This window comes from Pelophylax lessonae (genome assembly GCF_965119305.1).
Source record: "Pelophylax lessonae genome assembly, chromosome: 1".
Classification (NCBI taxonomy): Eukaryota; Metazoa; Chordata; class Amphibia; order Anura; family Ranidae; genus Pelophylax; species Pelophylax lessonae.
The window spans coordinates 155,228,662-155,300,750 of NC_138768.1; the positions used below are offsets into that span (position 1 = coordinate 155,228,662).

At 45.9% G+C, this 72,089-nt stretch overlaps 1 protein-coding gene across 1 annotated transcript; it reads right to left on the bottom strand.

Moving 5' to 3' along the window:
• Positions 1-21,119: 21,119 nt before the first annotated feature.
• Positions 21,120-49,873, bottom strand: CETN3 (centrin 3). The gene is made up of 4 exons (XM_082269858.1): positions 49,742-49,873; positions 45,903-46,017; positions 31,734-31,925; positions 21,120-21,377 (listed from the first exon to the last, which is right to left on the bottom strand). The coding sequence occupies exons 1-4, from the start codon at positions 49,853-49,855 to the stop codon at positions 21,334-21,336; spliced, it is 465 nt and encodes a 154-aa protein (XP_082125984.1). The 5' UTR covers positions 49,856-49,873; the 3' UTR covers positions 21,120-21,333.
• Between the last annotated feature and the right edge of the window lie 22,216 nt (positions 49,874-72,089).

Genomic DNA, 72,089 nt, shown 5'->3' on the forward strand with positions numbered 1-72,089 from the left:
GTAGTGCTGTAAAGCATACTAGTTTTTACTAATGCTGTGCATCATAATGCATAAAATGACTAAAATTATGGCAAACCGTTTAAAAGCAAGTCTGTGCAAGAGAAACCAGATAGTAAGCTCCCAATGCTAACCAACAATTGCTGATGGTGTGCCAAAGTCATAAGCATACACTGTACTATACATATAGTTACATAATTAATCTGGTTGAAAAAATACATAAATCTATCTAGTTCAATAAAAGGGAAAAAAACATCATACAATCTTATATACATAATCCTACACCCACAGTTGATCTAGAGCAGGGGTCCTCAAACTGCGGCCCGCCAGGGTCCTGAACCCGGCCCGCCAGCCGGGATGTATCATTCATGTTGTTTGCCGGGAACGGCGGCGGCCGCCGCGGCTATCGCGGCATCGCGAGACTCCAGGACCCCATCGGCATAGGGCTGACTGCCTATCACTCACTGAAACTCTTATAGGCTTCATAAAAGGGTGGACCTGGGGCGCAGAGCACTGATGGGGGCACGCTGTGGTCACTATGCATTGAAAAGGGGCACGCTGTGGTCACTCTGCATTGAAAAGGGGCACGCTGTGGTCACTCTGCATTGATGGGGGCACGCTGTGGTCACTATGCATTGATGGGGGCACGCTGTGGTCACTATGCATTGAAAGAGGGCATGCTGTGGTCACTCTGCATTGAAAGGGGGCACGCTGTGGTCATATATATATATATATATATATATATATATAAATAAAACAATAAATATTGTATTGTTTTTCCTGTTTTTTTGTGTGCACTACAAATAAAATATGCACATTGGAATTCGTTCATATTTTTTTTCAAACTATATAGTCCGGCCCCCAACAGTGTCTGAGGGACCGTGAACTGGCCCCCTGTTTAAAAAGTTTGAGGACCCCTGATCTAGAGGAAGGCAAAAAAAAAACAGCAAAGCATTATCCAACTTTCTCCAGCGGGGGAAAAAAATCCTTCCTGATCCCCCAAGAGGCGATTGGATATTCCCTGGATCAACTTTACCTATAAATATTAGTACCCAGTTATATTATGTACATTTAAGAAATAATCCAGGCCTTTTTTAAAGCAATCTACGGAGATGGACAGAACCAACTCTTGAGGGAGTCTGTTCCACATTTTCACAGCTCTTACTGTGAAAAACCTATAGAGTTACTAGGGGGACAAAAGAAAGAACCCCCCTGATGTCTGCATTGCATAATCTCCTCTGTCTGTCTGTATCACCAGTCAAACATACTGTATATTATTGGTGGCAGTGAGAAACTTCTTAGTCTTATTTTTTTTTTGTTTCAAACTTTTTGTAAGTGTTGTGTGTGTGAGAGGCACCAAGGAGTCTGAGGTGTCTATCGATCTGAAAGACTGCAATGTTTGCTTTGTTAGACTTGGTGAAGACACACACTGGGGGGTTTTCAGCTTGGGCGAGTCTGGGTTTCTGGTATGTTGCTGTAGAACAGTGTTACTTTCAAGGCATTTGTTTTCAGTTTATGCATTACTAATTTTTCTTTCTCTACACTATACTGTATATACACTAGGGATAGACCGATTATCGGCAAGGCCGATATGCACTTTCCCCGATATTTTTGTGACGTCATTCTGCCTTCTTAGGCCGCCTCCCTCGCTTTGGACAGCCTCATCTGTAGTAGGGACTAGTCTCGCGGGAATGTATCACAGCCATACACCCACCCACAGCAGCCCTGTGCCAGCCAGCCAGCCACCCACAGGCACTGTACCAGCGAGCCAGCCACAGGCCCTGTACCAGCCAGCCACCCACAGGTCCTGTACCAGCCAGCCAAACAGGCACTGTACCAGCCAGCCACAGGCACTATATCAGCCAGCCATCCATCCAACCACCCACCCACCACAGGGTGCCAGTCAGCCACCCACAGGCACTGTACCAGCCAGCCACCCACAGGCCCTGTACCAGCCAGCCACCCACCCACAGGCCCTGTACCAGCCACCCACCTACCACAGGGTGCCAGCCAGCCAGCTACCCCCCACAGGGTGCCAGACAGACAGCCACCCACCACAGGGTTCCAGCCAGCCACCACAGGGTGCCAGCCAGCCACCACAGGGTACCAGCCAGCCACCCACCACAGGGTGCCAGACACCCACCACAGGGTGCCAGCAAGCCAGCCATAAAGCATTAAACAAAAATGAACATGTTCAGTACCAGATTTGTGTCAAAAATTGTCTTTATTTTTCAAAACTTTAAATGTACAAAATATCGGCCGATACCGATATGCAATGGCCAAAATATTGGTATCGGCCCTGAAAAAACCATAATCGGTCTATCCCTAATATACACTATATTGTCAAAAGTATTTGGATACCTGCCTTTACACAAACATGAACTTTAATGGCATCCTAGTCTGTAGTGTTCAACATTGAGTTGGCCCACCCTTTGCAGCTAAAACAGCTTTAACTCTTCTGGGAAGGCTGTCCACAAGGTTTAGGATAGTGTCTATGGGAATGTTTAACCCCTCTTCCAGAAGTGCATATGTGAGGTCAGGTACTGATGTGGGCGAGAAGGCCTGGCTCGCAGTCTCCACTCTAATTCATCCCAAAGGTGTTCTATCGGGTTGAGGTCAGGCCAGTTTAGATCCTCCACCCAAAACTCGCTCATTCATGTCTTTATGGACCTTACTTTGTGCACTGGTCCAAATCATTTGGTGGAGGGGGGGGGGGGATTATGGTGTGTGGTGGTTTTTCAGGGGTTGGGCTTGGCTCCTTAGATTCAGTGAAGGAAACTCTTAAGGCGTCGGCATACCAAGATATTTTGAACAATTTCATGCTCCTAACTATGTGGGAACAGTTTGGGGGGTGACCCCTTCCTGTTCCAACATGACTACACACCAGTGCACAAAGCAAGGTCCATAAAGACATGGATGAGTGAACTTGACTGCACAGACTCCTGACCTGGCCTTCTCCTCCAACATCAGTACCTGACCTCACAAATGCGTTTCTGGAAGAATGGTCAAACATTCCCATAAACACACTCCTAAACCTTGTGACAGCCTTCCCAGAAAAGTTGAAGCTGTTATAGCTGCAAAGGGTTGGCCAACTTAATATTGAACCCTACGGACTAAGACTGAGATGCTATTAAAGTTCATGTGCGTGTAAAGGCAATCGTCGCAATACCTTTTACAATATAGTATATCTACCCAGATTAGTAACTTCGATAGTAGTTAGGGAAAATACTTCATAGAGGTACAAAGATGCCTTGATGCTGCATTGTGCTTTCATGTGTATATATTAAAGTGGAACTTTCGTTAAAAAAATTAAGTCCTGCTAGGTCACTTTCGGCTGGCCACTTTTGCAGGTATAGCTATATAAAACATAAAAAATAAGTGTCTTTACAGTTTAAAACCCAGTAATACTCTCTCACCCTGCTCTGCACATGCTCAGTTGCTCCCCATTTTTAGGCACTGCTAAATATTTAGAGGCCGATCTGCTGACAGCCTTAACCACTTCTGGAAGGTATTACCACATTAATGACCAGGCCATTTTTTTGCACAGTCGGCCGATGCTGTACCCAAATACAATTTATGTCCTCCCCCCCCCCCCCCACAAATAAAGCTTTCTTTTGGTGGTATTTGACACTATATTGAGGAAACCAATATTGACTCACTTATGCAAAGGACTTTTGGGATAGGTCAATACCATTGGAATCACTTTTATGTTTCGCTTGTGTGGCGTTAGGACAGCATTTACACATTATACTATTTTAATAAATGGTTTAGTGGTAATGCACTAGGTCGGTGCGCCCCTCTTTTTGTTATCTTTTACAATCAAAGAGCCCAACCAGGAACAACTGGGGCTCAACTACTGGAAAAAACACACCCTCAAGAGGCCGCAGCCTCTGCAACAGCGGCCTGCAAGACTTTGTGGCAAAAAGCAGCATCCGCAGATGCCAGGACAAACACCTTGTAGAACTTGGTGAATGTATGTACAGACGACCAGGTGACCGCTTTGCAAATCTGGACCACTGACGCCTGATGACGGAAGGCCCAGGAGGCACTAAGCGCCCTCGTAGAATGGGCCTTAACCGGGACCTTAGGAAGGAATAACTGACAGGGACGGAGAACCACCTTGTTCCTGTGAACCACCAGGTAAGGTGACCGACAGGACAAGGCAGCTAGTTCTGAAACCCTGCGTGCCGAAGTAATGGCCACCAAGAAGGCCACCTTCTGTGACTGAGTAACTAGAGGGATCTCACAAATATTTTCAAATGGCGGTTTTTGAAGAACCGACAGTACCAGATTCAGATCCCATAGAGGCATCGGGGACCTTACTGGAGGAGCCAAATGGTGAACCCCCTCTGCACAAAAGTTTGAACCAAAGAATTTGTGGCTAACGGGCATTGGAAAAGAATTGCCAAAGCTGAAATCTGGCCCTTGATGGTGCCCAGAGCCAAACGCTTATCTACGTCACCTTGTTGAAACTCCAGCAGATGTGATACTGAGAAGGCAGGGGGGGAAACTCTCCGAGACTCACACCAAGTAATGTACACTTTCCAAACTCCATGATAAATCTTCAGAGAAGTAGCTTTTCTAGCTCTTAACAGAGTAGGAATCATCGATTCCGACCAACCCTCTATCCTTCAGTACTTGGCTTTCAGAAGCCAGGCCGTTAAAGCCAGCAACTGTAAAGCAGGATGTAAGATCGGTCCCTGAGACAAAAGATCTCTGAGAGGGAGCTGCCAAGGAGCATCTGGGACCAGTCTCACTAACCCCGCGTACCAGGACCGACGTGGCCAGTCTGGAGCCACCAGAATGACTGGAATCCCTTCTGCCTCGATTCTGCGCAGAAGTCCTGGCAGAAGCTGTAACAGAGGAAAGGCATATTTTAGATGATACCGACCCCTAAGGGGCCACCAGAGCATCTGCAGCGTCTGCCAAAGGGTCTCGAGATCTTGCCAAAAAAACTCTGAACCTTCCGGTTGAGGTGAGAAGCAAGTAGGTCGACATCGGGAGTTCCCCACCAGAGACACAGTTGTTGCAGGTTTTTGGACCTGCCGACTGAGGTAGTCCACCTGCCAATTTTTCACCCCTAGAATGTGCACAGCAGAGGGGGCTGGAACATATCGTTCTGCCCATCTTAGAATGCCAGTCACTTCTTTGGCAACAAGGGCACTCTTCGTGCCCCCTTTATGGTTGACCTATGCCACAGCTGTGGCGTTGTCCCATTGAATCCCTACCAGACACCCTTGTAGACGATCAGTCCACTGGGACAGGCAAAGTCTGATCGCCTGAATTTCCAGGATGTTGATTGGCAGATCAGACTCCTTCCGAGTCCAAATACTCTGGGCCAAGTACGTGCCCAAGGTAGCTCCCCACCCGAACAGGCTGGCGTCCGTGGAGATCACTGTCCAGTATAGAGGAAGAAAGGATTTTCCCTGTCGAAGCGCCAGGGAGCGGAGCCACCACTGTAAGGCGCTCCTTGTACTCCGGTTCAACCAGATCAGATTGTCCAGGGACCAAGGATTCTTGTCCCATTTGGCCACAATCTCTCTTTGGCTAAATAAATCCCCTTGATGAAGGGAAGCCTCTACTGTGCAAATGGACTCCATTCTGAATTTCTGAACCTGCACAATGGGGTTAAGGGGCCTTGAGGTCCAAGATTGGACGGACCTTGTCCTCCTTTCTGGGAACAGTGAAAAGCTTTGAGTAAAACCCCTGAAAGCATTCAAACTCTGGAACAGGTACAATAGTCCCTTGCGAAAGCAAATCTTGTACCGCCCCCATAAGACCCTGCAACTGATCCGGGGACAGGTGCAGGTTGGAAGGAAAAAACCTTGCCGGAGGCAAGGACCGAAACTTGATCTTGTAACTGGACCGGATCAATTTGTGGACCTATTTGTCTTGAATGGAAGAGGTCCAAGGATCCGGAAAAAAACAAAAACGTCCCCCCACCCCTTGCCCCGGTGAGGGCGCCCCTTCAGGCAGTAGAGGACTTGTCTGCGAGACCAGCGGGAACTGGTCTTTGATTTACCAAGCTAGAGTCTCTTAGAACCCCCAGAGAATTCCTTGGAGGATTTTAAACCCTTATCCTGCGCAGGACGAAAGGGCCGCTTGTGGGCTAAGAAGACAGGACCATGTTTGCGGCGAGGCTCTAGGCTTTTTGTGATCTGCGGAAACAGAGTGCGCTTACCTCATCCTCATCCGGGGCCGCTTCCAGGGTAGCCTCAGATATACTGCAACCCCTGTATCAGCTGGCCTGCCAATTCTGCCAGCTCAGGGGGATGTTGACCCACTTCCTAAGCTTGGCACAGAATTCTTGACCATTCCATTAAGGTCTGAGAGACCAAAGTAATGGCAAACACCGGTCTCAAAATCGAACCCGTCACGGTGAAAAGATAGCGGACCAGAACCTCAGCCTTTGTGTCTGCAGGGGCTTTAAAAGATGGAGTGTCCCCCCACTGGTTGCAGAGTGGTCTTATCTAGCCTGTAAACCTGAGAATCCACCCCTGGTGGGACTGTCAGCTTCTTTAAGAGGGACTTCTCAAAGGGATACCTCCTAGCGAAACGCTTAGGTATCCCAAACATGCGTTTCGGGGAACCCCACTGACTAGTGACAATCTTGTCAAAAAAGTCGAGAAAGGGGAACACCTTAGTTGCCTTGGAAGGTCTGCGGGTACCAAATTGCACCAGTGCGGCCGACGCAGCACCAGCATGGACACAATTTGTGCCTCCACAAGCGCCTTTTCTTGCGCAGATGTAGTGGAAGAGGATTCATCCTCACTGTCTGAGCACTGGAAGTGCGTGGACGCAGACCCCATTGGGGTACTCCCGTCCGCGGCGACCATGTCAGTTTCAGAATCTGAGGACACATAGGAAGCAGATGAAGGCAGAGGGCGTTTTTTACCATGTCTTTTCTGAAGGGCCAAATCCACTTTTGGACACCAGCGACTGCAGGACCTCCATCATGGCCACCAGGGCGGACAGGGATTCAGAAGGTCCTGCAGCTTTTGAGAGTGGGTCAGGTGGTGACACTTGCTCTGGGAGCTCCATAGAGAGACCTGGGGACCACTAGAGTTTGCAAAAGGATTTTTGGAAAAAACGCTGTTATGTTGCACCACCGCTGTACTGGCAACAATACAGTTCCCAACGCATTGCTATAGCAGGAGGAGGAATCACATAGGGCCGAAACAACTAATCGATTAATCGACGACTAATCAATTATGAAAATAGTTGTCAACTATTTTCATAATCGATTAATCGGTCACCTGATTAGTTGGCTGTATACAGAATGCATTATTTGTTTAGATTTGTTTAGATTTGTTTAGATATCAGGAAATACAGTGAAGCACACACACAGCTTAGTACACCATCTATGGATGTCCGAAGACACAGTGCAGCACACATACACCTCAATACACCATCCATACATGTCAGTAAGTGCCTGAGAACTTGTAAATGTGTGAGGAGCAATGCCTCATGGGACATGTAGTCCTGGGCAGGAAGTGAGTGGTTCTAAAGGCAGAAGTTTTTTTTTTTTACCTTGCTATAGGGGCACTATGAAGGCAGGAGGAGAAAGTAGCGTTGGTGGGAGACCCCAGAAGAGGAGGATCAGGGCTGCTCTGTGCAAAATCATCACACAGAGCAGGCAAGTATAACATGTTTGTTGTTTAAAACAAAAAAAAAACACTTTAAAGACTCTGTGCAGGGACGATCAGCATCTGAACCCAGAGAAGGTGGAGGCTGATAGACTGGAGGATATATATAAGGCATTACAATTACATTTAAAGCAAACTTTTACCAGTAATATATTTAAAATGATTGTGGAAAAAGTCTTAGCTTTTGGTACTACTTTCATATAAAAGATTGATATATCCTTTCCATCCTTCATAAACTGTAGCTTCATGTCTGATTCCTAGGTAAAATGCTTAAATATCCTACTTCTGGGTGTATTTATTATTATATATATGATATATGTAATATATATTATTACTTTCACTGTTTCACAGTTAAAATTAACCCCTTATAGTATTGATTGTCGGCTCTTTTTGTGCTCTAAAGTGCTCATTTTAGTTTTTTTAACCCCATTATGCAAAAAAAAGCACACCGCTGCTACTAAACGTCTTAGGCCTGGTTCACCGTGCATTTGGTGCTTTTTAAAGACACGCACTACAGTTCATTTAACATGGTTTCCTATGCGACACGTTCACATCTTTGCGTTTTTTTTTTTCAGCCGCTGCAAATTTGGAATAGGTCAAGGACTTTTTCCAACGCAAAACGTAGCTTTTTTGGTTCAATAGACTTCAATGGAGATGCTGCAGAAAAGCATGTAGTGTGTTTTTGCCACGATTTGCAATTTTTTTAAACTGCCCAACAACAAATTAGCCCAAAAAAAAAGCATAAAAAATGCAAATCGCAGCAAAATCACGGGTGCAAAAATGCAAACGCACAGCAAAAAGCACTGCAGAAATGGATCAAAAGCAAACTGCATATGTCTTAGCCGACCCTTATGCTGCCCATACATGTATAGATTTTTTGATGAGAATATTCTTAAGAAAAAGCTTTGTCCATTTGCTGAATGAAAGGATGTCATTTGAAAATTTTTACTTGCTTTTAAACATTAAGTTTTAAAATTAATGTCATTTCTTAACGAAAACCATACACTGCCTGAAAATTCCTTTGACCAAGTTTTCTATTCCGCCCCTTTGAATTTTCCCGTCACTGTGGTAGAAAGCGAACGCCGATTTGACCCCACTAACGATTAGCAAACTGAATGAACGTTCTTAGGAAGACATTGCTTTTGTATGGCCAGCATAGCTGACAGCAGGTGCAGGGAGCTTTTTTTCCAAGTCACCTGCCTATGACAAGAGAGTCTGTCATACAGAATACATTACAGTTCTGTCAAAAAAATCGGCAAAACAGTCTTTCATTTTTTTTTCTTTAAATAAAAAATTTGATCCGAGTCTGATGATATTTACCAGATTCAACCTCTAATAATATATACAGTATATCTCTTCTGTCTGTTATTCTCAGAGTGGATTACAGATTTTGCTCCCTAACCATATAGTTGGTTAGTTATGTTTACCACTGTATAGTGGTTCTTATTATTTAAGAATAAATTGCCTTTTTTTTTTTTTAAACTTTACATAATAACTAAATCATACACCACACTTTTTTTTAAGGTTATTATCCGATTAATCGAAACAATAATCGGCCAACTAATCGATTATATAAATAATCGTTAGTTGCAGCCCTAGAATCACATATAACCCCAGGGACTCCCCACCAACCACATGGAAGGAGAGAGAGAAGTGCCAGGCAGCCTGCTTCACGCCGTTCAGAAAGGAAGAGGAAACGCCTGAACATCACTCCTGTGGCTACAAGAAAATGGCCGCCCATAGACTACAATTGGAAACAATGAAAACATGGCAGCCGGACTGCACAGACATGGCCGCCGAGGTCCCATACAGACAGCTATGGGAAAACGGCGGCGCCACGCGGCAGGAGCATGGCCTACAGGACACCAGGGCCTATTACAGGTATTTTGGGCGGCAAGGGGGCCAAGCTAGGGACCCCTCACCATGCAAATCCACACTGTATTGCCAAAAGGGAGCCACCGCAGCATGCTCCCACCCCCTTCCAGTTAAAGCTTCCCCACACCCACCCCACACCACCAGCACACGGGGGGGGGGGGGAGGGATGCACAGGTGACCTTCAATGAGAATGGGGTGCCAGTGGGTCGGAAGGGCCCAGGGGGCACACTACTCACCAAACCTTCATAACCGTGCGGGCACCACTCGGGGCAGAACACCTCCCCATCTAGGAATGCTGCGGGCCAGAGGTACACTACGACTCAGGCCGCGAGCGCGGAGCTATGGTCTGCATGCCCACGCTGGCTAGACTGGGGGGACCATATGGATTTAGGATATCCAGTGAGTCCCCCAGCCCAGCTGCACACTATAGTTTTTTACCATCATGCATGGAATGCATGAAGGTAAATAACCTTCAGCTATTAAAACCACTTAACTGTAAGTTATTCGTTCTCACACGTACAAGATGCAAAATGCAAGGCTGCTGTTTAAGGTGGACTTGCAGAACAAGGATAGTACAATTATGATGGTACCTTTTGACCCACTTTCCCAGAATCTTCATTACTGTATTATGTTTTTGTACCCAAAACTCTATACAGTAGAGGCCATAATTAGAATACTTTAGACAAATAACAAGCTTGAAACAATTGCATGGATAAATGGCTCTTAAAAAGATGTATCTGTGCTATAGAATCGGGGTTTTGTAAGCATAGCTGGCTACAGGAGCAAAAGGAATGACTTCCATGAGTGCACTCTTATTATAGATTAAAGACTAAGCCTGGCCTCTTTTCAGATTTCTGAGGATATTATAACAAGTATCCACCTTCTGTTTTAAGAAGACAATATGTAAAAAATACATAGACCCTGTAAAGGTTTTCAGGCTGGAGATACTTCAATAAAAGCCATCATAGAAAAAGGTAACCTAGCTAAAAATATGCACGCAATGTACAATCTGGAAAAGGTTTTGGGGGCTGGGTGAATCAATGATGAAAAGGGATCTGGGTGTCATTGTGGATCACAGACTTGATAAAAGCATGCAGTGCCAAACTGCAGCTTCCAAAGATAGATATTATTAAAGATAGAACTTATCCTTTCTTATATTCGAGAAATTTGACAAAAATACATCATTTTACAACCATACAAAAGCATCAGCATTGCAGCATCTTAAATATGCTGTTCAGGTTTGGGTACGGTATACAGCGGCTGAAAAGTAGTGCAGTGGCCCTCTGGGACCTTCAGAAAAGATTAAAGGAAATAAAAAAAAAAATTAAAAGGATAGTTCAGCTTTGGAACATGTTACATATTCCACAAGTTTTTAGGGTGGAACATGTAACATATTCCAGCATATGCAGCCTCTCTCCCATACCACCCCCAAATCCCCTTACTGTGACAGTGGGTGGAGGGACCCTCTCCCTGCACCCGCTGTCACACTTTGAAAATAGTGACTCCCTGCGGGGCTCCTCCCACATGGTCAAGTCATTAATTTCCAGTTTCCTGGGAAGGAATGCCTACAAGTACCATCAGCCATTGCTGCTGATGGCTTGTAGTTCTAAATAAAACTGTGAGAGCCTGTCAGTGTTTAGATGTGCTGGCTGCATTAGATTCATATTTTTCAGGCTTTTTTATTTTATTTTCACCTGTGATCCTGCCAGTAACATACTTCCTGTCCAAGGGTAACAATGCTTGCATATCGTACTGTGTCTACAGAGGAACATTTCTTGAGATTTCAGTAAAGCGTGTATAGGAAGTTTTAAGCTCAATGGATTTCTGGCAGGATCAGTAGGTATTTTTGGCACTTATCTAATAGACATAATATGATTTTAACTAATTGCCGACCTGCCGCAGTACTTTTGGTCAGCTTGTACAGGCATAATCATGTACCTGTACGTCATGGCTTTCTTCCAGGTCCACTCGCACATGCTGACCTGGAAGACTGTGCTGCCATTCGCTGCAGCACATGCCGACCAGTGGGTCCCAGACAATTATTTATGGCTGGCATTCGCTGATCAGCTCAGCGAGTAGGAGAACTCTGTTTTAGTAAACACACTAAAACATTTTTAGACACACATTTAACCCCATAATCGCCCTTGATGGTAACCCCTTCCCAGCCTCACTGCTAAAAACTTTCATGCAAACCAATCAATATACACTTATTGAGATTTGTTTTTTTTTACCAAAGACATGCAACAGAATACATTTTGGCCAAAATGTATATATATAGTTTTATTGTTTATGTTTTATAGCAGAAAATAGATTTATTTTTTTTTTTCACAATTTTTAGTCTTTTTTTGTTAATACTGCAATCCTCGGTGTCGCTTAGTTTTCAGTCTTAGAGCCGGCGGGGGACTAATGCTGCATACACCTTGGTAAGTATGATTTAGAAAATAAAATTAATAACTAACCCAAACTTCTCTTTTAATAACCCAAAATGAAGCAAATAAGAAAAGTTTGTTGGGGTTTACATACAGTTTAAATAAACCCTTTACATAAGGTGGCCAGATTTTTTTAATTAAATCCGGAGACATTTTTTATTGGCAAATGGAAAACTATTTTATAAGCATATTTCCTCAAATTATAAATGCATATATGTAGTATGTGTTTATGGAATGATTGTATGATAATATACATTATTTCTCACATTTCGTCTAAGAGATAAAAAAAAGAAACTATCTAAATTTTTTGAGATATGACTACCAAATGTTATGAAGATAAGATAAGAGAAAAACAGGGTGCAGAGTTCAGGAGTGTGTTACATAAAGAATGCAGGGCTAAAGAGCGCGCTACATAAAGAATGCAGGGCTAATGAGCGCGCTACATGAAGAATGCAGGGCTAAAGAACAGGCTACATAAAGAATGCAGGGCTAAAGAACAGGCTACATAAAGAATGCAGGGCTAAAGAATGGGCTACATAAAGAATGCAGGGCTAAAGAGCATGCTACATAAAGAATGCAGGGCTAAAGAGCGCTCTACATAACGAATGCAGGGCTAAAGAGCGCGCTACATAAAGAATGCAGGGCTAAAGAGCACGCTACATAAAGAATGCAGGGCTAAAGAGCACGCTACATAAAGAATGCAGGGCTAAAGAGCACGCTACATAAAGAATGCAAGGCTAAAGAGCGCGCTACATAAAGAAGGCAGGCCTAAAGAACGCGCTACATAAAGAATGCAGGGTTAAAGAGCGTGCTACATAAAGAAAGCAGGGCTAAAAAGAAAGCAGGGTTAAAGAACGGGCTACATAAAGAATGCAGGGCTAAGTAGCGCTCAGAAGCATGCTACATAAAGAATGCAGGGCTCAGCAGTGCACTACATAAAGAATGCAGGCCTAAGCTGTGCCCAGCAATGCAGCCTGATCATTGCCCAGCAATACAGCCTGACCAGTGTCCATCCAAAGCAGCCTGACCAGTGTCCCCATCCCATGCAGAGTGAAGAGTGCCCCCATCCCATGCAGAGTGACCAGTGCCCCCATCCCATGCAGAGTGACCAGTGCCCCCATTCCATGCAGAATGACCAGTGCCCCCATCCAAAGCAGAGTGACCAGTGCCCCTATCCAATGCAGAGTGACCAGTGCCCCATCCAATGCAGAGTGACCAGTGCCCCTATCCAATGCAGAGTGACCAGTGCCCCATCCAATGCAGAGTGACCAGTGCCCCCATCAATGCAGAGTGATCAGTACCCCCCTCATAAGCAGAGTGACCAGTGCCCCCATCCAATGCAGAGTGACCAGTGCCCCCATCCAATGCAGAGTGACAAGTGCCCCCATTGCAGAGTGACCAGTGCCCCACATCCAAAGCAGAGTAACCAGTGCCCCCATCCAATGCAGAATGACCAATGCCCCCATCCAATGCAGAGTGCCCCATCAATGCAGAGTGACCAGTGACCAATCAATGCAAAGTGACAAGTGCCCCCATCAATGCAGGGTAACCAGTGCCCCCATCAATGCAGAGTAACCAGTGCCCCCATCAATGCAGAGTGACCAGTGCCCCCATCAATGAAGAGTGACCAGTGCCCCCATCAATGCAGAGTGACCAGTGCCCCATCTAAAGCAGAGTGACTAGTGCCTCATCAATGCAGAGTGACCAGTGCCCCCATCCAATGCAGAGTAACCAGTGCCCCCGTCAATGCAGAGTGACCAGTGCCCCCATCCAAAGCAGCGTGACCAGTGCCCCCATCCAAAGCAGAGTGACCAGTGCCCCCATCCAAAGCAGAGTGACCAGTGCCCCCATCCAAAGCAGAGTGACCAGTGCCCCCATCCAAAGCAGAGTGACCAGTGCCCCATCAATGCAGAGTGATCAGTGCCCCATCAATGCAGAGTGACCAGTGCCCCATCCAATGCAGAATAACCAGTGCCCCATCCAATGCAGAATAACCAGTGCCCAATCCAATGCAGAATAACCAGTGCCCCATTCAATGCAGAGTGACCAGTGCCCCCATCAATGCAGAGTGAACAGTGCCCCCATCAATGCAGAGTGAACAGTGCCCCCATCAATGCAGAGTGACCAGTGCCCCCATCAATGCAGAATGACCAGTGCCCCCATCCAATGCAGAGTGACCAGTGCCCCATCCAATGCAGAGTGACATGTGCCCCCATCAATGCAGAGTGACCAGTGCCCCATCAATGCAGAGTGACCAGTGACCAGTACCCCATCAATGCAGAGTGACCAGTGCCCCCATCAATGCAAAGTGACCAGTGCCCCCATCAATGCAGAGTGACCAGTGCCCCCATCCAAAGCAGAGTGACCAGTGCCCCCATCAATGCACAGTGACCCATCAATGCAGTGACCAGTGCCCCATCCATAGCAGAGTGACCATTGCCCCCATCCAAAGCAGTGACCAGTGCCCCCCATCCAAAGCAAAGTGACCAGTGCCCTATCAATGCAGAGTGTCCAGTACATAGGGATTAGAGCGCCGTCTGATTACACAGAGCAGAGTTCTTCTGCTTACCCGGCACAGCCGCTGTCATGTGAAGTCCTGCTTCCTGAACCCGCTCCTATGATAGACGTCACCAGTGTGCTGTGTATCATAGGTAAGCGGCAGTCCAGGGGGCGGGACTTCATATGACAGAGTAAGCAGAAGAACCCTGCTCTGTTTAATCAGGCGGCGCTCACCCCCCTTCCCCTTCTCCCCCTTGCCCTCCGGAGGCAGCCAAATAGGCTCAGCAGAACCTATAGCAGGGACGGCCCTGGGCGCGCCCCCCCGCCCCAGCTCACGGTGCACCCACCCAGGATCGGCCCTGCAAAGTGGGGCAGATTCGGGCCAGGGACAGTGTCCTCAGTCTGGTCACCCTACCGGGGACGTCTGGTCACCCTACCCTTACACTAAAAAAAAAAAACATGTAAAAAGGAACATACCAAACCTTAAGGCCTCTTGCACACGATATTCCTGTTTGAGCATCTACTTATTCATATTTTTTTTTTTTTAAATGTATTTTCACGCATATGCGTTCACGCAGTTTCGCAGAAACGTATTCTCATGTTTTTGTTTTGTGCATTATGTAAATGGGAATTTGCGCACATTTTCGAGCATGAGGCGTACATTTTCTATTTTGTTCTTACTGAAGAATGCACGGCGCTCATTTACGTGCCTGTGTGCATAGGCACATTACAATACATGGGCTGTATTTTAGCTCAGAAAAAAAAAGCTGTACAGAACTTTTTTAAGCTGCAGTGTGTAAGAGGCTTAAAAGTATATTGCTCACTCCCAAAGAAGCCTCTAATAATTTGGTTTTTCCAGGGGAGTGCTATATCTGAATGAACACCAATAGTAACCCCATCAGGAGCCACCCTGGACGCCTCGAGAAAGAGGTTTATAGTATGCAGCCGGGGTCTCCTGCTTGTCATAATAGCTGCGGGCCTACCCAGTTTCCTGGTCCGAGTGGCGCTCCAGTTCCCAAGCCTGCCCCTGTGTACAGGTCTCCAAGCAGTAACAGTCACCTCCTCTAGACATGCCACTATTAGGCCTGCTCACTGCCACCTCTGTCTAAATACATTGTAAGTATACTGTGGTTTCGAACAGGGGCATTTTTTTTTTTTTTTTTTTATTATTAACAAACATCTATTACATTTTTTTTTATTTGTATACAGTTGCTTTAATTTTATTAATTCTTTTATCACTTTTACTGCAGTCACAAGGATTGCAAACAACCCTTGTTGTAACAGCATTAGGCATGTGACAGGCAGTCTTTATGGAGAGATAATAAGACTCTAAATCCCTCCTCTGCTCTTAAAAGCATTCTGATCTGTGTTTTCGAATGCTTTTCTTTTTTTAACCACACTTGCCTACTGGGCATTTTCCAATTTTCAGCTTTCAGTGAGGTCGCACTTTGAATGACAATTGCGCGGTCATGCAACACCTTCTCCCAAAACTTCATTTTTATCATGTTTTTGAGACAGAGCTTTCTTTTGGTGATATTTAATCACCACTGGGTTTTTTATTTTTTGTTAAAGAAATGCAAAAAAGACTGGAAATAAAAAAAAAAACAAAAAAAAAAGTTTTGGTTATAACATTTTGTAAATAAGCAATTTTTCTTCTTCACTGATGTGCACTGATCACTGATGTGCGCTGATCACTGCTGATGCGTGCCGCAAGGGGCGCGCAGGAAGCGCGAGCATAGGAGGACGTCATATGACGGCCTCACAGCAAAGTGCGGCCGTGCCGTAGCCCTCATCTGGCTATAGTGCGGTCGCGAAGGAGTTAGAATAGGCGGCGTTAACATCCGGGTAGACCGGAAATGATATCAGGTCACCACTTCCAGGTTATTATAGCCAGAAGCCGATCAAAGTCAAAAAACTTTAGCCAGCTAGCCATTCCCCATATATAAAGTGTAGCCATACAAAAAGCCTTTTCTATAAACGTAAGTGAGCTATGAAGGATGTTCTACGTTGACCAAGCAGCCAGATCCTGAAGAAATCTTCACTTCAGGGAGACCGGTCATCCTTCTTTCTGTGAATTTCTGGTATTGCGGAGGCTAATAGCTTGGGGTTTTCTGTGAAGCTGCTGTGATTAACAGGGTTCATACACATCTTTACCAAGAAAATTCCATGACTTTTCCATGACTTCACGTAAATATTCATGACCTAAAGTTTCATGAAATGTCTATGTATACATGTTAAATAAGAAGAAAATCCATGTCACACCCAGCATATTTTCACTAAAATAAATGACAATCTTTGTAGTGTACAGTACCTCTGCAGTTAGGGTTTCGTTTCTGGATACAGCGCGACTCAAAATGGTCCCTTGTTTTACAGTGGATGAGATGGAAGCACCACTGCCACAGCTGGGAGCGGGTGTCACTTCAGGCGCACGGGTGAAAAAGCTGAGAACTCTGCTTTCCACAGAGAGAATGCACTAAGGAAGGGAGGGGGGGGTCCTGATATAAGGAGGAACCTTTATAACAGTGCCCCCTTACATCAGTGACCCCCCTCAGACTGGCCGGGCAGCACTGTCACTGACCTCCTCTTAGGTGCACCATGCTCTGGTTTTATCCTGTAGTTTCCTCTCCCCAGTCCACACATGTCTGACTTCTCCTGTGATCCCCATCCCGACAGCACTCCCACTTTTGACTCCTCTCCAGACATGATAAAAGACAAGAGATGGTCAGAGATTACGGACATGATAGAAGAGATGGTTAGAGGCTGTGGACATGGTACAGGAGATTTTCAAAGGCTGTGGACATGTTACAGGAGGTGGTTAGAGGCTGCGGACATGATACAGGAGGTGGTCAGAGGATGCGGACATGGTACAGGAGATTTTCAAAGGCTGTGGACATGGTACAGGAGGTGGTTAGAGGCTGTGGACATGGTACAGGAGGTGGTCAAAGGCTGCGGACATGGTACAGGAGATGGTCAAAGGCTGCAGACATGGTAGAAGAGATGGTCAGAGACTGCGGACATGGTAGAAGAGATGGTCAGAGACTGCGGACATGGTAGAAGAGATGGTCAGAGACTGCGGACATGGTAGAAGAGATGGTCAGAGACTGCGGACATGGTAGAAGAGATGGTCAGAGACTGCGGACATGGTAGAAGAGATGGTCAGAGACTGCGGACATGATACAGGAGATGGTCAGAGACTGTGGACATGATACAAGAGATAGTCAGGGACTGTGGACATGATAGAAGAGAAGGTCAGAGACTGCGGACATGATAGAAGATAGAAGAGCACTAGGGGGGGCCGGAGAGCACAGGGGAAGCAGAGAGCACTGGAGGAGCTGAAGGGCAGGGGGGGGGGTTTGGAAAGCATTGCAGGGGGGTTGGAAGGCACAGGGGAGTGGAGAGCACTGTCTGGGGGGGGACAGGAAATCTCTGAGGGGGGAGAATAAGAGCACGGAGGGGGCTAAGAGCAGGGAGGGCTAAAAGAGCACTGGGGGGGCTAAAAGAGCACCAAAACAGAAAATTACTTTTTTCCCCCCATTTCCACAGCACATTCCACAACACATTCCACAACACATTCCACAACACATTCCACAACACATTCCACAACACATACCACAGTAGGGGCAGTCGCATTCCATAGCACATACCACAGTAGGGGCAGTCGCATTCCATATCACATACCACAGTACGGGCAGTCGCATTCCATAGCACATACCACAGTACGGGCAGTCGCATTCCATAGCACATACCACAGTACGGGCAGTCGCATTCCATAGCACATACCACAGTAGGGGCAGTCGCATTCCATAGCACATACCACAGTACGGGCAGTCGCATTCCATAGCACATACCACAGTACGGGCAGTCGCATTCCATAGCACATACCACAGTACGGGCAGTCGCATTCCATAGCACATACCACAGTACGGGCAGTCGGCTTTTACATTCCATATCACATACCACAGTACAGGAGAGAAGCAGTCGGCCTGACACCCAGAGCGGGACAGTGAATGCACGATTTCTCAGTTTCAGGTTTCAGCGGATCAATCCACCGCAGGGTTCCCAGCCTGTCACGGTCTAATCATATTGAAGAGACCAGTGATCAGGCTTCAGCGCTGCGGCTGATTAATCCGCCTAAACCCGAAACAGAGAAAAATAGTCCACTTACTGTCCCCCGCTCCCACAGAATACAGGGGGCCCAGAGACAAAATTAAAAAAAGTTGCACAACACTTTTCCATGACTTTTCCAAAACTTAGTAAGTTTAGTCATTTTCCAGGACTTTTCCAGGCCTGGAAAGTGTCATGTCAAAATCCCATGACTTTTCCAGGATTTTCATGACCGTACGAACCCTGGATTAAGTTCCCTTCAAAGACCCCCCCCCCCCCCCCCTTCAATTAAAAATGTTCTCTAATTGCTTTGACTGCCTCTGACATGATCTGTGAACGGATGAGAGAATCCTGTGATTCATGTGCCTCTCCCCCGTTCACAGATCATGTTACATGCAGTGTACACTATAATACATTTTTTCCAATTGGAGGAGGAGGGAGTGGTTCCTCGTCAGGAACCTTTTTACTACAGCTTCACAGAAGACCCAAAATTTCAAGCTCCACAACACCAAAAGTTCAGAGACGGGAAGAGGATAGTGCATTTCTGCACAGAAGATTTCTACAGGATCAGGCTGGGACAGCCTTCATTACAGGTAAGTTAGCTCACTAAAGCTATGGAAAATGCATTGTTTTTTTCTTTTTAGCTAAATTTCAGCTTAAAGATTATTTCTCCCCTGATTTGCATATAATTATGCGAATATAATTCTATGCTGGTTGAAAAGGAGGATTGCATATTGCTGGTATTCTCCATAAGAAACTTTATCTTCTGTCTGAACAGTCTCCAATAAATGTTATTGTGGATTATACCAGCGGTGTGACCCTCCTTTTCAGACTTGCATTATCTTCTAAACGAGAGGGAGTGGGCTCCATGATGGTCTGCACTTGCCCACCACAGCTTAAAGTGGTTGTGAACTTAAAATATCACTGCCAGACCCTCTCTTTTATGCAGGCATCCTACACACTAAGTGTTTGTGTCAAACAATGTATCTAAATACCCTTTTCTGTTCTGGCTGATCACGTGATCCCCCTACTTCGATCTAAGTGCTACAGCTGGAGTGGCCGATATCCCCTCTGAGGTCAGCCGGGGAGGTCACGTGACTGCTGTGCTGTCCGCTCAGCCTCTCTCGCTGTAGCCCTTAGATGGGGGAGGAGAGCTGCCGGAGGTCACTTGACCAGCCAGAACAGAGCTGAAAAATTAGAGGCATTGTTTTCGACAAACACTTACACAACATAGGAATGGCTACATAAAAGAGAGGGGCTGGCAGTGATATTTATTGAAGTTTACTTTACCACTAATAGTGGTAGGAGGGGAGAGGGGGGGAGAGGAGAGCAGCAGAATGATATGATAGAGGCACGTAAAGTGACCACGGTAATGCAGGATCAGCAGCCATGATTACTGTGGTCAGCACATTAAGGGGGACACAGGAACAGGCAGGATGAACCCGTTTTTTTTTACAGCTTAGAGAGGGACAGGTTAGACAGCACAAGCACTGTGCTGTTTAACCTGCTATAAGGGAACAGGAGCTTCTTTTTTTTTTTTTTTAGGGTTACAAACATTTTAAGTCTAATGTTAACCAACCATTTGAGGTCAACCATAATGCTGATGTGGCCCATGATAAAATTGAGTTTGACACCCCTGTCATAGACAATACCAATAAAAAACAGCAAACATAATATAAATTATTGTTATTATTATTGTTTATTTTTATTTCATACTGGTTTGACCTCTAGAGGGACCCTTGTTCCTCATACAGCCATAACGTATAGTCATGTTTACTTTGATAGTAATTTTATAACTTCACCACCAGAGGGCATTGTCCCGGAACACATAAATTGGTCCTTCTCTTTCCCTTTTACATCCGACTTTGAAAAAGGAGCGCGCGCTGGTTTCCCACCACAGTGCGCATGCTCGGAAACGCGTCAATCATTACGCCGGAAGATCCTGTGGACGAGCATCACGGCCACCATGCGGCCCAAGCCTCCATCTCACTGCGGATTCACAATGCTGTCCAAGCCTCCATCTCACTGCTGTGACACCCTCCACTTCCTGCTGGACAGGAAGAGGAAGAGAGGAGATGATTACAGACCCACAGTAAGCTTATACTTACCTTGATGTAAGTTTTTATTACTTGTTTGCCATATTAAATCACAGAGGCGCCTGTTTTCTCTTTTGCTTGTTGCATGTTTAGAGATCGCTTCTGCTCCCCAACAGGCTAGCCCTGAGCATTCAGACTATTTCCTCATCTCACTTTAAGACTTCATCATAGCCTTGATGTGCTATTATATGGACTACCGTTTTTATGTAGTGCTAACAGCTTGCGCCACTTGTTCCATTTCTTGATCATATAAAATGGTGCAAATTCCAAGTAAACTTTCAGTAAAATAGAAAAAAGTGAATAAAATGAGTAAATTATACATAGCACTAAATATACTGCATGTGCCCAGCTTTTGTAATTTGATGGTAATGTTATGTATAGCAATGCAGTGTATAAATGTGGATGTATATGAATACATAAGAAGTTGTACAGTAGCTGAACTGTGATAAAGAAAAACACCAACCACTCCAGTGTACAAAGTATTGTGCAATTTAATTACAGCTGCATAAAAAAAGAAAAAAAAACTATTTTACAAATAGAACTATACTCAAAATTGAGGAAAATTCCAAAGTAACATAAATATGCTACAAAATACTGACTTCAGCATCAGAGTTGGTCCATAATGAAAGTGTTCTCAATGCTGCTGGAAAGTTATAACACGCAGAAGACTGGGTCCTCAGCTTCACATTAAATGTCGCCAGTCATTATGGAAATGAATTCTTCTATATTTACTGTATACACAAAACAAAAAGGTATTTTTAGACATCAATCCAGTAATATTTAGTTATATGCAACATAAGGGTTGATTCTAGACAAGTGGGGGCAATGTGGTTCTTAAGGAGGTGTAACCAAGACTGCACTATGAACTGTAGTTAGTTGATCTCTATGGTGACTTTCCCCGGTTCTTTTAAAGGAGTACTCCAGTATTTGTATGTGCAAAGGCTTCATACCATAACCACCATAAATTGTGGGATAACTATCCTTTATTTAAAAAATACCTTTAAAGAAATGGCAACCATTCTAGAAGGGGAAGAAGTCGCTAACTGCCAAAGTGTCCTCCTTACAACTGTTATGGATTTATTATGCTAAAGACCGGAAAGCAGTCACTCCACAGATTTAATACCACTATAGAAGACAGCTGAAGCGTCTTACTGTAAAGTCAATAGATGCAGAAAAACTGCCCTAAATTACTGGCTCCATAATAAACCCCCAATACCTGGAGTGCCACCTTTCTTTCTTATTCTGCACCCATTTCACAGACAAACTGGTTACCGGTAGAGACCTGCAAAATTGCTGTCCTGAGAGTAGGGAAGTGCAAAACCACATGGTACCTTGGCTATTCGGCAGCAACAGGGAAAGCAATAGAGCATTATACCGGCAGGATATGAATAGTTAATCCTGGCTGCCTGGACAGGCTAAATAAAGCCCATGCTTTGTCTACATTATTCCAAAATATTAAAAAAGTGCGTTTGGCTACAAAAGAGTTTAGTTAAGCCAGCCATAGATTGAGCAATTTTCTCGCTCAGTTTCCCCCTAGAACACAGTCAGTGTTGATGGGGTAATCCCTCCCGCAGAAGTATTGTGTTCTCCTGGCAGGGGGAGCTGTCCCAGCTGGGAGAACACAGTGATTATTGCTAGCAGCTATAGCCGCTGGCAATAATCACATGAAAAATCCAACAGGTTGGTTGTACCCAAGTTGATCGATTGAGGACCAGATTAGCTCCAACATAACTAAACATCACCTAATCAAAAGACGAATGTTCTTTTGTTATCATAGTTGCTGAACTAGTCATTTGAGAATGGGACAGATACTGTACTTCATAGGCCCCTGTTATAATGCTTGACTGTTGGGATGATCAAAGAAACAGAAGAGCCTACTAGGTTTGTTATAAAGCTGACCTTCTGTAGGAAAAATATGATTCTGCTATTTGTGGTTCGTTAGTCCACTTTTCAAAACGACAAGCCTCTAGAAACAAATAATGGATATCGAATATTTAGCAAGCATATACAAATGTATTATCCTAGCTTCTGTTCTATTTACTTTGTCATGCAAGTCTTACATGTATATATGGTTTTATAATCTTGGTTATCTAGTCTGTATTTGAAGTGCATTTTATTTTTTACCTTTCTAAATTAAAAACCTTTCAATAACTGCTCCCCTCAGAGCCACCCCCCCCCCCCAACATTTCCCTGAGCCCTCTCGATCTAGCACTGTGCCCATCTGCAGCAGCTCTTCTCCCTTTCTCTCTTCTCATAGCAGACTTGGCAGCAGCGGAAGCCCTTGGCTTCTGAAGCTGTAAGTCAAATCCTTACAGCAAATCCTCACAGGGAGCAGGGGGTGGGGCTGAGCTGTGCTGTATGAACACACACAGTCTGGCTCAGGAGCAAGCATGCATGAGGGCCCCCATAGTAGCTGGGTTGCTATGGAGGCATTCAGAGGGGAGGAAGAGCAGAGAGCACCAGCAGGGGACCCCAGAAGTGGAGGTTTGGGGTTGGTAAATATACCATGTTTATTATTTTAAGGAAAAAAAAATTGGCATTATAGTGGATTTAACTCCTGACTAAGACTGGCTCTGTGCCTCTAAAAGTGGTAATTTCAACTGGACCCTGAAGGGTAACTTGACCAAACTCTTGAAATGCAAAATCCATCTAAGGCTGCCTCTTCCTGTTTCTCTACATCATGCAAGTTGTGTGGAGAACTGACCTAGTTAATTCCATTGCATAAAATGAACCCTGCATTGCCAATTTTATTCAAAATTTTTAGCTACAGTGCGAATATAGTTGCCAATATCATGACAATTAATAATACTTCCTTGTCCATGCTCGTGGGTTCTACTACTACTAGGGAGTGTCCTTCCACAAATACTGAAAGATGCCAATAGAACTCTTGTATTATTAGGAACAGCTTTTGGTCTCAAATTAAATCATCATGAGCCTTTTGTTGGTTTTAAAATGTACTAGGTAGTACAAACGTACAGCTTAATAAAGAGGCCTATACAAATAGCAGGGTGCCAAGCTAAATTTGAAATGTGGTTGAAAAGCTCTCCTTTCATATCCATCATCAATTTACTATATTCTTTATGGGTCAAACTGTTGAGTTCAGCTGTGCAATTTCTATCTAAAATTCCAATAGTGATAAATGCCATTTAGTGTATTTTACCATAAATAGCAATGCAAGAAATATCTGAAACCAGCATTCAGAGACATCAGCATTATTGATGTTAAAATCACTACAGCACAAGCTCTAAAATATATTATAAAAAAAACGATCAAAATTCCAATAGCAAGTGATAAAACATTTCTAAAACCCCATTTCCAAAAAGGTTCGGACACGGTGAAAAATCTACATATAAAAATAGAATGCAATGATTTGCAAATCTCATAAACCTGTATTTTATGCACAATGGAAAATTTGAAAACGTATCAAATGTTTAAACTGAGAAAACGTACCATTTTAGAAGAAAAAAAAAAATGTAAACACTTCTCAAAACACTTCTCTAAATGTTACATACTAAGGGCTCTTTCACACGGCCGCTCCGATTTCTTCTTCCGCTGCGGCACTTTTTTTTTTTATCACGGACACGGATGACACTTGTGTCATCCGGTCTGTATGTCCGCATATCATCCCATTCGTTTGCGGATGATATACGGACATAATGTATGTCTATGGGGATTGCGGATGTCAGCGGATGACACTGCTGACATCCGATTTTGCATCCGTTCCGTTTTTTTAACGGAAGAAAAATAGGGTTCTGTTCCGTTCCAAAAAATGGAACAGAACTGAAAGGACACAAATAAGAATGTCAGCGGATGGTCATCCGCAATCCCATTGAAATGCATTATGTCCGTATATCATCCGCAAATGGATGGGGTGATATACGGACATACGGAACGCCCGTGTGAAAGAGCCCTAAAGAATGTGACACTTCTTACTAATCTAGAATCCATGATTCTTATTCTAGAATAGATAACATTTTTGTAGATCACCATCTTCCTCTTGAAAAATCAGCTATAGGGCCACGTACCCCATCGGATCACAGCTCTGTCTCAGTTAGTCTGTCTTATCCTAGACACCTTAAACAACAATGTAACTAGAAGTTAAAACGATGATGTCCTTCATTTTGAATTGTTAAATTATATGGACCGATCAACTTCCATGGCCCATTATTTTGTAGAAAATAAATCTTTTGAAATATCTGAATCTGTCTTGTGGGAAGCCCATAAGGCATTTATGCGGGGTAAGATAATTCAGCTGTGGGCAAGTAAGTGTAAATAAGCCACAGACACGACGTGGTTCTGCACTCCGTCCTTTATTTCACCTCCACACAAGCTAAAACAGGAAGGGGAAATACATCATAGAATAGGAGAGAACACTGAAAAAGATGCAGTAACCAAAATGACCACAAGATGGCAGTATATTAAACAACTATATCCCTTGTACATGAAGTTAACAATCTCACTCACTTCTTAAGATAAAAAGAACGGGTGAGTTTGACATAAAACATTGTCACACAAAAATGATTTTTAGAACACAGTAGCATTCAAGTAAGTTTGCGTATTTAAACAAACAAAAAAATACCAAGATATATGCTCAATGGACCAGATTTTACAGTTTCCATACACCCTCATAAAGTGCTTTAAGAAGCATAAGAGAGGAAGCACCTTTTTTTGTCAGTCAGCAAGTTGTGACTTGGCTGTTGACCAACGCACTTCTTTGATTTTATTAGCATGTATGAGCTCTTTGACACCGCTTATTTCTAATCTTAGTCTCTTCTCTGTGACCTGTTTTGTAGACTTAAGAGCGTCAAACAGGGAATGGTTATCAGTAACACAGATAAGAGGAAGAGCATTAAGATCAGCTTTACCAGTAGTGAGTTCAGAGTAGAGCATAGCCAAGAACATAGCATTGTCAATACCATCTGACATGGCAAGGGTTTCTCCTGCCAGTGTGCTTCTTACCACACGTCTAATTTTTTTAGATTGCCAAAACAGTGGGGAGAACTTTCCTGATTTTTCCATGAGGGCAATTAGAGCCCCACCCTGTGTACCGCCATCTGGAAGATTGCCCAGTGAAGCATCACTGAATACTACCAAACTCAAATCCTTACTGTTACCCAAGTATTGAAACTTAAGTGTTACCTTCTCTGACTTAAGTTTACGGAGCACTTTGTTCACTTCATGTATGGACTGAACAGTAGCATTCTTAATGTTGGATGCTAGGCTACATATGTCAAACATAACATCCGGTCTTGTTTGTTTAGCAACCCACAGAACCTGTCCTATTTTGGATCTGAGTTGTTCTCTTTCTTTCTCATTCAGTGGGGCCTCTCTCTGTACAGCACGTGTTGCCTGCAAATGAATTGGTTGTAGGTTTTCAATATAACTGTGCTGATGCACCTGCACTACACCACCCACAGTAGCAATGTTCATCCCCACATATGAAAAACTCTCACACTCATCACGACCCACGTGAAATGCAGATTTAAGCACAGGGATGACATTAGCTACAAAATGCTCTGAACCTGCCCAAAAAAAATCATCCACATGGCATGCCAGTACTCCTGTCACCTCAGACTGCTCATTCTGCCAATAAAACACTGCAGGATCAACCTTTGACATTTTACCCCCACTGTTCAGCATGAGTTCTTTGACCTTGTTGTACCAGTAGAGGGAAGCATCTGCAAGTCCATACACACATTTCTTTAGTTTCCACAACACATTGTCCACGCTCGCTTCTGGTGGGGGACGAATGTAAATGTCTCTTGAGAGTTCCATTCCCTGCAAAAAAGCAGACTTAATATCCATAGAGTTCACTTGCCATTTGTTTTGACAAATAACAGCTAACAGGAGCCTGAGTGATTCTGATGCACATGTGGGAGAATCTTTCTGTAATTCATGCATATTGACTTCTTCAAAACCTCTCGCCACAAGGCGGGCTTTGGGAACAACACCACTAGAAGTTTCCTTTAACGTACAGACCCATCTAGTAGAGATACATTTCTGACCTTTGTCTGTGACTACTTCGTAAACATTATTAATTTGCCAGTTTTCAATCTCTTGTTGTAGCAGCATCAAAAGAAATGTCTTTGGTAATAAGTACATCACCATCTGTGTTTTCACATCCAGTGAGAAGATCATCAACTTGTGACATGTCTAAAGCTTCCTTTTGACCCTCGCTGCCATTTGGTTCTAGATACTGCACATTGTACCAGTTTCTATATTGCCCTCTTGCTTTCCCTGCTCTGCCTAAGACTCTGGCAGTGTGTTCAGCACCATCATCTCTGTTTGTAAATGTCACTGTCTGACCTTTTCTCAGTTGGACACCCGTGGAACCCCCTGTATTAGTAGTATTAGTTTGTCTCACATCTTCTCTACCATCAGTTTCTGTGTTTTCAGGGATTTGCACGTCGCTATTGACACTCATTTCATCATCTGAATTCTCTGACCCATCAGTGTGGATTACATTTTCTTTTTCTTTACTATTTTCAGTGATATCAGGTAGTACAGGTGTATCCCCATCCTGTGCATTAACTTTATTCAGTCTGGACTGGTGTACTCTGACAAGGATACCACCATGTCTGACAAACACTACAGAGCCATCTTGACCGATAACTACAGCTGGACCTTTCCACTCTGTACTGTCTGCTCGTTTGTAGTACACTCTGTCTCCTGTCTCATACTTTTCATCTGTAGGCCTGAGCTGCTTTCGTAAAGCTCTTTTTATTCTTTCTGAGCATTCCACCTCTGTGAATGCTCTTCTGGAAGCATGCAATGCTGCTAGGTGCTGTCCTACTCTAGTACTCATAGAAGTGCCTTCTAGAGCAGGAAGTTCATTAACCAAAACGGAGGGAAGATTAGGACTGTGACCAAACACCAGCTGGTGTGAACTATAACCATGCACATTGATCATACTGTTTTTGGCCATTAGAGCCCAGTCTAGAGCAATCTGCCAGCCACACCCATTTTCCCTTTTCACCTTCAGGAGGATCTCAGTCAGAGTCATGTTGTGTCTCTCCAGCAGCCCGTTGTTCCAAGGACTGTATGCCGCTGTAGTCTTCATCTCGATGTTGAATTTTTCTGCCATCTCTCTTATCTCCTCATTGTTGAACTCACCACCGTTGTCAGTGTATATCTGTTTTGGGGCACCATGAACACTTATCCACGAGTGAATGAAAGAGTTGACGATCTCAGATGCTTTCTTTGTTCTCACAATGTTTCCAGCGCTGAAGCGTGTGAAATGGTCGATGATGTGGAGGTACCATATGCCAGGTTCCAGCTCATGTAAGTCCATTGCCACCGTCTCATTATACTCTGAGGCTAAAGGCAAACCGACAGCAGGCCTGGGCTTGGTCCTGCTGTATCTTTGACATACCTCACAGTCACGGATGATCTCTTGCAGAATAACTGGACAGTCTTTGTCAGTATTTCCAGAGCTGAGGATAAGCCTCTGCAGCCGGTCTGCAGAGGCATGGCCAAACTGCTTGTGAAGCTTCAAAAGGACTTTACGCTTCTCTTTTGTAGACATTGCTGCTGTGATGACAAGGACTTCACTTACATTGGTGTCCACTTCAGTATTACCATCTCTAATGTCAACACAGTAGTGTCCCGAACTAGTGAGCTCAAGAGGCACTGGTTGCTTGAACATGACAACTTTGTCATTCTCCATGTCTAAGACAGTTCCCGCTCTCTTTAGAGCCATTTTGCTCAGCAATAAAGGAATATCAACAGGAATAACTTCCGTTTCAATGTGACATTTTGTTGGTCCGATCTTAGCGGGAAGCTTTACCTTTCTGTTGGAGTGTACCACCTGACCATCACCAAATCTGAAAGGTCTGCAGCTTGAAGATTCTGTTTGCATCAGTTTGTTTATTTGGCTTTGGCTCAGGTCTTTCATGCAACTATCCAGCCACTTTTCACCACAGACAGTACGTGTGCATGCTGTGTCAATGATAGCTGATCCCAGTGATTCAGTTAGGAAAATCTCAGAGTCCGTCATAACTTTTGTAAACAGTGTAATGTTACATTCCTCAACATTTTCATCTTCTGCTAGCTTTACTTCATTTCTCCGATGAGGATAGTCTTTGGCCCAATGGTATGTGCTCTGACAAATTGCGCATTTTGATCGCTTACCATATTTGTCGAGTGGGTTAGTACCTTGCTGTGGTTGCCACTGTCTGCTCTGTGACTGGCTGTTGTTCCGTTTGAATTTACCCGGTGGCCTCTGCTCCGTGAAAAACGCTGCATCTTGAGTCTCACTGCCTCCGCTCACTCCACTGGTTTTTCCTCCGAAAATCCGTTTTAACGCTGACTTCATGGATGCAAATGTTAAATCCGTGCACGCTGTAAGTGCTAGCTGCCTACTCTTTTCTTCAAGACAAGCCGTGTCCAGTAGTTTAAATGCTAACACAGCATCAGGCAAGGTCATGGTGTACCTCTTCATGCGGTTGTATCTCTGCTCAAAGTCTATGATGTAGTCTGTCATGGACACCTCGCTGTCTTTAGAAATCGAGTCGAAATGAGAGTACGCTTCATAACCGCGGTCTTTTTCTTCTCTCAAAAATACAGAGTCCAGCTTAGCTATCAAAGTTTCCATCCCATTGTCCTCGTTTAGATCGCTCGCAGGTATCTCCAAAGCGGTCTCTCTGGCTCGCCCCTCAAGCCCCAACACAACCGCGAGTGCCTGCTTCTTCTTGTCCAGATCCGTAACAAGTTTCCAAATACTAATTTCATTCTTCCAGCATTCGTATGGTCTGGCTTCGTCAAACTTAGGCGGTACTCTATAGTTGGAAACCATCCTCTGCTACCATGTAAATAAGCCACAGACACGACGTGGTTCTGCACTCCGTCCTTTATTTCACCTCCACACAAACTAAAACAGGAAGGGGAAATACATCATAGAATAGGAGGGAACACTGAAAAAGATGCAGTAACCGAAATGACCACAAGATGGCAGTATATTAAACAACTATATCCCTTGTACATGAAGTTAACAGTAAGAAACAAAAAAAACGTTAAATACTTGCAGACTTATGGAGACAGGTAGCAGACCTGGAAGGGGTGCATAAACTTTCTCTTCAAAAAGCTGCCCTGGTAGATCTTACACATAAATGAGAGGAGCTTAAATCTTTACTTAAATTAGATTTTAAGAAATGCTCTGTGTATCTCTCAAAGAATGTACATGGCTTGCTCGCTACAAGAAAAGACACCAGTATTGTACGAGTTTTCCGCGGACCTGTATAATGTGAGTGATCAAATAACAACTGTCACTAAAGAGGAAAAACATAAGAAAATGTTATGCTACCTGCAGCAGGCAGACCTCCCTAAACTTGCTACTGAGGCCTTTCTAAAATTTGAAGCAGAATTTACTGAGGAGGAACTTAACGCAGCCTTAAAAGCAACACCCTCGGGCAAATCCCCTGGACCAGACTACTCCCTCTAATCCCGCATTGGATAAGATCAGATGGGATTTTTCCTAGGACACGAGGCTATGAATGACTCCCTATGCACTTTGTCTATCATTTTATGTGTTAGGGGAAGTTCCCAGCCCACTCTACAGCCCACCTGTGCCGTTCCTTCAGAGCCCAGTGCCGTGAACAGCGGCTTCCGCGCGCATGCGCGGGGGTGATGTAATGGCGCCTCCGGCCAATCAGATGGCCGGAGGACGCAAACAACAAAGCAGGGCGGCCGGACATTTCGGCCGCCCTGTCGCTGAGCAGGCGGCACTGCGGGGGCTTCGTTTTAAGGTAAGTATTTCATAATGAGCTAGTATGTGATGCATACTAGCTCATTATGCCTTTGTCTTTACAGGTTTTTTTTTTTTTTGGGGTTTACTTCCTCTTTAATGTTTCTTTAAGTGATGTAATTACAATCAAAAATGGTACACAACAGGGGTACCCACTTTCAATGATTTTATTTTCAATTTTTCTAGAACCATTTCTTTCTATGGTAATCTGGACGTAAATGGTGTGAAAGTGAAATGTACGGGTTACAAATTTGCAGCTTCTGCAGATGATGTTCTATTTTATGTTCAACAACCAAGGATCGCCGTACCAAACCTGAAATTTAAATCCATATCCAATTTTAAAATGAACATTACAAAGTCAGAATTACTGAATATATCGGTACCGCCTTCGGAAATCGCGACCCTTGAACCGATATTTCCCTTTTCCTGACAGTTAAATACTTAAAATATTTAGGTATTCTTCTTACACCCAGTCTTCTAACCTATTTCGACACAACTATCTTTCCCTGCTTAATAAAACTAAACCAGATCTACGTAGGTGGTCCTTCCTTTGCCATTCTTGGTTAGGTGAGATTTATGTCAGAGTTTTGTATGTTTTTCAAATGCTACCTATAGGAGTTTCTAAAGGATATTTTACAATGCTTCAGTCCATTATTTTACATTATATTTGGAGGAGAAACACACTAGAATACCTCCCTAAAAGATCAGATGGGCTGGCTTTACCTAGCTTTAAATTATATTATCAAGCAACTACTTTTTCCATGTATAATAGGCTGGAAATATGCTGGGGAGACTAAAACTCTGGGTAGGATTGGAAGATTTGCACTTGCAGATTTGGATCTCTTGTTTGCAATGTGGCTCCCCCGCTCATTGAGGGGAAGGGCACCCATGGCATTTCACTTTTACCTTGCAGTTTTGGATGGCATGGAGAAGGGTGTTCATAGACAGGGATTTTTGGAATTATTCCTGAGCCCATGCAGTGAAATCCATCACAGAAACGTGTTAACGCAGTGCTGTCTGATGGGCTGAAGATCACAGGCCTTGTCCCTCGCACACAGAGATTTCTACAGATTCTTGTATTATGTACTGTAGAGGATGATATATTTAAAACCTTTTTTTTCTTAAAATGGTACATTTTCTCAGTTTAAGCATTTGATATGTTTTCTATTTTCCATTGTGAATAAAATATGGGTTTGTGAGCTTTACAAATCATTGCATTCTGTTTGTATTTTTTTTTTTTTAAGGTCCAATTTTTGGGAATCGGGGTCGTATTTAATCTTTTGATAAACACGCTCCAATAACTAAAATAAAATAAAAAACACCATATTGAACACTTATAACTCACTTTCTCCATCACCATCCTTGTCAAATTCATCAATCATAGCACGCAGCTCTTCATCTGTCATGTTCTCTCCAAGTTCCCGGGAAACACGACGTAGATTCCGCAAGCTAATTTTTCCTGAGTCATCATCGTCAAACAGTTTAAAAGCTTTGAGCATCTCTTCTTGGGGATCGCGGTCCAGTATCAAATCTGTAACTGTATTTTAATAAAAAGTATGATAAATAGTTACTGCATAACAATATTAATCCAGAGAAGACTGAATTTGAATGAAAACTATCATAATCATCCAAATTAATGGGTAAACTGGAATTTCACTCTCAATCAACATTGATTATTTTTAACCCTCATGTTGCTATCATTTTTAAATAAATAGAAAAGTACTTACTATGTACGTACTTTTTTTTTTATGTTTTTTCTTTTTTTCCATTTCTTACGTTACTTCCTGGTTTCTTGATTAGACAAATTATGTCATATATCACAAGAGTCTTCAGGAGGGGAGGAGAGGGGGAGGGGTTTGTTCAGCTAAGCACACCCCCCCTGCATGCATGCATGCCTAAACTAAGGGCAGATGGATTCCAGGAAGTAAATGCTTTGCGAATCATTTGCCCTTACTCCAGATGGCCACGGCCAGAAATGCTAGGGGGTGTTTTTCAAAGTGTTTTTTCAACAAAAAGCATAGAGACATGGATGGATGGATGGATGGATAGGGGAGTTTGCTTTGAGTATTAAAAATTAATACAATATTGGTTTTGGCTTGTGGTGCTCAGATTCAGTGAAGATCCACTTTAATATGTAGTGTACCAAACTGATCTTGTCAGCAGCTTTCATAAAACTCTGCCAATTCTGATTCTTGTTATATCGGCTGCAACCCGGCAAAAATAAAAAACAGTAGCTCTGCAACTTTAAGCAGCCTTGGAGGGGTTTCTTTTCACTTGCATAACAGCTTATCAGCTCAGCAAGACCCTCCCAACAAGGACCACTACTAGGGATCGACCAATACCCTTTTTTGAGGGTCTATATAGGTTTTCCAGTCACCCTTCATGCCGATAGCTGTATTAGGTGCAGATATTCTTCACATTTAAAGATTTAAAAAATTAAACACAATTTTCAACATAAATCTGGTACTGAACATGTTAATGTTTATTAAAAATGTTAACATTAAGGGCTTGTTCTTCACGCCTTACCTGCACGAAAACTAATGGGAAAACCACACAGATTTCATTTGCAGAGACATTAGTTTCACATCAGTTTTCATGCACGATCCGGTCAGTTTTCATGCATGTTGACATGACACATCAGTTTTCCAATGCGCGTGTGTAAATTATATGCCCTATATTCACACCGATGTTGATGTCATAATGGGATTTTTGACTAACCGTAAAATCCATTTCTCTGAGGTTCATTGACGGACACAGCTCCTGATTCTTCTTAACTATTGGGTTATACTGCCCCCTACAGGGGTAGGACACTAGGCAGGAAAAAGCTTGACAAGGCCTATAGGCAGTCCCAGGGGGTATACACCCACTCTCCGCTATAGGCACTCAGTTTTGTTACAAACAGTGTCAGAAGAAAGCCAACTCCACACAGGGGTTGGTGCTGTGTCCGTCAATGAACATCAGAGAAATACATTTTACGGCAAGTCAAAAAATCCCATTTTCCCCTTCGTTCATTGACGGACACAGCTGATTCTTCATAACCATTGGGACGTCCCAAAGCAGTGTTAAACATGAGGGGTGGGAAAAAAAAAATTCCCCAAGACTAACCATAACCAACCAGGTAACATGAAGCTCAACCATAAACAAATGGAGCTCATCTGAAAAAAAAACAAAAACACCCTCAGAGGACCAGGTCCTCTAAACAGCAGCCAGCAAAACCTTGCGGCCAGAAGAAGAATCCGCAGATGCCAACACATCCACTTTATAAACATTTTGTAAAAGTGTGAACCGACGACCAGGTGGTCGCCTTGCAAACCCGCGTCGCTGACGCTTGTTGACGGAAGCCCAGGAGAGACTAAGCGCCCTAGTAGACAGGGAAAGGAGGAACCTGACCCCTGAACCACCATCTGTCTGATCCATCTGGAAATGGTCGCAGAAGAAGGGACCTTTGCGAGGTCCATCCGTGAGCACAAGAGTATGACTTCCTAAAAAGACTCGTAGCTGCCAGGTACACCCTAATTGCGGACCAAATCCAAGGCAAGCAAGGTCATTTCCTTTGGATGTTTAGCCTGGGACACAGGGAAGGCAACACAATGTCTTCATTCAAATGACCGTCAGAGACCACCTTAGGAAGGAATGATGGACAGGGGCGAAGCATTCTTGTGAATCCCCAATAAGGTGAATGGCAGGATAATGCTGCCAGTCCGACACCCTGCACGCAGAGGTTATAACCACCAAAAAAAGCCACCTTCCGTGCAGCGCAAGCAAGGAAACCTCCCGAATATTTTCAAAGGGAGGCTTCTGTAGAGCTGAAAGCACCACATTAGGATCCCAGGGCGGCAATAGAGCCCGCACTGAAGGAACCAAATGTCGGACATCCTAAAGAAAGGCATGCACCAGGGAGTGTGAGGCCAAAGGTCGTTGGAAAAAGAATGCCAAAGCCAATACCTGGTCCTTGACGGTACTCAAGGCCAATTTCTGTTCAACCCCCCGTTAAAGGAAGGTTAGGATCCAATCCACCAAGAAGAAGCGAGGATGAACCCCAAGAGACTCACACAACCCAATGTACCTCTTCTACATACAAAGGTAGATCTTCCTAGAAGTAGATTCCCTGGCTTTCAACAGAGTAGGAATCACCGACTCAGACAAACCTCCATCCTACAGCACTTGGCGTTCAACAACCAAGCCGTAAAAGCCAGCGACTGTAAAGCAGGATAGAAGATCGGTCCTTGGGACAGCAGATCCTCCCTGAGAGGAAGCCCCCCCCAAGAAACATCAGCGACCAGCTGTACCCGATGAGCGTACCAAGACCAGCGAGGACAGTTTGGACAGAATCCCTTCTGCTTTGATCCTGCACAGGAGTTGTGACAGAAATTTGAGAGGGCTGGAACGAATCGATCAGCCCACCTTAGAATGCTGGCTACTTACCGAGCCGCCAGGTGATTGACAGACCACGGCCGTGGCACTGTGTCAAATTAATTCGTACTGGACACCCCTAAAGACGAATTGTCCAAGGAGCCAGACAAAGGCTGATTGGGGAATCTGACAGAGTCCAGACTCCCTGACCACATCTGTGCCAAGGTCGCCTCCACACCCGGACAGGCTGACATCCGTGGTGACAACAGTCCAGTACAGAGGGAGAAAGGGTTTTTCCTGTCGAAATGCCAAAGAACGAAGCCACTTCTAGAGACTATGGATCCTTGCCCCATTTCATCAGAATCTCTTTAGCAGAGATCTTGTGTGGAACTGTGCAAACAGACTGCCTCGAGGGTGGACACCATCAGGCCCAGCACCCACGTAAAAGCCCGCAGGGATGACCATCTGCCGAACAACAGAAGCTGAATTGCCTCCTGCAATGTCTGGAGTTTTTCCAGAGGAAGAAACACTCTAGCTGAGGTCCAGAGTCAGACCCAGATAGTCCATTTTTTTAAATCGACAGAACCAAAGCAGACTCCTGAAGGCTCAGATCCCAACCAAACTCCCTTAGAGTTCGCAGAGCAATCTCCAGTTGTCCATCAGAGCAGTCTGAGATTCCACTCGCAGAAGAAGATCGTCCAGGTACCCCAGTAGCGCGATCCCCCGCTGACTCAAACAATGCCAGCACCAGGGCCAACACTTTTGTGAAGACCCGAGGAGCAGGGGGCGAGACCAAAAGGTCCACACCACAAACCGATAATGCTCCTCGCCCACGGCAAAACAGAGGAAGCGTTGGTGACCGGCACCACTACCATGTGAATGGACTCCACACGGAAGTTCTGCACTCGCACCAGCAGTTTAGCGCCTTGAGGTCCAGAATACCTTGCCTTCCTTCCTAGGAACTGTAAAGAGATTTGAGTAAAAAACCCTGAAAACGTTCCAAAATCGGAACCGGCCCTTGAAGGCACAAGTCTTGCACTATCCCAAGGAGAACCGTAAGTGAACTGGGGACAAGAGCAGGTTAGAAGGGAAGAACCTTTCCGGAGGATAAGACCAAACTTGATCTCATAGCCTGACTGAATAACTTTGTGGACCCATGTGCCCTGTACCAGTGAGGTCCAAGGATCCGGAAACCAGCTAAGACCTCCCCCCACCCCAGATACGGGTGAGGGCACCCCTTCATGCAGAAACAGCCTTGTCCACAGGTCTGGAAGAGCCCCGCTCATGGCCTGCCAGACAGGGTCCTCTTGGAACCTCCGGTGGAGGCTCTGATTTTTGATCCCTTGTCTTGAGACCCTGAGAGATGAAAAAACCTCTTCTGAGCCGAGGAGAATGGGCCCAAGTCTACAACGGGGCTCATTGCCCTTGGTAGCCTGCGGAAGAAGAGTACCCCCCCCCCCCTGTGAGACCCTTAACAATGTCATCCAAGGAAGCTCCAAACAGGCAATCTCTTACAAGGGGGAGATCAGATGAGGCCTTCTTAGAAGTCAGGTCCACAGACCAGTATTTCAGCCAGATAATATGCCGAAGAACCACTGCTGTACAGACAGCCTAGAAATCAAAGGAGCCGCATCCAAGAGGCATCATAGATAAACTGTACCCCTGGACCAAATGGTCCCCCAGCTCCACAAAGATGAGGGGGAAGCAGTTTCCCCTCCAGGTCCCGGCGTAAAAGATTAGCCCACTCAGGTCAGAGATTGCGTCACCAGGGCAATAGTAAATACCGGCCAAAGTGCCGAACCAGCCACAGCGAACATATGATGGGCCCGAGTCTCTGCCCTCCTATCAGCTAGATATTTGAAGGCCGGGGACGCCTCAACCGGAATGAAGGTAGCTTTATTTAACCTGGAAACCAGCGATTCTACTACAGGTGGGACCGTCCACCTTTAAAAACGCAGTTAATCTTCATAAGGACACCGCAAGTAAAAAGTGCTTACGAACCACTGCGTTTTGGACAACCCCACTGTTTTGTGATAATGTTGTCAAAGTAACTGGAAAAGGGAACACCCTCGCCGCTTTGGAGGGTCTGTGGGTGCCAAAAAGGACTGGTGCCTCCGACGCAGCATCAGCCGCAGCCTCCATTTTTAAAGTCACGCACTGACACAAACAGTGCATCCACCAGCGCCTTTTCATGCGTGGCTAGAGGAGCAGAGGAATCATTCTCACTATCTGAGCATTCAGGACGCAGACCCAGTAGGGTCACTATATACTAAGCTCACCCGGGAAAACAATCAGGGGACGCCGCCAACTGCCATCCGCAAAGGGGACAATGACCAAGGGCCCAAGAATGGACCACTTACTGGACCCCGTAGAAAAGAAACAAGGGGGCCGCCCACTGCGATGCGGACACGCAGGCAGGGTACCCTGATGGTCCGTAGTGCTAAAAAGGGCAAGTGCTTCACACAATAATGGCGGCAAGGCTGTCATTAAAAATAAAGCACCCCTCACGGCTCCACCCCCTTCCAAGGGAGGCACCAAGCTGAAAACATGGCCTAGCCAAGCAGACCGCAAGCCGCGGCTGAAAGACCCACAGTGACCACCAAAATTTTAGAGGGGCTGGGGGGAAGGAGGGGAACCCGGGGGTCCCATCGTACCAGGGAGGGGCCATGTCCACCCCAAAACCCTCCAGGAGTAGAGGGGGGACAGCTATTTAAAATACCAGGAACAGGGTAGGCACTGCTCTGGACAGGCCACCGCTCCATTGTAATGTGTTCGCTGTCGGCCAGGAGAAACCCTGCGACTCAGGCCGAGGCCATCCAGTGGGGATATGTCACAGCCAACCTAGAGTGGAGCTGCGGTCTGCACACGTTCACTGGTAAGACTGGGGGGGGGGGGGGCCTCTGGATTTAGATTATCCAGTCCGTCGCCCAGTCCGGCAATTGATTGTAGATTCTCACAGGAACAAAATAAAAAAAAAAAAAAAAAAAAAACAGGAGAAAAATGTATTTAAATAAAAAAAAATCGCCAGGACCACAAATCCCAGTAAGGAACTAGGTCCTTACTCCTGACTAGGCAGAAAAAAAAAAAAAAAAAAGAGTGCCTATAGCTGAGAAAGGGTGTATAGCCCCTGGGACTGCCAATAGGCGTAGTCAAGCTTTTTCCTACCTAGTGTCCTACTCCTGTAGGGGGCAGTATGACCCAATGGTTAAAGAAGAATCAGGAGCGGTGTCCGTCAATGAACGAAAGATAAATCTTTTTTCCCTGTGCCGAAAACTGTATACACAACACGGTGACGACACGTTGCACATTCCTGCACAGAAAGAAGAAGAACCATTGTTTTGTTTGTGCACTTGCAGAATATGTGCAGCAAAACTGACATCTCTGTCTATTTATTGGTGTGACTGAACGAACGAGGCCTAGAAGTAGACAACTGTGAAAAATAAAGTGCTTGAAAAATAACTAACTAAAGGCTCCCAAAAACATATAAAAATGGCATAAACTGCTGCAGTAGTGCACGCATTGCAATGATTAAAATTTAAATCACTACTGCAGTGCAAAAGCTAGACAGTGGACACTAGACTTTTCAAAACTCCCAGTTAAATAGAACATTATTATAGTGCAGAAAGCATAACATTTCAGCATGTTCACTTGTTAAATAGCTTCTGTTTTTTCATATATTGCTGCCACTTCACTAAAAACATGCTCACTTGGTACAGAAGAAGGAGGAGCAGAGAGGTCGTCTAGCATGAGAGGCAAGGAGTCTTTTGTAGCGTGCCTCATTTTCTTTCCACCACTGAAGTGGATCACCACCTTCGGTCAATTACTGGTTCCTCCAAATAGAGATGACATTCTTCATCCAAGCTGATTATTGCAGATTGAGAAGAATCCTCCACATGAGGCCCCAAAAAAACATTGAACATGGCTTCAATTCGACCACGATGAAGAAGATTCTCTTCTGTCCGTTGTCTTTTTGGACATTTGTCTGTCTTTGCAGCATCCTGCTCTTCCAGATTAGAAACATGCTCTTCCTGACTTGACATTTTGGTAGAAACCTCCTGCACCTCCTGTTGAATATCTCTTGTTAGCCATCATAAGAAGAGAAAGCGTGATTCTTGTATCAAGGATCCAAAAGACGTGCCAGCACAACATTATTCTCTTCATGCTTCTCAAAACGTTTGGTGAGGCTGTCCCTCATGACCTGCCTACATGTTTTAATGCCACGTGTGTTGGGTCCTTCATTCTCTTTAAGAAGCATCTTCAGCACTCTCACACATGGGATGACTTCTGACACAGAGGAGTCGTAATGACTCACCTCTAGTGTCACATCTTCTATGGGAAGAAGGGTCTTAATGACATTTAGCCTGTTAGCAGTAGGACAAGAATATCCTCCATATTCACCTGAATAGATGGTAAGAGCTTGCTTCTGTTCAGCATTCTTTTCAGCATGTGAAGTGTTGAATTCCATTGTGCTGGAACAGCCTGAATCAAGTTGTTTTTGGGTAGGCCAAGGTCTTCCTGAATGCTCCTCAGTCGCTGCTTGGCAAGGATTGAATGGTGGAAATGGCCTGTGCACCTCTTCAGCATGCCAATTATATCAATCAAAGCTCTCTGGTTTGACAGACCATCATTTACCACAAGTTGCAGGGTGTATACCATGCGACTGAGGTCTGACACTTCAGCAAGCCTCATTCCTTTCACCATGTTTGCTCCACTGTCTCGAAGCACAAGCATCACTCGGTCTTTGTTTATTCCCCAGTCTTCAAGCATGCCTAGAAACATTTCCCTAATATACTCCCCAGTGTGGGATCCTTGCATAACCTTTGTATTCAACACTAATTGCCTTTTTGTCCATCTGCTGTCAATGAAGTGGCATGTAAGACTCATTAGGGACTCTGCTTGTCCTGACCAGCAGTCATGAATGAGAGTGAGTTGCCAGCATTCTCTGGTTGCAGCATAGTCTTTACTTTCTCAGCTACCTTTTGGTGAACCTTTCCCAGCATTTCGGTTCGATAATACTTTTCACTCTTTAGTGTGTTCCTTGGCTCAGCTATGGACATCAATCGCTTAAATACAGTCAGACACCATTGTAAATGGCTGGTTATCAGTGACCAGCTCTGTGATTACTCTGTCCAGCAGTTGGGATCTTCCATCCGAATTTAGCCACCTGTTTTTTTTCTGAAACATAACTGTTATTGTTGTCTGGGATGGTGGAGGTATTTTACTTAGTGATTCAGTTTGTTTTTCCTGTGCTGCATTATATAATTCAACATGAAGAATTCTTAGATGGGCCCAAAGACTTGACGTATTTTTGGTTTTTGCAGTTGCTGATCCCAAGCCTACATTGTTTGTGCATGCGTTGCATACTGCTGATTTTCCTGGGGATGGTTGAGACAAGAAACAGTCCCAGACCACACTTTTACTTTTTCTATCTGCATCCATTTCTATTGCAATTTGAAAGAGTTTATACTAAATAAAGTTAAAAAAAATGGCTTACTGGCATCCTGCTGAGGGTGACTGGCGCTCTACTGTGGGTGGGTGGGTGACTGGCTGGCACAGGGGCTATGGGTGGCTGAATGGCACTCTGCTGTGGGTAGCTGGCTGGCACCCTGTTGTGGGTAGCTGGCTGGCACCCTGATGCTGTGGGTGGCTGGCTGGCACAGGGGCTGTGGGTGGCTGCCTGGCTGGCACTGGGCTGTGAGTGGCTGCCTGGCTGGCACCAGGCTGCTTTGGGTGGCTGGCTGGCACCCTGTTGTGGGGGGCTGGCTGGCACCCTGCTGCTGTGGGTGGCTGGTACCCTGCTGTGGGTGGCCGGCTGGCTGGCACCCTGCTGTGGGTGGCCGTCTGGCACTGGGCTGTGGGTGGCTGGCACCGGGCTGCTGTGGCTGGCTTGCACTGGGCTGTGGGTGGCTGGCTGGCACCCTGTTGTGGGTGGGTGGCTGGCTGGCACCCTGCTGTGGCTGGCGTGTCCTCCGTGGCGTGCACTGTCTAAGGCGAGGGAGGTGGCCTAAGAAGCCAGAACGTGCAGGCCTAGTGTGCGGAGTTACATGGCGCAACGTATGCAATGACGTGTGCTCCGCACACAAAATCAGTCGTATCGACAAGTTTTGTGACCGATACGGATACTTAAAAAAAGTGAATATCAGCCTCTGATAATTGGCCCCACTGATTATCGGTCGATCCCTAACTCCTACAACTGCCAAGTCTGTTCAAATGAAATGAATGAAGTGCCCTTGGTGGCCATTGGGCATTTCAGTATTTAAAGTGCCACGTCCTAAGTCAATATGAGAATTTACTTGGAAAAAAAAAATAATAGACTTTAAAAGGCACCATTTAAAGGCATCATAAAATGTAACAATTTATTGATCTTTTGAAAAGTTTTCCACATATTACAAAAACAAAAATATCTAACATGGTTGGACAACACGTGGCTCCCCTCAAGGATATGGTACCATGCACTGCAGTCTTACAAATCTTCACTTATATTAATCCTCAAGGTTGGGGATACCACCGGTCCTCATATATGTGTCTTTCTGCTAGTATACCCCATTTGCAGAACAGACACTATAGCCACAGTACTACCCCCACAACCCTGCAGGGATCCCCCCCCAGATGGCCGCAAATGGCTCACGTGCCAGAATGTGGGAACACAAATAATTTTAGGCTCGGTTCACATATATGTGAATTGGATGCGTTTTGAACTGCATGAGATTGGCATAACATGTGAACCAGACTGGCTTGTAATGGAGCCAGTTCACATGTCCGGGACGGCTTGTTAAAAAGAGCTCTGTGCGACTTTAGGTCTGGTTCAGGTGCAAATTCAATATGCACCTGAATTGCACCTGAACCTGTGAACAAAACTGCACCAGACTCCTTTTAAAAATGGACTCCAAACCACAGCCAGACGTGTGATCCTAGCCTTAAGAGTATTTTTTTACTGAAATTTTGTTTCCTAAACTGCGGCTTTAATATGGTTTGACATAAAAAAAATACCACTATTTTAGTCACTAAAGTGTCTCCTTTTAGAAAATACAGTGGGTATAGAAAAGAATCACCCCCTTTAAAATAAACACATTTTGTTGCTTTGTAGCCCGAAATGAGGGCAGATACATTTTTTTGTTTTATCCAGCTGTATAACATCCAACTGAAGGATTACCACCAACATGTCATAAAAAGATTAAAAAAAAATTAAAAACAGAAAAAGGATCACCCCCTTGTGTCAGTATTTTGTTGAACCATTGTTTGCTTTAATTACAGCCTTCAGTCTGTTGAGATATACCTCTACTATATATATTTGCTCACTCTTAGCAGAACTGCTCAAGCCCAGTTAACCACTTAAGCCCCGGAGGATTTGGCTGCTAAACGACCAGGGGGTATTTTGCGATTCGGCACTGCGTGACTTTAACGGACAATTGCGCGGTCGTGCGACGCTGTACCTAAACGAATTTGGCGTCCTTTTTTTCCCACAAACAGAGCTTTCTTTTGGCGGTATTTGATCACCTGTGCGATTTTTTGATCACGCGCTATAAACAAAAAAAGAGCGTAAATTTTGCAAAAATAGCAATATGACGGTGACCATTTGTGGACTACAGTCTTCAAGTCATTAAACCCATTTTCAATGGGGTTTAAGTCTGGGCTCTAACTAGGCCATGCAAGTTTTTACTGTGTGCTGGATGATTCTTTTCTTCACCCACTGTATATAATGTTTTAGAGCCGGTTCACACTACTCCGACTCAAAGTCGCCCTGACTTTGGGGCGACTTTGAAGTCGCCCGTGCAGCACAACTTCATCGCGGCTTGCAAACGACTTCTCATAATAGAAGTAAATGCAAGTCGCTCCGACTTCGCCCAAAAATAGTGCAGGAACCTTTTTCTAAGTTGGAGCGACTTGAGTCGCTCTGATTAGAATGGTTCCATTGCACAGCATGGAGCGCTACTTGTCAGACGACCAAGCCGCCTGACAAGTCGGAGTAGTGTGAACCGGCTCTTAGTGCCGGTTCACACTACCACGGCACGACTTCGGGGGCGACCTGTGAAGTAGCGTGCACCGCGACTTCGGCGCGACGTGCACGGACTTCATATAATGAATGTCAATGCAAGTCGCTCCGATGTCGCCCCGAAGTAGTACAGGAACTATTTTCTAAGTTGGAGCGACTTGAGTCGCTCCTATTAGAACGGTTCCCATAGCACTGCATAGACCGCGACTTGTCAGGCTGATCAGTCGCCTGACAAGTCGCGGTAGTGTGAATGGGCACTAATTATTGTAAACAAAAAAAAAAACAAAACAAATGCAAAAACTGTTCAGGCAGCGAAAGGGTTAAAGGCTAACTGCACTTTTTGCATCATGTTACAACTCCATACGGTCAGGGGGCTAAAAGAGCAGTCTGCAGGAGCCTTTTCATAGCAGTTGTGAAGCTTTGCAGGCTGATTTATTATTTTCCTGCAAATATACAGGATGTCCAATTCTTATTTTTTTTTTTTTTTTCTAAGGTGGACTTCCCTCTTAGCCTACGTTCACATCTAGGCGTTGCTATTTTATAGGCGTTTTTTGCAGGTGTTTGGAGGAAGGCATTGACATCTAACAAAAACACTTGTAATCTGCCCAAAAAGAAGCTTGTGTACTTTTTGGAGCATCAGGCGTTTTGCTCAAGGCGTCGGAGCGCTCAGATGTGAACAGGGGCCATAGAAATTAATAGGATTTGTCTTGTTGGGCGTTTTTTGAGCTGATCCTTAGAGCTGAAAAACGCCCCAAAACGCCTACATGTGAACGTAGCCTAAAGCTGAACTCCAGAAAAATTAAAAAAAAAAAAAAACTTAAATCAATGCTGCACTATATTCATTAATACATCCTTACCACTTGCCATCTGGAAGATTTAAACCCCTTCATGACCAGGACATTTGTTGCTAATGCGTTACTTTAACTGGTAATTGCGCGGTCATACAACACTGTATCCAAATGGAATTGATATAATTTTTTTTCCCGCACAAAAAGATTTCATTTGGTGGGATCACCAATGGGTTTTTTATTTTTTTGCGGTATAAACAAATTTTTTTTCTTCTTTTCTACTATAATTACAATATATTCAATAGAAAAAAAAAAATGTAAAAAAAATCTAATTTCTTCATAAATTTATGCAAGTATGCATTGTTACATATTTTTGGTAAAAAAAAAAATCCCAATAAGTGAATATTGATTGGTTTACGCGAAAGTTATAGCTTCTAAAAACTATAGTATATATACTGGAATTTTTATTTTTTTTAAACTTTTTATACTAGTAATGGCGGCGATCAGCGACTTATAGTGAGACTGTGAAACTATGTCAGCCAGTCTGACACTGTCACTTTGGGGGAACCAGTGACACTAATACAGTGATCAGTGATAAAAAATATGCACTGTCACTGTACCAATGACACTGGCTGGGAAAGGGTTAACATCTAGGGTGATCAAAGGGTTAAATGTGTGCCTAACAGTGCTTGGTGTGTTTACTGTGCATCACTTTACTAAGGGATGTGGAGGTTTTTATTCCCTGCTTTGCAGTGAAACAATAACCAACAAATCCCGCTGACAGGACAGAGATGTGCATTGTTTACATCGACAGAGCTCTGTCGTGTCTTCCTCCTCACTAATCACAGCACAGCTGGTGCACCGGTGCAATGCACACCCCCCCCCTACCCAGAAATACTGGATCACATACTAGGTAAGTGGTTAAAGGGGAGCTCCACCCAAAAGAGGAAGTCCTGCTTTAAGCACTCCTTTTCAGGGGGGGGAGCGGGTACCTAGTTTTGACAGGTACCTTCTCCCACTTCCACTCGAACCACCTAGGCGAACCGAGCAGAAGTTCTCCTCTCCCCCTCCTTCCCTGCAATATTCTGGGACATGTCACAGGTCCCAGAAGTTTGCCTGAACATTTAAGAGGCGCAGCGCTAATTGAGAATGCGCAGTGCGCACCCAGCTGTGAAGACGCAAGCTGTCACAGTCAGGTGCCCACAGTTGTAATGCTGGCGACAGGGAGAAGAGAGGGAGAGAATTGTTAACCACTTAAGCCCCGGAAGATTTTACCCCCTTCCTGACCAGGGCCTATTTTGCGATTCAGCACTGCGTGACTTTAACGTACAATTGCACGGTCGTGCGACGCTGTACCTAAACGAATTTGACGTCCTTTTTTTTCCCACAAACAGAGCTTTCTTTTGGTGGTATTTGATCACCTGTGCGATTTTTTTTTATCATGCGCTATAAACAAAAAAAGAGCGTCAATTTCGCAAAAATAACAATATTTTTCACATTTTTTTATATGAAATTCCCCAAAAAAAATGTAAATATCAAAATTTTTTTAACATTTTCGGCCAGTTTGTTTTATGCTACATATGTTTGGTAAAAAAAAAAAAAAAAAAAAAAAAAAAAAAAATCGCAAAAAGCGTATTTTGATTGGTTTGCGCAAAAGTTATCGCGTTTACTAACTAAGGGAAAGATTTTTGTCATTTTTGTTGTTTTTTTTAACGCGTAATGATCTGCAATTTTTTTTGCGGTACTGCGCCTTTGCGGCGGACAGATCGGACCCTTGACTGACATTTTTGACACTTTTGGGGTTACCAGTGACATTTCTACAGTAATCAGTGCTATGCATATGCACTGTTACTGTAAAATTACACTGGCAGTGAAGGGGTTAACTTTTTTGAGAGGGAGGGGTTATGTGTGTCCCTAGGGGCGTGATTCTAACTGTGATTGGCTGTGGCTTGAGGTGTAGGAACAGTGATCAACGGTCCTACATAGTAGAACCGTATGATCATTGTTTCTACACAGGGGAGAATGACAGACGGCTTGTTTACATCAGCGCGCGGGGGGGGGGGGGGGGTCCGTGACCGCGCCTCTGGGGACGCGCGCTGGCTCCCTAGACCCTCACAGGCTAGCGACGTCAGGTCCCCTTCTCTAAAAAGGCAGAACTATGCTGTGTAAATCCCAGGGCAGGATAGACAAATATACAAATCCTTTTGGCAAAGTGAAAACAGCTTTCATATACTTATTTCTGTGTATTAGCTGTCTGACTGGAATTCTGCTTTAAATTGTATAGCAGTAAATTAACTGAAGAAGCCATTTATTCACTGTAAAAAGAAAAAAACAAAAACAACATTTGCTTAAATAAATCAGAAGGTAAAACCAAACTTACCAACTTCATTAAAGTCATCAAAAGTAATTTTCCCTGTTGCTTCACCGTCGTAATCCTTGAGGATTTTTAGAACATCTGCTTTCTTCACATCAAACCCCAAAGCTCGCATTGCCACCTGCCAATATTAGAAGTCCTTAAAACCATCTGTTGATTAAGACTTTAAACATGTTTGTCTAGAAGTAAAATCAACCAGATAAACACCGCTACATTCAGAATGTAATTTTATAAAATGTTCTAGATGAACTATGCATTTAAATCTACAAAAGTTAATCTAAAGAAAAAAAGAAAGATTTTATGAATTTGAGTTAAAGCGGAGTTCCACCCTCTTTTTCTTCTTTCCGGATTCCTGTGGGGAAAAGAATTGGAAATTTTTTTTTTGGGGGGGGGGGGGGGGTCACTTACCTTTTTTTAGGGGCATCTCTGTCCGACTTCCTCCTTCTACGGCCGTGGCCCCAGAAGTCACTTCCAGTTTCGCATTGCGTCCAGGGAGATGCGAGTCATCAATCCCAGGATGCAATGGGAATGGCCGGCCGCCACTCCAATTGCCGATCGCAATCTACAGCGCATGCATGACATTGCGATCGGCATTCTGGGAGCCAGAAACCAGGAAGAGGGACACAGCGGGGGACACAGCGGCTTCAGACGCCCACACCGGAGATGGCGCTCTGCAATCAATTTTAAAGGTAAGATTTTATCTAAACTCAATTACTGTCCTGTACTGCAATGTGGGGTTAGTGTTAGTGTAATTGGCGTTAGCTTAGGATTAGGGGGGGATTTTTATCTAAAAAATGTTTTAGTGGCCGGAACTCCACTTAACAGCGGTCATATGTACCTCTAGATCCTTATAATGGTCTGCAAATCTATTCTATTTTTGGTCAGCTTCAAGATTGGCTTGACAATTCACCTTCAACTGGAGCGCTCTACACAGTTTTCTATAGATGTCCACAATTGTAAAAGAAACCCATCAAGTTAAGAGTCCTTAGAGAGTCACGAGCCAGAATAAACCTACACATATCAGTGTTCCAATTAGTGGTGCACCGAAATTTCGGCAACCAAAATTTTTGGCCGAAAATGGGCTTATTCCATGTCGGCCGAAAATGGGTTAAAGATGCCAATATTAAAGATGGCCGCTGCGGGCGCAGTGCAGGTTTCAAAAGGCCCGCCTCTGGCCGGCGGCCCGCCTCCCGGTGATGTCACTACTACTACGATGTGCATGAATGAACTAACACACCGGGCGGGCGAGCGGCCGCTAATAGCTGTAACTAAGTGAGCGCTTCACTTCCCTATCAGGCGGGTATCTCCTCTGACAGGGAAGTGAAGCGCTCACATAGTTATAGCTATTAGCGTCCGCTCGCCCGCCCGCCGTGTTAGTTCATTCATGCACATTGTAGCAGTAGTGACATCACAGGGAGGCGGGTCTTTTGAAAGGAAGGACACAGGAGGAGCTGAGAGTAAGGAAATTGCATCCGTAGGATGGGGAGGGACGCTGAGGCAGGGGGGGGGGGGGGACGCTGAAGCAGGGGCGCTGAAGCAGGGGGGGGGGGGGAGCTGAGGCGAGCTTACCAATGGTATTAGTATTATGCAGCATGAGGAGGTTAATGTATTGCCACTGCTGGTCACTGATGCATTAGTGACCGACCAGTGGCAGTTAATTAACCCCTTTGTGCTGCATTAGTGCAACCAGTATCAGTGCAACCAGTGTTAATTAATGCAGCACAAAAGGGGTTAATTAACTGCCACTGGTCGGTCACTAATGCATCAGTGACCAGCAGTGGCAATACATTAACCCCCTCATGCTGCATAATACAAATACCATTGGTAATTAAATTAACCACTTGCCAACCCGTCACAGTACATATACTGCGACAGGGTGGCAGCTACAGGTGTACGTCGCTGCCCGTTTCTGGTGTATGCTCCTGTTCTATCTATTTTAAAATCATTTGGGGGAAAACATTTTCATTTTCGGTTTTCGGCCAAGGGCATCCTGCATTTTCGGGTTCGGCCCAGAATTTTCATTTCGGTGCATCCCTAGTTCCAACAGCTGAGACGCCCATTCAAAAAGTCAGTGACCAAGGGGTGAGGAAGGAGAAGATTCTGGAACCACCCATACAGCCATCCACACACAACTCCTATGAGCCATGGCTTTGCAGGCAGCTTTATGTGCTGTAAATGGGCAGTAAAAACCTTCCCTGTCACTGACCGGTAATACAGGAGCAATGTATCTCCATACGTGCAGTGCTAAAAAAAATAAAACACAGCAGCACATCTAATCAGCGTGGGCAAAAAGAGCTGGAGGAGGGAGGCAAAGAAAAGTGCCAGACTACTACTCCTCTACTGGTCATGGCTTTGGAAACTTGGCTGTGTGGGAGCTGCAAAGGTGGTGTGACAGGGGAGCCGAGAAGTCCCCTGTAATTACTGCAGGTTCGAGCTGTAAAATAAATTAAATCCTGCCGAAAAGAGGTTGATGATGCTTTCTGCATTTTGAATTGCTAGGCAACTACAGGAATTGTATACATTTTTTCAGGCCTTGCCCAGTTCTCGTATAGCGCATCCTGTACTACAGGGTGACAAAATACCCCTACACTCTCGTTGCAGATGTCAGACAGAAAGGAAATGGAATGAGGGGACAGAATAGCACACTGTAGGCACAGGGCCAGGATGAGAATGCAAAACATTTCCTCATAGGAATGTTAACACTTCTTTTCTACTATATCCAAAAGAAAGAGGGTTTTGGTTTTACAAACACACACACGCACACACGCACACACACACACACACACACACTATCTCACAAAAGTAAGTACACCCCTCACATTTTTGTAAATATTTTATTATATCTTTTCATGTAACAACACTGAATAAATGACACTTTGCTACAATGTAAAGTAGTGAGTGTACAGCTTGTATAACAGTGTAATTTTCTGTCCCCTCAAAATAACTCACCACACAGCCATTAATGTCTAAACTGCAGGAATTGGGCCTCTTATACAGCTACATGGCAGAAAAAAATGCAAATGTTTAACCAAACCTTCTTCAACAACATGTGGTTCCTTCCCTGCGTTCATCACCCAATTAGCCAGCAATTTTCATGCACAACAATGCCCCCTGTCAGACAGCAAAACGGGTAAAGCAGGTCCTTGAACCTAAAACATTAAAATAATGAAATGGCCAGTCCAGAGTCCTGATCTAAACCCAATAGGAAACCTCTGGAAAATCCTCGGCGATAAAGTTATGGCCAAGAAACCCATTACAGTCACCCAACTAGGGAAGAGAAGGAAAGAAAAGGGGAACATAATCACTCCAGAGCAGTGTGAGAGACTAGTGACGCCCTGTGGCGGCAGATGTGCTGAAGTTATTCAAAGCAAAGGCACCCTCACTTCCTACTAATTGTTTATTGCTGTAACCTTCAGAAATTTTAGTTGTAATCTTTCTCCGTGCTACAGTCATTGCTGTTCTCTAATTTTGATCATTGTGTTTTCTACAAAAAAACATTTTTTTTTGGTGGAAGTGCTTTGATTATTTATAAAACACTGTTCTATTAGCATGGTATAGCCACAACAAAAATTCCATCAAATGCTGAGAAATGAAGAAGATTACATCAAATCTGAAAACAAGTGTTCATAAATTGTTCTTTAATTTCCATCTCCAGTGTATGTGTGTGTGTATATTATATATATATATATATTATATTATATATATATATATATATATATATATATATATATATATATATATAAATTATGTTGTGGACCACCCCAATTGAATAGGACTTTGGGAATGGGATTACCACAGGGGTTTGGCTTGAACATTAAAATGTACCTATTGTTTTAATACCTTACCTTTAATTCATGATAATCTATTGCTTTGTCTTTGTCTGTATCAAACAGGTCAAATGCATCTTTAATCTCTTGCTTCTGTTCTTCTGTTAGTTCTCTTTTTTTCTTCTTTTTCATTTTGTCAACTGCCAAATCCGTTCTACAAAAAAAAAAAAAAAAATCTAAAATTTTAAATAGGGTTCACATCTATCAAGCACAATTTTATTTTTATATCCAAGAAATGTTTTTTTTTTTTTTTTGAGAAAATTAGTAGAAAGTCTGCAGTTCCAGAAGAAGTAGGTAATACAATGAAGCATGCGGGGAGTGAGCATAAACATACCTATTCTCATCCGATCCCATCCGCTGGACGGATGGAAAATAGGGTTTCCATCCGTCCAGATTTGACGGATCGCATCGGATGTCAGCGGACATGTCTCCGCTGACATCCGATGCCCCATAGTGATGCATGGGGGGACCGTTCAGATCCGCCAAAAAAATGGACAGGCAGATCTGAATGGTCCACCTGTGTGAAAGAGCCCTTAATGTTAAGTAGCACAGCGGCTCAATGGGAGAGAGCGGTGGGGTGGGGGGGGGGGACTGTGAACATTGCTAGTAAAAAAAAATAACAATCGAGCAGTAATTTATCAGAGTGAAGGCAGTGTGCAAATTAAATATTCTGGATCTTCAATATGAATAACTTGTCTCTCCACTGTCTCAATAAGAACCTTGAAACTTGCACATTCACAAAGCTATTTAAATTTTGTTTAGCTGTTCAATTTTATTTCTTTTAATTACTTTATCTCCATTCTCAGCTATGTTTTAGTACCACTTATTGAAATCTGGTGACATCTAATGGTCAAACTCAGTCATTACACACACATATACATAGATAGATAGAGATATATATATATATATATATCTATCTATCTATCTATCAATATTTCCAGGCATTGGGCCTGATATGGGTCTGCCATTGTTACCGGTAACTCTTCCAACACATTTAAGTTGAAAACCCAAGTGTGAGAACTGAGACAATGACCATTCCGGCATCTTTGGTTTGTTTTGTTTATTTTGTAATGGGAATGGGAGAAGGGAATGAGTGGGATACTCCTCTGGCTCAACCAGGTTCAACTGGGACACTGTACAGAAAAATGCCGTTAGCGCTGTCTTGGCGCCAGCTGAATGCCGGCCAATGCTCCCTGGCGTTTGAAGATACTGTTCTGCTGAACTTTGCTGAAACTTCGACTTTAATCCTCAGATTAACTCAGAAGACCCAGGACTGTATGACATTTGACTCCTGATGCTCCGTTTAGCTCAAAAGTCCGGTGAACACCTCCCTCTGGCCCTTCACTGACTGAGGTAACTGTGCTGTTGCAACTCTTACCGTAACACTGCACACTGTACACTTAACTCTTCAGGGCCCAACCGCTGGCGCCCCCTTTACACTTCAGGGTTCTCTCACTAGGCACCCCCTCTAATACTTCAGGGTCCTCTCACTAGGCACCCCCTTGACACTAGCTGGCTCCTGGATCCCTGAGACCTTCACCGGAGTGGTCCCCTCTATACTTCAGGCAGACCCTCAGGGTCAATTCACAGTACTCACAAACTTGGCATGCTTTCCTGGAACTGAACCCCTCTATCTCCACTGGTCCTCAGCACACCGGATCCTCTCTGCAGCTCAGCTCAGCTCTCTCTCTGGACTCTCAGGAAGCCCCCCGAGACATCCGATCTTTCTGATAGGAGGAGAGACAGCCGTACCCTCCCTCCTGGGACTCGGCTTCCTGCCAAAAATGCTGCGTCATGCGTTCCCCTCAAGCTTATACCCACTCCCAGAATCCCCTGTGGCAGAATCTGCCTTCTGGGGTAGATACAAGCCTGAATGAACCACTTATTTTGTTTCCTCCACTGCCCAATGAGAATCCTCTCATGGAGCCAGTGAGGAGACTCCCCTCTCATCAGCCACAACTGGGAGACATGACAGCCCAGCTGAAAATCATGGCCCTGCTGTTAGGCAGCCAAGGCCCCACTAAGCTTTTACCTAGCACCTACCTTGTTTACTGGCATGGTATTGGTATTTATCTTTATATCAGCTATTGGGAACATTTTAGTACTTGCTCCATGGTTCCTGCAGTGTCCACTTCAGAAGTCGCCATCCTTGCTCACATCTTTCCTTCTGCTGCCTACCAAGCCAGAGGGTGTTTTCAGCAGCTGCTTGTGTAACAAGGCATTCCATTGGAGAGGATAGAACTGTTGATATTCCCTAATCAAGCCCCTTTTATCATTTTTAGTTATTAAGATGAGTTTTTATCTGCGCAACTCAGTGTGCTCCGTCATGCGTTTCTTTTCTACATGTTTATACAGCCTTTGGATATATAAGGAGCTTGTATGGGTATGCAGATTGGCCTAGCTACCAGTGAAGCATGGTAAATTTGAAGATTTGGTTCTTCTCAGATAAGCAGATTACAGCAAAGGGGATTGAGGTGGATGGGGGGGCTTACAGAAACGCTTGGCTGAAAAACTGAAGCATAAAGCAATTCTCCCTTCATGTGGAGGTTTCGTTTTCAATTATGACCAGAGTGTATACTCAAAAATAGTACAATTTAGGTATTATTCTCAGAATTTGAGTTTTCAGCATTTCCTAACCTTAAGGGGTCCATTATATGCTGTCATTTCATCAGCATGGCTCAGAAAAGCATATTTTGTTTATTGCAATAATAATTATTTCATACACCCCAATATGTGTTGGGCTCGGTGTTCGCTCTTTCTGATGATGCCTTAACTAGAACTCTGTTTCCAGGAGACTTCCAGGACAGCACAAAAGAGGAGATGAAGACCCCACCCTATAGCGGGAAGCACAAAAGTATGGACTTTATAAAAGGTGGTTCCCAGCTTAGTTCACCACTATTGTCTTTTTTTAAAAAGGTAGAGAAGTTTGACCATATCACCGCCCAAAAGATATGCTCAACAGTGGTCCCAGCTTGCTCTGCTCAAGAAGTAGATAACAATCTGGTGGTGTTACCTGTGCAGTGGGGGTGTCCTTAGTGGTGCTAGACACTTTGTGGTGGGTTCCCCTTTTACTTTATGTAGTGTCAGGAGCATGTTTACCCACCTGACCCCCTCTCGGAGGCAGCAGGTCCCTCTGTGTCCCAGCCATCCATTGATGCACTGACGGTGGTTCTGGAGTCCTTTGTTTCCCAGCTGGAGGTGGCCTTTGGACAGGGGGCTAGCAAAAAGCATCCCCCGCCCTCTCTTGCCTCATCAGATCCTGAAACTGACTCTGCTGCTGCGGATGTGGCCAAACCTGCGGGGTTTGTAGCCACGCTCCCGGATGTATCAGATAATGAGGATGATTTCTCCACTCCTGTAGCTGCGCACAAGAAGGCGCTGGTTGACGCACTGATTACGGGAGACTTTAAAATTGGAGGATGCAGCTGAGACTGCGGCGGAAGTGCCTTTTTACCTTTGACACCCACAAGCCGTTTCGCACAGCAAAAGTGTTTTCTTATCCCTCCTATTTTGGCAAGTTTTGTCTATAAAGATTGGGAGTGTCCAAAACACCCCTTTGTGGTTCCTAAACTCTTTGCTGTGAGGTACCCCTTTGAAGAATCTCTTTTTAAGAAGTAGAATGTCCCACCACTGGTGGACCCCCCTGTCTCCAGGTTGAACAAGGCAACCATAATTCCGGTAGAGGACTCTCAGGCTTTTAAAGATCAGGCTGACAGGAAGGCGGAGTCTGTGGCCTGCAATATGTTCACTATTGCTGGTTTGGCGCTGAGGCCAGTCCTTGCCATTGCCCTGGTGTCGCAAACACTAACTGAGTGGGCTAAACTTTTGCGCTGAGACCTGGAGGGTGAGCAGATTCACCCTGTTCTGCCGAGTTGGTGGACCAGTTGGTCCAGGGGCTGAGGTTTGTCTGCGATGCCTCTTTGGATACAGCTCCCCTGATTTCTAAGCTATCTGTTTCAGAAGTGGTGCTTAGGCATGTATTGTGGCTTAAGTGTTGTTCTGCAGACCAGACTTTCTAAAAAAGCTCTGACTGATTTACCCTTTCAAGGCAATGGTCTGTTTGGGGCTTCCCTGGAAAGGAGGAATCTGACCCTTAACCCTCCTCTTATGTTAGAATTCCGTTACTATCCATGATGTTAGGGTCAGTTTTGACCCATGTTTTAAATCAGCCATAAAATACCCTCTGAATAATTATTTATCATCAAATTTGTTTCTTACCTCTTGGTTACCTTGTTAGGCTTCTTTATCCTTGAAAAGATTGGTTTTAATATTTTTGGAGTGACCCCTAGACCTTTCTTTTGATAGCATACCTCTCATTGTCAAATTTAAAAAATGGTAAAATAAAGTCAGCAACTCTGAAATGAATTTGTCCTAGGTTTCTTCACTTTATTTAGAGAAGCAGACAAGCAGGAAAAGAGATAGGCCCCTCCCCAACTACAGCTCACAGGGTTGAGAGGGGATTGGCGGTCACTGTTACTAAGCAGAGAGAGTGTTTATGATTTCAGTTTTGGAACTTATTAGTGTCCTAAAATCCTATATTATAACTGGGTCAGAATTGACCCTAACACCATGAACGTCTTAATTTTCACCACAGTATTTTATAATTTAGTGAAAAGGATTATTTTTCTATTACATTGTTTAAATAGAGGTTCCTGACAAAGTAAAAAAATCTTGATGCAATAAACAAATTTATGTGATACTTATAGACATTCAAAACCTAAAAAACGGGTCAGTTTTGACCCTAACACAAGAGGAGGGTTAAACGAATAAGCCTGCACAACCGTCTATCTCATCCACCTGGAAATAGTCACAGCAGACGCAGGCAGCCCTTTCTTTGGTCCATCCGTGAGGACAAGGACCAAATCTGACTTTCTAAAAGACTCAGTAGTCGCCAAGTACACCCTGATTGCCTGAACCACATCCAAAGTAGGCAATGCAAATTCCTTAGGATGTTTAGGCCTAGGACACAAGGAGGGTAACACAATGTCCTTGTTTAAATGGAAACTGTAAACCACCTTCAGAAAGGACGGATCCGAACGAATTACCACTTTATCTCTAGGGAGAACGACAGGACAACGTCGCCAGTTCCGACACCCTGCCAGGGAATGGGTGACTAATGGCCTTTGGAAAAAAAAAAATAATAAAATGTCAAGGCCAAAATTTGACCCTTGATAGCACTCAAGGCCAGCTTTTGATCAACCCCCCGTTGAAGGAAAGGAAATATCCGAGCCACCGAGTAAGAGTGAGGGGGGAACCCCAAGAGACTCACCATGCAATATACGACTTCCAAGTGTGATAATAGATGTTTCTAGAAGTCATTTTTCTCGCTTTAAGCACAGTGGGAATCACAGAAGCAGACAATCCCTTGTCCTTAAGCACCTGGCTTTCAACAGCCAAGCCGTCAAAGCCAGGGACCGTAAAGCAGGATGGGAGATTGGTCCTTGAGACAGCAGATCCTCCCTAAGAGGAAGTCTCAAAGGAACGTCTGCAACTAGCCTGACCAGGTGGGCGTACCAAGCCCGGCAAGGCTAGTCCGGAGCCACAAGGATGACCGGGATCCCTTCCGCCTCAATCCTGCAAAGAAGTTTTGGCAGCAACTTGAGCTGAGGAAAAGCATACATCAGCCGATACTGACCCCACAGAGCCACCAGCGCGTCTGTGGCGTCTGCCAGAGGGTCCTGACTTTCCTGTTGCTCCGAGATGCCAAAAGATCTTGTCCCAACAAAGGCACAGCTGCTGGAACACCTCCGAATGGAGAGACCACTGCCCTGGTTCCAAGGTCTGCCAACTGAGGTAATCCGCCTGCCAATTTTCTGCCCACCGAAGGATGTCTGCCACCTCCAAGGCCGCAAGGACACTTCTGGTGCCCTCTTGGTGATTGACATAAGCCACAACCATGGCATTGTCCGATTGAATGCGCATTGGACAGCCCTGAAGGTGCTCCGTCCAGTGAATTAGGCAAAGCCTGATTGCTCTACCGATTGATCGGTAACCTGGATTCCTCTAAAGACCAGACCCCTTGAGCAGAAAGCTTGCCTAGAACACCTCCCCACCCGGACAGACTGGCATCTGTGGTGATCACTGTCCAATATATGGGGAGGAAGGATTTTCCATGTTTGAGCGTCGGGGACTGAAGCCACCATAACAGGGACCCCCTGGATCTTATTGTCCAGAGAACTTGGATCTTTGTTCCATTTGAGAACAGTTTCCTTCTGGAGTATTCTCGTGTGAAATTGGGCGTAAGGTACCGCCACGAAGGACGACACCAAAACTCTCATACAAGTCTGAAGGGACGACCATTTGCTAGACAGCAATAGCTGAATTGCAGACTGGAGTTTTTGAAGTTTGTCCAGAGGAAGAAACACCCTGGCTGAGGACAAGTCCAAAGTCAGGCCCAGATAGTCCAGCCTCATGGAAGGAACGACGGACGACTTCTTGAGATTCACATCCACCCGAACTCCTCCAGAGTTCTCATGGTGATCTCTAAGCTTGTCACCAGTGTCTTCGGAGACTCCGCACTGAGAAGCGGATCGCCTTGGTCACCCAGGACCAATATCCCCCGCTGGCGTAACAAAGCCAGGACCGGAGAAAACACCTTTGTGAAGACCGAAGGAGCAGAGGCGAGACCAAAGTAGTGATCGATCAATATCAATTTTCGTTGCCGATGCCAATATTTTGGCCAATGCATATTGGTAGTTTTAGCCGATATTTTGGTACATTTAAAAAAATATATATTTTTATTTATTTATTTTGACAGGCACTTTTGTGGAGGGATCTGGGGGTCTAATTGCCTCGTTTCCACTGAGCGGATCGGTTCGGGTCGGTTCGGTACGGTACGCTAATTTGAGTGTTTCCATTATGAAAGTGGCCCATACAACCGAACCAAACCGCACCATTCCTGGTCCTCCTTCAGATGTAGGGCCATAGGAAATGGTACGGTACGGTTAGGGAGGAGCTACTGGCGTCACACGATAGATTCCACTGATTGGCGGACAGGAAAACTTCAATGCTCACGTCAAATGAAAGAGCAAAACAAACACCTCATTTGGTGTAAGCCCCGCATGGTTCCTGGTGGCCCGACTTGCAGTGGAAACGCTCACCTGAATAGACCGGACCATTCTAACCCTTCCAAACTGTACCGACCCAAACCGTTCCGCTCAGTGGAAACGAGGCATAAAAGAACCCAAACCCCTCCTCTGCACTTAAAAGCATTCAAAGCGCCAGGTTTGGCTGTTTTGAATGCTGTCATTTTTTTTAATCTGGTGCCTGTGAGCTGCATCTCTCAGGACGCAAAAAAAAGATAAGAGATAAAAGTAAAAGATATACTTTTGTGAAAAATCCTAGGGGCAGAAGATAGGCCAAAAGACAGAGCCGCGATTGCCCTACTGTCCCCTTCCACAGGAATGACAATCGCAGAAATTGCTGGGAATCATGGTGGATGGGATTATGCAAGTAAGCATTCCTTAGATTGAGTATTGCCATAAAAGAATCCAGATGATTTGTTCTAGCGGAGAAGATGCTGTGGTAACGTTAGTCACTGATGTCGAAAGTGCCCCAATCTTCCTTGAACCGAGACAGAGGAGTCATTGCAGCTTCCTGGTTCGTCCAGGAGAGGTTGATAGCACCCCTCCATTTGGCTTGACTTTACCCTGCCACTGCCTTTTCTGGGTGGTTTCCCTGGAACTATGCAACTGGGTTTTTGTCTACGAAAAAAAAAACATTTCACCAGCACTCTTTTTTAGGACTGGGAAAACCTTTTTTTTGTCTGCTGTCCAGTCTAACACTATTTGTAGATCAGGTCCAAACAGCGAGTCTCCTGCAAAAAGTATGCCACAGAGGTGAACCTTAGGTGGATCTTCCAACCAAGACTTTTATCATAAAGCTCCGTGTGAGGATTTAACCACTTCCCGCCCGCCCTATAGGGAATTGACAGCGGGAAGTTGGTTGTATTATCCTGACACGCCATCATATGACGGCTCCAGGATAATGCGCTCTGCGCTCCCCCTGGGGACGCGCAGAGCGGCGATCGGTGCTGTGGTGTGTCACTCTGACACACCGCATCTCCGATCTTGGTAAGGAGCCTACTAACGTAGGCTCTTTACCATGTGACCAGCTATGTCCAATCACAGCCGGTCACATAGTAAATAAGAAGTGCCGTCAGGCACGAGTAGAGGAAAGCTGATCTGCAGCTCTCCTGACGGGGGGGGGGGTCTGCACTGGTAATCAGAGCATTGATTACCAGTGCAGACCCTTGGGGGGGGTGCCACTAGAGCCACCAGAGATGCCCACCCATGACCCCAGGGATGCCCACCATGGCCACCAGAGATGGCAATCAGGGCTCAGGGAGCCTGCCAGTGCCCTCCCCGTCAGTGCTGCCCGCCAGTGCCCTCCCCGTCAGTGCTGCCCAGCAGTGCCGCCTATCAGTACCCATCAGTGCCACCTATCATTGCCACACATCAGTGCCCACCAATGCTGCATATCAGTGCCACATATCAGTGCCCATCAGTGCTGTCTATTAGTGGCGCCTATCAGTGCCACCCCATCAGTGCCTGTCAGTGCAGCCTCATCAGTGCAGGGAAAAAACGTATCCATTTACAAAATTTTATAACAAAAACAAAAAAACTTTTTTTTTTTTTTCAAACTTTTTGGTCTTTTTTTATTTGTTTAGCAAAAAAGAAAAAACCTTGCAGTGATCAAATACCACCAAAAGAAAGCTCTATTTGTGGGGAAAAAAATGACATAAATTTGGTTTAGGTACAGTGTTGCATGACTGTGCAATTGTCATTCAAAATGCAACAGCGCTAAAAGCTATAAATTGGCCTGGGCGGGAAGGGGGAAAAGGGCCCGGTATTGAAGTGGTTAAAGTAGTTGTAAACATCAGGAGATGAGATATGAACAAAGCATATCCCTCAATAGTGTGAACACAAATATTAATTTTCACAGTATGCTGCTTCAGTCAATTTAGATTTTTGTCAGATGTTCCTATGGTATACTGAAGTTTAAATACAAGCATTTCAAGCAAGTGTCAAAGGCACTTGGCAATTACATTAGGTTTAAGCAAAGAGTCAATATTTGCAGTGTTGTCCCTTCTTTTGCAAGACCTCTGAAATTTGCTCTGGCATGCTGTCAATCAACATCTGGGCCACATGCTGACTGATAGCAGTCAATTCTTAAAAATATAAATAAATAATAAAAAAATAATAAAATAAAAAAGCAGTCAAATCTTGAATAATCAATGCTTGGAGTTTGTCAGAATTGGTGTTTTTTTTTTTTAACCTGCCTCTTGAGGATTGACCACAAGTTCTCAATGGGATTAAGGTCTGGGGAGTTTCCTGGCCATGGACCCAAACTTTTGATGTTTCAAATCAATTCATGAACCCATTTGTCTTGAACTAAGGAGGTCCATGGATCCAGAAAAAAGCAAAGACGTTCCCCCAGATACGGGTGAGTGCCCCCCTTTAGGAAGAAGTGGGCTTGTGTGCGGTCCCGGAGGAACCAGCTCTCGAATTACCAGGCCAGGGCCTCTTGAAACCCCCTGCGGGGTTATGGGTGGATTTTGATACCTGGTCCTTGGATCCCGAGGGACGAAAGGACCACTTTTGGGCAGAGAAGAAAGGGCCACGTTTGCGACAAGACTCTTTTCTCCTGGTAGTCTGTGAAAGCAGAGTACTCTTACCTCCAGTAAGACCCTAATGATCTCTTCTATGGAAGCTCCAAACAAGCAGTCTCCTACAAAAGGGAGGTCAGTCAATACTTTCTTTGAAGTCTGGTCCGCAGACCAGTATTTCAGCCATATCACCGCTGTCATAGACACCCTGCAGGCTAAGGGGGCCGCATCCAGAGAGGCATCACAGATATACTGCAACCCCTGGACCAACTGGTCTGCCAGGTCAGGAGGGGACTGTCTCACTTCCAAATCCTGGCGCAGGCACTTAGCCCATTCCCTTAAGGTCTGGGAAACAAAGGGTATGGCAAAAACTGGCCGCAGAATGGAAATGCTCATGGCAAAAAAAAGGTATCCGGCCAGAGATTCAGCTCTCTTGTCAAAAGGGTCCCTAAAAGGAGGGAGAGTCCTCCACCGGGTGAAGGGTGGCTTTATTCAACCTAGAAACCTGCGAGTACACCACAGGTGCGTGGATGCAGACCGAGTAGGGTCCAAATCAACCTCAGAATCTGAGGAGACAGAGGATACAGGTGAAGGCAGAGGATGCTTTTTGTTTGTCCTATTTTGGAGGGCCATATCCACTTTGGACACCAGTGACTACAGGACTGCCGTCATAGCAGACAAGGCGGATTGGGACCCCGCAGCCGCTGAGAGGGGGTCAGGTGGTGACATGTGCTCCAGGGACTCCATGTGTTAACCTAAGGACCACCAGCAAGAAGTGTAAAAATTGCTGTTAAAAAGTTCTCCTCACTGCTGCACCAGTGGCACCACAAGTCCCAGCGTACCAATTACCGCTATAGCAGAAACAGGGAGCCGTTTAGCACCCACAGGGAATCACCACCCCCTCCTCAGATGCAGAGGCAGAGAGCCAGAAAGCCAGGCTGAACGCCTGCGATCAAAGAGAAAGAGGGAGTTTAAGAAATGCCACTAGAGTCCCACCGCCGATTCACCGCTTCATAGGCTTCAAAAACATGGCTGCCATGTGTTAGCATTGGGAAACTACAAGAAAATGGCCGCCGGACTATACAAACATGGCCGCCAATTATACAGCAATTATCCATGGCAAAATGGCGGCTACACACGGCTCCCGAGACCCCCCCAGGTACACTTGGACAGTAAGGGATCCCCCCAGGACCACCCCCCTCATAAACTGCGATTTGCACAGCCAGCGGCGCTGCCCCCCCCCCGACCCTCAGCATCCACTTGACACCCCCAAGCAGAAAAACAGGCACTGCCGCCCTGTGGGGGGGGGGGGGAGCATGGTGTGGGTGAATGGGGGGTGTGGTCCACAGAGAGATCCCGATAGTGAGAGGGAGCGACATGAGGGAAGGAAGGGCAATCGGGGTCCAACCAACCCAGGGAGGGGCCCACATCCACCCCGAAAAACTACCAGAAGGGGGGGCCGGACACTACTCACCACACCTTGGGACCAGGCAGGCACCGCTCCAGGCAGACTACCATATCATCTTGGAATGGGGGTGCTGGGGGGCCAGAGGCAAGCTGCGACTCAGGTCGTGACAAGGCCGTGACTAGGGCTATGCATCCTTGCGAGGCATTTACCTCGCCGGCCAGCCCCCGTCCAGTGGGGCTATGTCGCGGCCAAACTAGCGCGGAGCTAAGGTTGGGTCGCGCTCCCTGGCCAGACTGAGAAGACTGTAAGGATCTAGGATATCCAGTCCGTAGCCCAGTCCAGCAGTTGCTTGTAGTTCTTACAGAAACAGAAATTAAAAAAAAATAAAAAAAAGAAGTAGAAAAAAAATTCAGTTTAAAAAAGAAAAAAATGCTAGGACCAGAGATCCCAGCAAGGAACTAGGTCCTTACTTTGGACTAGGCAGAAAAAAACTGAAGACTTAAAGCAGGAAGTGGGAGTAGTTCCCCTGGGACTGCCCTATAGGCGTAGTCAAACTTTTTTCCGTCTAATGCCCTACTCCTGCAGGGGGCAGCATAAACAGGACAAGGTTCAAGAAGATCTGGAGCTGTGTCCGTTAATGAACAAAAAAGAGAAAAAAAAAAAAAACGCACCCTCAAAGAGGATCAGGTCCTCTAAGCAGCAGCCTGCAAAACTTTGCGGCCAAAAGAAACACCCGCAGATGCTAACACTTCCACTTTATAAAACTTTGTAAAAAAGTGTGCACCGACAACCAGGTTGCCGCCTTGCAACCCTTTGTCACTGACACTTGATGACAGAAAGCCCAGGAGGCACTAAGCACCCTAGTAAAATGCGCCTTAACAGGAAAGGAGGACCCTGACCCCTGATGGAACAGGCCTGAACCACAGTCTGTCTGATCCATCTAGAAATGGTCGCAAAGGAAGCAGACAACCCTTTCTGAGGTCCATCCGTGAGCTCAAAGAGAGAGTCTGACTTCCTGAAAGACTCCGTAGCTGCCAGGTACACCCTAATTGCCCGGACCACATCCAAGGCATGCAAGACAATTTCCTTCTGATGCCTAGGCCTGGGACACAGGGAAGGCAACACAATGTCTTCATTCAAATTAAAAATCAGACAACCTTTGGAAGGAACGATGGATGGCGGCAAAGAACTACCTTATCCCTGTGAATCACCAGGTAAGGTGAACAGCAGGATGCTGCCAGTTCTGCCACTAAAAAGACCACCTTCTGGGACAGCATAAGCAGTGGAATCTCCCGAATATTTTCAAAGGGAGGCTTCCGTAGAGCTGAAAACACCAAATTAAGATCCCAAGGTGGCAAAAGAGCCCGCACTGAAGGAACCAAATTTGAAACACCCTGAAGAAAGGTACGCAGCAGGGAGTGTGTGACCAAAAGATGGTTGGAAGAAGACCGCCAAAAGCCGACACCTGGCCCTTGATGGTACTCAAGGCCAATTTCTGTTCAACCCCACATTGAAAGAAGGTTAAGAGCCAAGCCACCGAGAAAGAACACCAAGGAGGCTCAAACCACACAATTTATGTCTTCCACGAACGATAGTAGATCTTGGGAGGTAGATTTTCTAGCTTTCAACAGCATAGGAATCACAGATTTAGATAAACACCTATCCTTCAGCACCTGGAGTTCAACAGTCAAGCCGTCAAAGCCAGCGACTGTAAAGCAGGATGGAAGATTGGTCCTTGGGACAGCAGATCCTCCCCGCGAGGAAGCTGCAAAGGATCGGCATACCAAGCCCATCGAGGCCAGTCCGGAGCCACTAAGATGACCGAAATCCCTTCTGCCACTATCCTGCGTAGAAGTCTTGGCAGAAGCTTGAGAGGAGGGAAGGGGTAAATCAGACGATACTGACCCCACGGGGCCACCAAGTGAGTCTGTGGCGTCCGCCAGAGGATCCCTTGATCGAGCCACAAACCTCTACTCCTTTCTGTTGACCCCAGAGGCCAACAGATCGACCTCGGGGGTGCCCCACCAGGGACACAAATGATGAAACACCTCCAAATGAAGGGACCACTCCCTGTGGTCCAACGCCTGCCGACTAAAGGTAATCCGACTGCCAATTTTCCACCCCGGGAATGCGTACGGCAGAGAGGGGTGGAACTGTTTTGCCCACTTTAGAATGCCTGCTACCTCCAGAGCCGCCAGGACACTTCCTGTGCCCCCTTGGTGATTGACATAAACCATGGCCATGGCACTGCCCCATTAAATATGCACTGGACAACCCTGAAGATGATTCGTCCAATGATCCAGACACAGTCTGATTGCTCGGAGTTCCAATACATTGGTCGGGAGTCTGGACTCTTCCAGCGTCCAGATCCCCTGAGCAGAATACTTGCTGAGGACGCCTCTCTAGCCGGACAGGCTGGCATTCGTAGTGACCACTGTCCAGGGGAGCAAGAAATTTCTCAGCCGAAGCGCCGGAGAACGAAGCCACCATATCAGGGACTCCTTCGTGCCCCAACTCAGCCGGATCTGATTGTCCAGAAACGGAGGAGTCTTGTCCCATTTGGTCAGAATTTCCCTTTGCAGTGACCTCGTATGGAACTGTGCAAACGGAGCCGCCTCTAAGGTAGACACCATCAGGCCCAGCACCCGCATGCAAGTCTGGTGGGATGACTATTTGTGGACACCAGGAGGCGAATTGCAGCCTGCAATTTCTAGAGTTCGTCCAGAGGAAGGAGCACTCTGGTTAAGGCCGACTCCAGAGTCAGGCCCAGATAGTCCAGCTTTGTGGACGGAACCAGTGCAGACTTCTAAAAATTCAGAATCAAGGCGAACTCCCGCAGAGTTTATATTGTGATCTCCAGGTTCACCAGAGCAGAGGGAGACTCTACTCGCAGAAGGAGATCGTCCAAGTAGCCCAGTACCGAGATCCCTCATTGGTGTAGCAAAGCTAGCACCGGGGCTAACACTTTTGTGAAGACCCAAGGAGCAGATGCAAGATCAAAAGGTAACACCACAAACTGATAATTCTCCTCTCCCACAGCAACGCAGAGAAAATGCTGGTGACTAGCACATGTTGGAATGTGAAGGTAGGCATCCTTGATTTCGATAGAGGCGAGGAAATCCCCCTGACGCAAGGATGTCACCACCGTTTGAATGGACACCATTCTGAACTTCTGTACCCGCACAAAGCAGTTTAGCGCCTTGAGGTTCAGGATTGGACGCACTTTGCCTTTCTTCCTGGGAACTGTGAACAGGTTTGAGTAAAAAGCCTGAAAACGTTCCGAGGTCTATACCGGGACAATCACCCCTTGAGGGAACAGTTCTTGTACCGCCCCAAACAGGCCCTGTAAGCAGTCTGGGGACAGGCGCAAGTTGGAAGGAAAAAAACTGAATTTTTGCAAAATCTTACCTGTAAAATTCCTTTCTCCGAGTCCTCCGACAGTCGCCGCCTCCTCTAAGTCATCACTATTGGGCATAAGACTTAGTCAAAAGAACAAAAGCAATTGCATAGACACACCGATGGGGGCTGTCCCACTGGTCAATACCCCCCTACAGTGATACTCCCAACTCAGTTTGGTAGAATAGCAGTAGGTAAACAAGAAAACCACCCCAAAAGAGGGGCAGGGGCGGCGACTGTCAGAGGACTCAGAGAAAGGAATTTTACAGGTAAGATTTTACAAAAATTCAGTTTTCTCTTACGTCCTTCGACAGTCGCCGCCTCCTCTAAGTCATCACTATTGGGATGTCCCAAAGCAGTGTAGACATGAGGGGTGGGAGACGCAACCGTAGAAAAGGCAACGCAGTACCCACATCAGAGAAAGGAACCTTACACGCACAGTAAGAGAACCTTCTGGGCAACAGAAAACAAGACTCAACAGGAGCAACAGCCCAGGAAAGCAAATAACACAGGGTATAAACAACCCCAACAGCCAGGGACCCACAAAAAACAAGGGTCCCCTATGGCACTGCTGCACTGAGAACTTTGCGGCCAAAGGAGGCATCAGCAGATGCCAGAACATCCACCTTATAGAATTTGGAAAAGGTGTGCACCGACGACCAAGTCGCAGCCTTGCACACCTGGGCCACCGAGGCACGATGCCAATAGGCCCAGGACGCAATCAAAGATCTGGTAGAGTGCACCTTAACAGGGAAGGGTGGAACCCGTTCCTTCAAGGCATAAGGTCTGTCTGATCCATTTGGCAACGGTCGCTGCAGATGCAGCCATGCCCTTCCGAGGTCCCTCAGGAAGGACAAGAGGGAATCCGTCTTCCGAAAGGACTCCGTAGACGACAGGTAAACCCTGATCGCCCTGATAACATCCAAAGAATGCAAAGCAACCTCCTTAGGATGCTTGCTTAGGCTTCGTACAAAGCGAAGGCAGGACAATGTCGGTCACCTCCCGGGCCGCCCGGGCACTCCTGGTGCCCCCTTGGTGGTTGATGTAAGCCACCGCGGTAGCATTGCCCGTCTGTACCCGAACAGGACAGCCCCGAAGTCGATCCGACCACTGGAAGAGACAAAGTTTTATCGCTCTCAATTCCAACACATTGATCGGAAGGGAGGATTCCTCCCCCGACCAAGTGCCCTGGGCAGACAGGTTGCCCAGGACTCCACCCCAGCCCGACAGGCTGGCATCCGTGGTAATCACCGTCCATAGTAAACGGACGGAAAGATTTGCCTTCCGACACTGCCTGGGACTGGAGCCACCACAGAAGATCCAATCTGGTACGGCGACTCAATGATCCAAGGACTGAGGTAGTCTGTCCCACCTGGCAAGGATCTCCGCTTGAAGAGACCGTGTGTGAAACTGAGCAAAGGGTATCGCCTCGAAGGCTGATACCATCATCCCCAGGGACCGCATGCAGGTCCTGAGCGACGAAGACGGATTGTCCCTGAGGGACCTGATCTCGTCCTGCAGGGTCCGGAGCTTGTCCTCCGGCAAGAACACCTTTGCCTGAGCAGAGTCCAGGATCATTCCCAGATAGGGAAGACAAAGCGAAGGAGACAAGGTCGACTTCTGCACGTTGATGGTCCAACCAAACTCCTGGAGCGTCTGTCCCGTGGTGGACAGATCGCGCAGTAGGTTCTGGCTGACACTCGATCTTAAGAGGAGATTGTCCAGATACCCCAAGACCGCAATGCCCTGTGCCCTTAGCAGGCCCAGAAGAGGCGCCAACACTTTGGTAAAGACCCTTGGAGCCGAAGCGTGACCGAAAGGCAACGCTACAAACTGATAGTGGTCCTCCGCAATTGCGAAACGAAGGCACCTCTGGTGACCCTCGAAAATGGGGATGTGCAGGTACACATCCTTCAGGTCTATAGAGGCCAGGAATTTTCCTGGGCTCAGGGAGGCCACCACCGAACGGAGAGATTCCATATGAAACTTCCGAACGTGCACAAAGCGGTTCAGCGCTTTTAGGTCCAGAATAGGACGTACCTTGCCCTCCTTTCTGGGTACAGTGAACAGATTGGAATAAAACCCCTGAAACCTGTCCCGATGAGGAACCAGGACAATCACCCCCTGGGCAAGGAGGTCCTGCACCGCTTGATGCAGGTCCTGCAAGCGCCCCGGGGTCAAATGAAGATTTGAGGGAAAAAAATCTGTCCGCCGGCCGGGAAAGGAATTCGATCTTGTATCCTGATCGAATGATTTCCTGAACCCACCTGTCCGGAATTCAGAGCAGCCAAGGTTGGAGGAAACCGCGCTTGCCCTTGGTTTGATTCCGAAAGGCACGAAAGGACCCTTGATTGGGTCGAGAGGTGGAACCCTGCTTACCACGAAAGGACTTGTTCTTGGGGTTCTTGGGCAGCATGGTGCTCTTACCTCCCATGACACCCTTCACCAAGGTATCCAAGGCCTCACCAAAAAGGCGAGAACCAGCATAAGGAAAATCAGCAACAGTTTTCCGTGATGTCTGGTCAGCCGACCAGCTCTTCAGCCAGATCAGTCGACGGTTAAGCACCACAACACTAAATAGGCGTGCAACCAAAAGGGGCCTCATTTAAGGCCGCATCGCACAAATACATGACTCCTTGGTGAATTTGATCCACCATAGCCAGCGTGGCAGGGGGGGGGGGGGGCAGAATCAGAGGCGAGGTTGCATCTAAGCCCCTTAGTCCAATCAGCCACCGCCTGAGCCACCAGGATGGACGCGAAAACAGGTTTGAGCAAGGAACCCGCCACCGTGTAGGAATGGCGGGCTAGAGACTCCCACCTTCTGTCCGTGGGATCCCGAAAAACTGGGGTCTCCTCAGTAAACCAACTAGGAACCATGAATGGACGTTTTAAAGTGCGCCAGTTCATTCACAGTGTAATGAAACTCAGCGGGGCAGGGAAAAACCTGCACCGAATTGCGGGTCCTATGTGTACCAAAAGAGGACACAATGCCCGGAGGACTGGGCTCATCCAAGTGTAGAGTTTCTTTTACAGAAACAATCAACTCATCCATGGTCGCGCGTTCTTCAGGCGACCCCGGGGGAGAAACATCAACCCCCTCCACCTCCCCCTCAGATCCCAGAGGGTCCAAGGATGAGCGAGACCCTGAAAAGGGCAAGCCCGCCACCACAGCCACATCACCATCTGAATCAGAGGAGATAGACAATCTGGGTCTTTTCCTAGCAGCACGTTCAGCCATCAGTACCTCCATTTTGGACACTAAAGACGCCACTACGGCGGCCAAGTCAGGTATAACAGGGGCCCCAGCAGGACTGGGGTCCCCCACCAGAGCTGGAGGAATTTGCTGTCCTGAGAATCCATTGCCCAAGTTAGAAAAAACAACAGTGCAATAAAAAGGTACTGGCCCTTTAATACCGCTGCGGAGTGCGCAGCCCACCGCTATATGCACAGTGACTAAAGACCCCCAAAAGGAGAAGAAACTGAGCCAGTAATGACAAAACAGAAAGTTATGGAAGAGACAGTCTGCAGAGCCCCACAGAGTGTTACCACATTGATCACTGCTTCAGAGGAAAAGGAAGTGAGGTCAAAAGAGGCTAAACTATAAGCTGCAATAACCCAGGGAAAATGGCTGCCTATAGAACTGAATGGGAGGCTTTGGAAAAATGGCCGCCGAACATGTGCTGGGAACGATCGGTCTGCCACACACAAGATGGCGTCGGATGGCGCAAAAACAGCATGTAATGTAGCCCACAGTTAAGCCAGACATGCATGCCCATAGTAAAAATGGCGGACCGCACGGTTTTTCCCCGCTGCAGCCGCCACACACATTGTCTGCACCCCCAGAAAAAACACCGAAGTGACACAGGGGAAGGGGCCCCCAACAATACACAGCACCGCAGCGCATGTACAAAAGACCCCCGCAGGGATCGCCACAGGGAGCCCCACACAGGCACAGACATGGGGGACACACAGCAACACAGGACTGCCACCCCAGACAGAGGCCCCACACAGAAGTACTTACCTGTACCAGATGGCGTGGGGTGCCTCTATGAACGGAAAGCCGCTGTCCTCATCTGACAGGGAATGCCGTTTGCCAAGGACAGAACACTGCAGCACCGCAGATGTGTCCAGTGAGGTAGCCACCTCACAGGCTGCATCCCTGCTGCGAGCAGGGATGGGTCGTTCATAATGCCAGGACGAACACATGGCTGAACGCTCAATGACGGGCTGGGGGTCCCTCTGACCCTCTGCCCTGGAGAACCAGGGCGGTCAGTCCAAATCTAGCTCCGCAAAAATCCATCTTCATCCGAAGATCCGACTAAAACTAAAGCTGATAAAATAAACAGCTAGTAAATCAAAGAAAAAAAACTGACATTTTCAAAGAAAATCAAATAAAAGAGATTAGAAATGCTGAGACTGTAGACTCAGCACAGGGAAAGCCTAACTACTCCTGACGCTAGGCAGAAACAAACTGAGTTGGGAGTGTCACTGCAGGGGGGTATTGACCAGTGGGACAGCCCTCATGGGCGTGTCTATGCAAATGCTTTTGTTCTTTTGACTAAGTCTTATGCCTAGCTACTCCTGCAGAGCGGAAGTCAATACCCAATAGTGATGACTTAGAGGAGGCGGCGACTGTCGGAGGACGTAAGAGAAAACCTTGTAGGAGGACAAGAGCAAAACTCGGTCTTGTAGCCAGAACTAATGACTTCTTGGACCCATCTGTTTTGCATCCAGGAAGTCCACAAGTCCAGAAACCAGCAAAGAGTGGCACAGCCCACTTCTTAAGAAGGGACTCCTTTATAGAGGTAACGTCGAGTAAAGTGCTTAGGGACCCCACGGGGATACTTTGGTCGCCCCCACTCTTTAGCGACAATTCTGTCAAAATAGGCAGGGAAAGGAAACACCTTTGACTCTTTGGATGGTTTGTGAGTGCCTCTGTCGCAGCTTCGGCTGAGTCCTCCATCTTCAGGGTCTCAGGCACAGATACAATCAGTGCAGACACCAGCCTTTACGTGGGTGGTCGCAGACGTGGAAGAATCATCCTCACCAATCAGAGGATAAAGGGCGGGTGGTTGCAGACCCAGCAGGGTGACCTACGTCCGCATCGGCCGAATCAGATTCAGGATCTGATGAGACAGGACGAGGCACGGGGAGACAGGGGAAACTTTTGCTAGCCTGCAAGCCACCTCCACCCAGAACACAAGGGACTCCAGGACCGCCGCCAGTGCATGGATGGATGATTGGGACCCAGAGAGCCCCGCAGACTCAGGTGGGGAAACGTGCTCCAAAGACTGCTTGTGTCACCATGGGGACCCCGCAAACACTGCTAAGGGACAACTCCCACCGCGCTGGCAGTACCACCTGGTCGCCAGGCACAAAGCACCAAGCGATCCTCAGTAGAGAGGGGGAGGACCCAACCAGGCTCACCACCCCCAGAAACAAGCACCTGCACCGACCAGGGGTATCTGCACTACACGTGCGGTGATCAGGAAGTAAAATGATCCAAAAGTCAGCACCAGGGGATGAGGAGGGGCTCCCACCGCCAAAATCATCGTCAACAGGGCTCCACTGTCATGGACGCAGCAATTTCCAATGGCCACCGGACTACATAAACATGATCCCGCGTATGGAAACGAACAGGAAACAAAAAATGGCAGCCGTGTGGCACCACGAGGCTTACAGGGACCCAGGAAGGAGACCAGGCCTCAAGGACAGATCCAGGCAGGACAGGGGACCCTGGCAGAAGCTCCCACCAGGTGCAACTTCCCCCTTCATACAATCGAATGTCTGGTCGCTAGGGGCGCACCCCCCCCAGCCCCTATCGCCAGTTAGTACCCTGCCCCCATCCCAGAAAAGTGGCCAGACCACCCAGATAGCCCCAGGGTAGAGGGGGGGGCAGGAGGGGAACCTGGGGGTCCAACTGTCCCAAGGAGGGGCCCACGTCCACCATAAAACCCTCCCGGTAGAGGGGGGACAGCTACTCACAATACCAGGAACAAGGCGGGCACTGCTCCAGACAGAACCCCTCTCCATAGAAATGGGGGGGCTGTCGGCCAGGAGGAAGGCTGTGACTCGGGCCGAGTCCTGGTCATATGCGCCCTCGCGAGGTGTTTAACTTGCAGGCTAGCCCCTGTCCAGTAGAGCTATGTTACGGCTGACCTAGCGCAGTTATGTGGGGTAACGTGCGACACAGACGGTGCGTGGCTCACGGGATTCCCTGCCATTCTTTCCTGGTGTGTTGTAGTCAATATTTTAATCAAGGACTGTTCTTACAATAGTGACCAAATTCAGGGTATGTCTATTAACTTTATAATCCTATCTGTTGACTTCAATATTGCTGACATCGTGATGCTATAAAAGCGTATAAATAACATTACCTATATTTGAATATCTCTACTCTTACCTTAGATACCCTTGAGTGGACCTATGCTGTAAGACCCCTGAAGAAGAATCAATACACGCTAAATCGAAATGTGTTGGGTCTTTGCAGCCCTTCAGGGTCCCCCTATGTAATTTCATGGTCACAAATCTGTATATATCCAGTCGCCAAATTCTTTTTATAGTTATATATGTGTGTGTTTTTTCAATATGTTTTTTTACCAATGTACCAATAAAATTATTATTTTTACCTACATGAGATAACATTTTAGGGGGTATCTCCTTTTTGCCAATTTGTTTAATGCAGGGATGAGGGCCATCTAACTCCTAGACTCCCATATAGACCCAACCACCCGTATTCCTTCAGCGTAGAGCTGAGGTCTGCGTGTGCTCGCTGGCCAGATTGGGGCGACTACTGGATCTGGATTATCCAGCCGTCGCCCAGGCCAGGAATTGACTGTAGCTCTCACAGAATAAAATCCAGGAGAAAAACATTTTCTATCTAAAAAAACTTTGCCAGGACCAAAGATCCCAGCAAGGAAATAGGTCCTTACTCCTGACTAGGCAGAAAAAAAAAAGTGGCTATAGCAGAGAGAGGGAGTATACCCCCTGGGGACTGCCCATGGGTGTAGCCAGAACTCTTTTCTGCCTAGTGTCCTACTCCTGTAGGGGGCAGTATAACCCAATGGTTATGAATATCACGAGCTGTGTCCGTCAAGAAACAAAAGAGAAAACGGAATTTTTGTAAAATCTTACCTGTAAAATTCCTTTCTCTGAGTCCTCCGACAGTCGCCGCCCCTTCATATTCATCACCAATGGGTTATGTCCTCTTATCCGTAGGAGTAGCTAGGCAATAGAATATGTTAGTACAAAAGACTTTTAACATATCCCCACCCCCAGGGGGGTGGTCCCCTCAGTACATAACCCTCCACTTCCTGTAACCAAACCAGTTTCAGTGAAATAGCAGTAGAGAGTACATGAAAAACCCCAAAAGAGGGGCGGGGGCGGCGACTGTCGGAGGACTCAGAGAAAGGAATTTTACAGGTAAGATTTTACAAAAATTCCGTTTTCTCTTACGTCCTCCGACAGTCGCCGCCCCTTCATATTCATCACCAATGGGATGTCCCAAAGCAGTGTAAACATGAGGGGTGGGAAGAACGCAGCCGCGCCCAAGGCAACGCCGTCTCCCCATCAGAGAAAGGAACCTTACCAAAGGAAGGAAACCAGTTGGGCATAAGAACAAAACACTCGCTCAACAGGAGCAAGAAAACCCAGGGAAAAAACAAAAGTCCCAAACAGTCAAAGAACCCGCAACAAGGGCTCTAGGGAACAGCCGCACTAAGAACCTTGCGGCCAAAGGAAGCATCAGCCGATGCCTGAACATCCACTCTGTAGAATTTTGTGAAAGTGTGAACGGTCGACCAAGTCGCCGCCTTACACACCTGGGCCACAGAGGCCCCATGACGACAGGCCCAAGACGTACTCAGAGACCTGGTAGAGTGCGCCTTCACAGGTACAGGGGGAACTTTCCCCTTCAAAGCGTAGGCCTGTTCAATGGTCTGTCTGATCCATTTGGC

Coding starts and splice junctions, on each gene's coding strand:
- CETN3 (XM_082269858.1), bottom strand. CDS start 49,855: ATGAAAAAGAAGAAAAAAAGAGAACTAACAGAAGAACAGAAGCAAGAG. Junction 46,018..49,741: donor TAGATTATCATGAATTAAAG/GTAAGGTATTAA, acceptor TAATATTGGCAG/GTGGCAATGCGAGCTTTGGG. Junction 21,378..31,733: donor CAAGGATGGTGATGGAGAAA/GTGAGTTATAAG, acceptor TTGTGTATACAG/TAAATATAGAAGAATTCATT.